This window comes from Arachis ipaensis, chromosome B10, assembly GCF_059453495.1.
Source record: "Arachis ipaensis isolate K30076 ecotype BB chromosome B10, ASM5945349v1, whole genome shotgun sequence".
Taxonomy (NCBI): Eukaryota; Viridiplantae; Streptophyta; class Magnoliopsida; order Fabales; family Fabaceae; genus Arachis; species Arachis ipaensis.
Genome location: NC_142435.1, coordinates 43,535,795 through 43,607,883, shown reverse-complemented (window position 1 = coordinate 43,607,883; position 72,089 = coordinate 43,535,795). Strand labels below are relative to the sequence as shown.

At 38.7% G+C, this 72,089-nt stretch overlaps 3 protein-coding genes and 1 non-coding gene across 4 annotated transcripts; 1 reads left to right on the top strand and 3 right to left on the bottom strand.

Annotated features, from left to right (window-relative positions):
* Positions 1-22,380: 22,380 nt before the first annotated feature.
* LOC148579855 (uncharacterized) lies at positions 22,381-24,174 on the top strand. The gene has a single exon (XM_088491213.1). The coding sequence runs from the start codon at positions 22,381-22,383 to the stop codon at positions 24,172-24,174; it is 1,794 nt and encodes a 597-aa protein (XP_088347339.1).
* A 7,241-nt stretch (positions 24,175-31,415) lies between these two features.
* Positions 31,416-31,523, bottom strand: LOC148579854 (small nucleolar RNA R71). Its single transcript, XR_015895589.1, has one exon. It is a non-coding gene; the product is annotated as a small nucleolar RNA R71 (small nucleolar RNA).
* Positions 31,524-53,198: 21,675 nt separating this feature from the next.
* Positions 53,199-54,454, bottom strand: LOC110268405 (uncharacterized). Its single transcript, XM_088491205.1, has 3 exons — positions 54,233-54,454; positions 53,881-54,130; positions 53,199-53,692 (listed from the first exon to the last, which is right to left on the bottom strand). The coding sequence occupies exons 1-3, from the start codon at positions 54,452-54,454 to the stop codon at positions 53,199-53,201; spliced, it is 966 nt and encodes a 321-aa protein (XP_088347331.1).
* A 9,560-nt stretch (positions 54,455-64,014) lies between these two features.
* On the bottom strand, positions 64,015-64,857 carry LOC107620567 (uncharacterized). Its single transcript, XM_016322704.1, has 2 exons — positions 64,485-64,857; positions 64,015-64,442 (listed from the first exon to the last, which is right to left on the bottom strand). Exons 1-2 carry the CDS (start codon positions 64,855-64,857, stop codon positions 64,015-64,017), a joined length of 801 nt encoding a protein of 266 aa, XP_016178190.1.
* Positions 64,858-72,089: the final 7,232 nt, after the last annotated feature.

Here is a 72,089-nt window from a genome sequence, read left to right as displayed (position 1 = left end):
CTGAGCAAAAATCTTATTCAGGCTGAAAAAGGACTGCAGATGCTATTGGATTCTGACCTCTCTGCACTAGGAATGGATTTTCTGGAGCTACAGAAGTCCAATTGGCGCGCTTCCAATTGCGTTAGAAAGTAGACATCTAGGACTTTCCAGCAATATATAATAGTCCATACTTTGCTCAAGGATAGATGACATAAACTGGCGTTCAATGCCAGTTCCATGTTGCAGTCTGGCGTCCAGCACCAGAAACAAGTTACAAGTTGGAGTTCAACGCCAGAAACAGGTTACAACCTGGCGTTGAACGCCCAAAACAGCCCAGGCACGTGAGAAGCTTAAGTCTCAGCCCCCGCACACACCAAGTGGGCCCCAGAAGTGGATTTCTGCACTATCTATCATAGTTTACTCATTTTCTGTAAACCTAGGTTACTAGTTTAGTATTTAAACAACTTTTAGAGATTTACTTTGGAACTCATGACATTTTTAGATCTGATCTTTGTACTCCTTGACGGAATGAGTCTCTAAACTCCATTGTTGGGGGTGAGAAGCTCTGCTGTGTTTCGATGAATTAATGCAACTATTTCTGTTTTCCATTCAAACATGTGTGTTCCGATCTAAGATATTCATTCGCACTTAATTATAGAGGAGGTGATGATCCGTGACACTCATTACCTTTCTCAATCCATGAACGTGTGTCTGACAACCACCCTCCGTTCTACATCAGATTGAATGAGTATCTCTTAGATTCCCTAATCAGAATCTCTGTGGTATAAGCTAGAATTCATTGGCAGCATCCTTGAGAATCCGGAAAGTCTAAACCTTGTCTGTGGTATTCCAAGTAGGATTCTGGGTTTGGATGACTGTGACGAGCTTCAAACTCGCGAGTGCTGGGCGTAGTGACAGACGCAAAAGGATAGTAAATCCTATTCCGGTATGATTGAGAACCTACAGATGATTAGCCGTGCGGTGACAGCGCACCTGGACCATTTTCACTGAGAGGAAGGATGGTAGTCATTGACAATGGTGATCCACCAACACACAGCTTGCCATAGGAGGGACGTGCGTGCGTGAAGAAAACAGGGAGAAAGCAGAGATTCAAAAGACAAAGCATCTCCAAAACTCCAACATATTCTCCATTACTGCATAACAAGTATTTGTTTCATGCTCTTTTATTCCTCGCAATTCAATTTGATAAGTGAATTGTTTTCCTGACTAAGTGTTACAAGGTAACCATAGATTGCTTCAAGCCAACAATCTCCGTGGGATTCGACCCTTACTCACGTAAGGTATTACTTGGACGACCCAGTGCACTTGCTGGTTAGTGGTACGAGTTGTGAAAAGTGTGATTCACAATTCGTGCACCAAGTTTTTGGCGCCGTTGCTGGGGATTGTTCGAGTTTGGACAACTAACGGTTTATTTTGTTGCCTAGATTAGGAAAAATTTTTCTTTTTGGTTTAGAGTCTTCTATTATTATTTTTTGTTGAAATTTTCTTTTTTTTTAAATCCTTATTTTCTCTTTTTTTTTAAATTTTTCAAAAACTTTATAAACTGATAATTGAGTTCTTCTGTTTGAGTTTAGTTTCATATTTTAAGTTTGGTGTCAATTGCATGTTTTCAATTTCTTTTAAAAAAAAAAGAAATTTTCGAAATTTGTGTTCTTTGTTCTTTCTTCATCTTCAAGTTGTTCTTGTTTATTTTTCTTGTTTGATTTTTAGTTTTTCTTGATCTGCATCTTTTCTTGTTTTTCTTGTGCCTTTTCAAAACATTAGTTTTCAAAAAATTTTTATTCTTAGTTATTAAAAATACTTCTTCAAAACAAGTGTTACATTTACTGCCCAATTGGCTAGAGCATTGGTCTATGTTCTTGGTAATTGGGTATCTTCTTTTTAAAATCTTTCTTTTCAAAAAAATTTTTCTTTGATTGAATCTTGTACCAAGCTTTAAGTTTGGTGTTTTCTTGTTAATCTTTTTATAATTTTCAAAAATTTTAGTTTGGTTTTCTAAAAATTTTAAGTTTGGTGTTCCTCCTTCATGTTCTTGTTGTTCTTGTGATTCCTCAACGTGTTCTTGAGTCTTCCTTGTGTTTTGATCTTAAAAATTTTTTAAGTTTGGTGTTCCTTGGTGTTTTCCCTCCAAAATTTTCGAAAACAAGGAGCTTTAGATTTAAAAAATTTTAAGTTGTGTGTCTTTTGTGTGTTTTTCTCTTTCATCATAAAATTCAAAAATCAAAAAAATATCTTTTCTTCATTCTACTCATAATTTTCGAAAAATTAGCATTAAATTAGTCATCAAATTTAAAAATCATATCTTTTTCAAATCATATCTTTTCCAATCAAATCCTTTCAACCATATCTTTTTCAAAACTTCCTAACCATTTTTTTTCTTTCTCTCTCTCTATTTTTCGAAAATCTTCACCCATTTTTATTTATTTTATTTTAACTTATTTTATTTTCGAAATAAATAAATAAATAAATAAATAAATAAAAATATTTTTTCTCTATTTTACATCTCCCTTTCTCCATCATGGATCTAAGTGAAAATGAACAGTCCAGAAGGACTCTGGGGTCATATGCTAACCCCACCACTGCTTCATATGGGAGTAGTATCAGTATACCCTCCATTGGAGTCAGTAGCTTTGAGTTGAATTCTCAGCTCATTATCATGGTGCAGCAAAGTTGCCAGTATTCTGGTCTTCCACAGGAAGAACCTACAGAGTTTCTGGCACAGTTTTTACAAATTGCTGACACAGTACATGATAAGGAAGTAGATCAGGATGTCTACAGATTATTACTGTTCCCATTTGCTGTAAAAGACCAAGCTAAGAGGTGGTTAAATAACCAACCTAAAGCTAGCATAAAGATATGGAAGCAGCTGTCAGAAAAATTCCTGAATCAATACTTCCCTCCCAAACGGATGACACAGCTAAGGCTGGACATCCAAGGCTTTAAACAAGGAGATAATGAATCTCTTTATGATGCCTGGGAGAGATACAGAGAGATGCTAAGAAAATGCCCCTCTAAAATGTTTTCAGAGTGGGTTCAATTAGACATCTTCTATTATGGGCTTACAGAAAGAGCTCAGATGTCTCTAGACTACTCAGCTGGTGGATCTATCCACATGAGAAAGACAATTGAAGAAGCTCAAGAGCTCATTGATACAGTTGCCAGAAATCAGCATCTGTACCTAAGCAGTGACCCTTCCATGAAAGAAGAGGCTAAAACAGTAACTGCTGAACTCAGTCCTGTAGAACAAGCTGCTGAATTCAATCAGCAATTGGATTTTCTAACAAAACAGTTAGCCGAATTCAAGGAGAGACTACAAGAGACAAGGACGGCTAATATAAATATGGAAGAACAATTAAAGCAAACAAAGCAGCAGCTGTCAAAACAAATAACAGAAGAATGCCAAGCAGTTCAATTAAGAAGTGGAAAAACATTAAATACCCCACCTCAAGGCAGCAGGAAGCTAAGAATTGAGCAAACTACCCAAATTATATCTGAGGACAATAAAAGCCCGGGGAGAAATAATTCTGGCACTGAAACGCCAGAAATTGGGTGGAAGGCTGGCGCTGAACGCCCAAACCATGCTTAGGACTGGCGTTCAACGCCAGAAACAAGCAAGGAACTGGCGTTGAACGCTCAAAGGAAGCACAGTTATGGCATTCAGACGCCAGGAACAGATGAGGAGTTGGCGTCCAATGCCACTCCAGCTTCTAACCCTGGCATTCAAATGCCAGTGAGGGATCAGACATACACAAGTGCTGATAACAACCCCTCTAAAAAGGCTTCTCCAACCACCTCTGTAGAAAATAAACCTGTAGCAACTAAGGTTGAGGAATATAAAGCCAAGATACCTTATCCTCAAAAACTCCGCCAAGAGGAACAGGATAAGCAATTTGCTCGCTTTGCAGATTATCTCAGGACTCTTGAAATAAAGATTCCTTTTGCAGAGGCACTTGAGCAAATACCTTCTTATGCCAAGTTCATGAAAGAGATCTTGAGTTATAAGAAGGATTGGAGAGAAACTGAAAGAGTTCTCCTCACTGAAGAATGCAGTGCAGTCATTCTGAAAAATTTCCCAGAAAAGCTTAAAGATCCCGGAAGCTTTCTGATACCATGCACATTAGAGGGTAATTGCACTAGGACAGCTCTATGCGATCTTGAGGCAAGCATCAACCTAATACCTGCATCCACCATCAGAAAGCTTGGTTTAACAGAAGAAGTTAAACCGACCTGGATATGTCTCCAACTTGCTGATGGCTCCATTAAATACCCATCAGGCGTGATTGAGGACATGATTGTTAGGGTTGGGCCATTCGCCTTTCCCACTGACTTTGTAGTGCTGGAAATGGAGGAGCACAAGAGTGCTACTCTCATTCTAGGAAGACCTTTCCTAGCAACTGGACGAACTCTCATTGACGTCCAATAGGGGGAAATAACCCTGAGAGTCAATGAGGATGAGTTTAAGTTGAATGCTGTCAATACCATGCAGCATCCAGATACACCAAAAGACTGCATGAAAGTTGATCTTATTGACTCTCTGGTGGAGGAGATCAACATGGCTGAGAGTCTTGAATCAGAGCTGGAAAACATTTTTAAAGATGTTCCACCTGATCTAGAGGATTCAGAGGAATTGAAAGAGCCTCTGAAATTTCCTCAGTGAAAGGAAAAACCTCCTAAACCCAAGCTCAAACCATTACCACCATCCCTGAAATATGCATTTCTGGGAGAAGGTGATACTTTTTCAGTGATCATAAGCTCTGCTTTAAATCCACAGGAAGAGGAAGCACTAATTCAAGTGCTAAAGACACACAAGACAGCTCTTGGGTGGTCTATAAGTGACCTTAAGGGCATAAGCCCAGCTAGATGCATACACAAAATCCTATTGGAGGATGATGCTAAGCCAGTGTTCAACCACAGAGGCGGCTAAATCCAGCCATGAAGGAAGTGGTGCAGAAAGAGGTCACTAAATTACTGGAGGCTGGGATTATTTATCCTATTTCTGATAGCCCTTGGGTGAGTCCTGTTCAAGTTGTCCCTAAAAAGGGAGGCATGACAGTGGTTCATAATGAAAAAATGAACTGGTTCCTACAAGAACAGTTACAGGGTGGCGCATGTGTATTGATTACAGAAGGCTCAATACAGCCACCAGAAAGGATCATTTTTCTTTACCATTCATAGAGCAGATGCTAGAAAGACTAGCAGGTCATAATTATTATTGCTTTTTGGATGACTATTCAGGCTACAACCAAATTGCAGTAGATCCCTAGGATCAAGAGAAAATAGCATTCACATGTCCATCTGGAGTGTTTGCTTACAGAAGGATGCCATTTGGGCTGTGTAATGCGCCTGCAACCTTTCAGAGATGCATGCTCTCTATTTTCTCTGATATGGTGGAAAAATTTCTGGAAGTCTTCATGGATGACTTCTCAGTATATGGAGACTCATTCAGCTCCTATCTTGATCACCTGACACTGGTTTTGAAAAGATGCCAAGAGACCAACCTGGTTTTAAACTGGGAAAAATGTCACTTTATGGTGACTGAAGGGATTGTCCTTGGGCATAAAATTTCAAACAAGGGAATAGAGGTGGATCAAGCTAAAATAGAGGTAATTGAAAAATTACCACCACCTGCCAATGTTAAGGCAATCAGAAGCTTTCTGGGGCATGCAGGATTCTATAGGAGGTTTATAGAGGATTTTTCAAAAATTGCAAAACCTCTAAGCAACCTGCTAACTGCTGACATGCCATTTTTTTTTGACACATAGTGCCTGCAGGCGTTTGAAACTCTGAAAGCTAAGCTGGTCACAGCACCAGTTATCTCTGCACCAGACTGGACATTACCATTCGAATTAACGTGTGATGCCAGTGATCACGCCATTGGTGCAGTACTGGGGCAGAGGCATGAGAAGCTTCTGCATGTCATTTATTATGCTAGCCGTGTTTTGAATGATGCCCAGAAAAATTACACAACCACAGAAAAAGAATTTCTTGCAGTGGTTTATGCCATTGACAAGTTTAGATCATACTTAGTAGGATCAAAAGTGATTGTGTATACTGACCATGCTGCTCTTAAATATCTACTCACAAAGCAGGATTCAAAACCCAGGCTTATAAGATGGGTATTGCTTCTGCAAGAGTTTGATATAGAAATAAGAGACAGAAAAGGGACAGAAAACCAAGTGGCTGATCATCTGTCCCGAATAGAGCCAGTAGAAGGGGCGCCCTCTCCCTCTATTGAGATCTCTGAGACCTTTCCGGATGAGCATTTGTTTGCCATTCAGGAAATACCATGGTTTGCAGACATTGCAAACTATAAAGCTGCAAGGTTCATACCCAAGGAGTACAGCAGGCAACAAAAGAAAAAATTAATTATAGATGCAAAGTACTACTTGTGGGATGAACCCTATCTCTTTAAGAGATGTGCAGACGGCATAATCCGTAGGTGTGTGCATAAAGAAGAAGCACAAAGGATCTTATGGCATTGCCATGGGTCACAATATGGAGGTTATTTCGGAGGTGAGCGAACAGCCACCAAGGTCCTCCAATGTGGTTTCTACTGGCCTACACTCTACAGAGATTTCCGAGAGTTTGTACGTAACTGTGACAGTTGCCAGAGAGCTGGTAATTTGCCTCACAATTATGCCATGCCTCAACAAGGAATCTTGGAGATTGAGTTGTTTGATGTATGGGGTATTGATTTCATGGGGCCTTTCCCACCATCATACTCAAACACTTATATTCTGGTGGCAGTTGACTATGTATCAAAATGGGTATAGGCCATTGCCACACCCACCAATGATACTAAAACAGTGCTGAAGTTCCTCTAGAAACATATCTTCAGCAGGTTTGGTGTCCCTAGGGTACTAATCAGTGATGGGGGCACTCACTTCTGCAACAAACAGCTTTACTCTGCCATAGTTCGGTATGGGATTCGCCACAAGGTGGCGACTCCATATCATCCACAGACGAATGGGCAAGCTGAAGTCTCTAACAGAGAACTAAAAAGAATCCTGGAACAGACTGTAAGTTCCCGTAAAAAGGATTGGGCACAAAGCTTGGATGATGCTCTATGGGCTTACAAAACAGCATTCAAGACTCCTATAGGGACCTCCCCATACCAACTTGTGTATGGTAAGGCTTGTCACCTGCCCGTGGAACTGGAACATAAGGCCTACTGGGCAACCAGATTCCTAAACTTTGATGCCAAATTAGCTGGAGAAAAAAGATTGCTCCAGCTGAATGAGCTAGAGGAATTCAGATTCACTGCTTTCGAAAATGCCAAGCTTTATAAAGAGAAATCAAAAAGGTGGCATGACAGAAAGCTGTCATCTAGAACCTTTGAACCAGGACAAAAGGTTCTATTGTTTAACTCTAGGCTCAGGCTATTTCCCGGGAAACTAAAATTCCGGTGGAGGGGACCATATGTGATTACAAGTGTATCACCATATGGTTATGTGGAGCTTCAAGACATTGATTCTAATAAGAAGTTCATTGTTAATGGACAGAGAATCAAACACTATCTTGAAGGCAATGTTGAGCAAGAGTGCTCAAGGCTGAAGCTAGATTAAAAAACTCAGCAAGGTCTAGCTAAAGACAGAAAAGAAGCGCTTGCTGGGAGGCAACCCAGCCATTAGCTAACTTTTTCTTTTATTATTTTATTTTAGTTTAATTACATGAGCTTAATTTTAACAAGGTAAAGAATCATTTGCATAAGTTCACAGGGCTACAGAAGGATCCAGAGCACAAAAACAGCAAAAGAGAGCTCACTGGCAAGAAAACGCCAGTAAAAGTCTGTTTTGGGCGTTCAACGCCCAAAAGAAGCATCCACTGGGCGTTGAACGCCAGTAAGGATAGCCATCTGGGCGTTAAACGCCAGAAAGAAGCATCTTCTGGGCGTTGAACGCCAGAAAGAAGCTCCTTCTGGGCGTTTAACGCCAGATTTACAGCGTCCTGGGTGTTCAGAAAAACGCCCAGTGACAAAAGAGTTCCTGGCGTTCAACGCCAGAAAGAAGCAACAGCTGGGTGTTGAACGCCCAGGAGAAGCAGCAATTGGGTGTTAAACGCCCAAAACATGCAGCATTTGGGCGTTTAACGCCAGGATGGTGGGGAGGAGGTAAATTCGTTTTTACTTCATATTTTTCATTTTAATTTTAATTTTCTTGTTTCAATTCATGATTTCTTGCATAAACATGTTACAAACCCTGATTTCTAAGAACCCTAATTTCTAAAACCCTACTTTAAAAATATCAAATGTATCTTAATCCATAAACACAAATTCTTCTTTTTAATCCAATTCAACTCTTTCAAATTTTCCAAAACAAATCTATCTCTTTTCATTCTAAAATCTTTTCAACTAATCATTATCTTTTTCAAAATCCAAATTTATCTTTTCAAATATCTTTCATATCTTTTCAATTTTAATTCACATCTTTTCATATCATACTTATTTTTTATAAATCATATCTTCTATCTTATCTTTTTAAAATTTTCGAAAACCCACCCCCCCTTTTTAAATCCTCATTCGGCCTCCCTCCTCTCATCCACCATTGGACACTAGCTCTCCTTCTATCCCTCTCCTTTCTTTTCTTTTGCTTGAGGACAAGCAAACCTCTAAGTTTGGTGTGTTTATCCGTGATCACTAAACTATACCCACTAAGATCATGGCTCCTAAAGGAAAACAACCCACTCCAAGAGGCAAGAAAGAGAGTATTCCAAAACCACTTTGGAATCAAGGGAGGTTCTTAACCAAAGAACATTCAGACCATTACTACAAAATAATGGGTCTAAGATCAGTGATCCCGGAAGTCAAGTTCGATCTGAAAGAAGATGAATATCCGGAGATCCAAGAGCAGATTCGAAACAGGAACTGGGAAATCCTAGCTAATCCTGAAACAAAAGTGGGAAGGAATATGGTTCAAGAGTTCTACGCTAATCTGTGGCAAACAGACAGACAGAGAATATCTAGAACTGCCCTCTATGACTATCGGACTATGGTCAGAAGAAAGATTGTTCACATCCACCCTGACAAAATCAGGGAGATCTTTAAGCTACCTCAGCTGAAAGATGACCCAGACTCCTTCAATAGGAGAATGATGAGAACAAACAAGGGCCTGGATAAGATTCTAGAGGATATATGTATCCCTGGAGCCAGGTGGACCACCAGCAGCAAGGGTGTCCCAAATCAACTCAAGAGAGAAGATCTCAAACCAGTCGCCAGAGGATGGCTGGACTTCATTGGGTGTTCTATATTGCCCACTAGCAACCGTTCTGAAGTCACCGTCAAAAGAGTAGTGATGATCCATTGCATTATGTTGGGAAAAGAAGTGGATGTTCATCAACTGATTCCATCTGAATTTTACATACTTGCAAACAAGAACTCCAAAGATGCCAGGTTGGCTTATCCAAGCCTAATCTCTATGCTCTGCAAAGACGCTGGAGTAAGGATGGGAATAACGGAGTACATCTCAGTGGAGCAACCAATCACTAAAACCACAATGGAAAAACAACAAATGCAGGATGACCCCATCAAGAGGAGGGCGCAAGAATTCCTCCCGGAAGTCCCTCAATTTGAATATTGGGAACAGCTTGAAGCATCTGTTACCAAGTTGCAAGAATCTATGGACCAAATAAAGGAAGAACAGCAAAATCAAAACAGTATGCTCTGCAAACTGCTCAGGAAACAAGAAGAGCAAGGGCGTGACTTAAAGGAACTGAAGCGTCAGAAGTTATCTCTTGAAGGACCAAGCACTCCACAGACTAGAGGAACATCCACATCCCAAACTCAAGGTTGTTGAGCTCTAATCTTAGCCTTAACTCTGTGATAATTGTTCTTATTTGAGTTTTACCTTAGAAGTTATAGTAGTAATTAGTAGTTATTTTATCTCCAATTAAGCTATAATTTATTTTTTTCATCATCATTAAACATGAATAAAATAGAAGATTTTCTTTAGAATAAGGAGGCAATATTTTTCGAGTTTTTAATAAAAGAAATTCTAATTAATTACATGTGGTGGCAATGCTTTCTGCCTTCTGAATGAATGCCTGAACAGAGCATATGTCTTTGGAATTTGATGTTCTTGAATGTTAAATATGTTGGCTCTTGAAAGAATGATGAACATGAGACATGTTATTGATAATCTGAAAAATCATAAAAATGATTCTTGAAGCAAGAAAAAGTAGTGAATACAAAAGCTTGCAAAAAAAAAAAAAGCCAATAGCCCTTAAAACCAAAAGGCAAGGGTAATAAAAAAGGATCCAAGGCTTTGAGTATCAGTGGATAGGAGAGCCTAAGGGAATCAAATCCTGGTCTAAGCGGCTAAACCAAGTTGTCCCTAACCATGTGCTTGTGGCGTGAAGGTGTCAAGTGAAAACTTGAGACTGAGCGGTTAAAGTCAAAGTCCAAAGCAAAAAGAAGAGTGTGCTTAAGAATCCTGGACACCTCTAATTGGGGACTTTAGCAAAGCTGAGTCACAATCTGAAAAGGTTCGCCCAATTATGTGTCTGTGGCATTTATGTATCCGGTGGTAATACTGGAAAACAAAGTGCTTAGGGCCACGGCCAAGACTCATAAAGTAGCTATGTTCAAGAATCAACATACTGAACTAGGAGAATCAATAACACCATCAGAATTCTGAGTTCCTATAGATGCCAATCATTCTGAGCTTCAATGGATAAAGTGAGGTGCCAAAACTGTTCAGAAGCAAAAAGCTACTAGTCCCGCTCATCTAATTAGAATTTGAGCTTCACTCAAAAACTCTGAGTTATTATTACTTCGTGACTTATTTGTATTCTATTTTATTTGTCTAGTTTCTTGGGGACAAGCAACAGTTTAAGTTTGGTGTTGTGACGAGCGGATATTTTATACGCTTTTTGGGGTTAATTTCATATAGTTTCTAGTATGTTTTAGTTAATTTTTAGTTTATTTTCATTAGTTTCCAGGCAAAATTCATATTTCTGGACTTTATTATGAGTTTGTGTGTTTTTCTATAATTTCAGGTATTTTCTGACTGAAATTGAAGGAGCTGAGCAAAAATCTGATTCAGGCTGAAAAAGGACTGCAGATGCTGTTGGATTCTGACCTCTCTGCACTCGGAATGGATTTTCTGGAGCTACAGGAGTCCAATTGGCGCGCTTCTAATTGCGTTGGAAAGTAGACATCCAGGGCTTTTCAGCAATATATAATAGTTTATACTTTGCTCAAGGATAAACGACGTAAACTTGCATTCAACGCCAGTTCCATGTTGCAGTCTGGCGTCCAGCGCCAGAAACAAGTTACAAGTTGGAGTTCAACGCCAGAAACAGGTTACAACCTGGCGTTGAACGCCCAAAACAGCCCAGGCACGTGAGAAGCTTAAGTCTCAGCCTCAGCACACACCAAGTGGGCCCCAGAAGTGGATTTCTGCACTATCTATCATAGTTTACTCATTTTCTGTAAACCTAGGTTACTAGTTTAGTATTTAAACAACTTTTAGAGATTTACTTTGGACCTCATGACATTTTTAGATCTGAACTTTGTACTCCTTGACGGCATGAGTCTCTAAACTCCATTGTTGGGGTTGAGGAGCTCTGCTGTGTTTCGATGAATTAATGCAACTATTTATGTTTTCCATTCAAACATGCGTGTTCCGATCTAAGATATTCATTCGCGCTTAATTATAGAGAAGGTGATGATCCGTGACACTCATCACCTTCCTCAATCCATGAACGTGTGTCTGACAACCACCTCCGTTCTACATAAGATTGAATGAGTATCTCTTAGATTCTCTAATCAGAATCTCCGTGGTATAAGCTAGAATCCATTGGCAGCATCCTTGAGAATCCAGAAAGTCTAAACCTTGTCTGTGGTATTCCGAGTAGGATTCTGGGATTGGATGACTGTAACGAGCTTCAAACTCGCGAGTGCTGGGCGTAGTGACAGACGCAAAAGGATAGTAAATCCTATTCCGGTATGATTGAGAACCTACAGATGATTAGCCGTGCGGTGACAGAGCACCTAGACCATTTTCACTGAGAGGAAGGATGGTAGCCATTGACAATGGTGATCCACCAACACACAGCTTGCCATAGGAGGGACGTGCGTGTGTGAAGAAAAAGACAGGGAGAAAGCAGAGATTCAAAAGACAAAGCATCTCCAAAACTCCAACATATTCTCCATTACTAAATAACAAGTATTTGTTTCATGCTCTTTTATTCCTCGCAATTCAATTTGATAAGTGAATTGTTTTCCTGACTAAGAGTTACAAGGTAACCATAGATTGCTTCAAGCCAACAATCTCCGTGGGATTCGACCCTTACTCACGTAAGGTATTACTTGGACGACCCAGTGCACTTGCTGGTTAGTGGTACGAGTTGTGAAAAGTGTGATTCACAATTCGTGCACCAATAACAAACAACCACAAAGTTGGAACTGTTTGGGAAAAACTGGATTCACAGTTGTGTAAAAACCCAACTAAAAGGCGACAACCGAACATTGCAACCTCAAGATAAACTAAATAATAATCACCTGAAGAGAATGAGAGATCACTGTAACGACAAAATACAAGCCGAATTCCAGACGAACCCCGCGTGAACGCCCCCAATCGTGGTGAGACCTTACGACTCATGGATTTAGCGTCGCAGAACACAACCGCGAAGCGGGTAGGAAGAGCGGCATGGAGGATCGAACCTGATCCTTTATTCGACGGTGAGGCAGCGGGCCTCTTGCACGTCATGTAAGGAGACGATGTCATTGCCTTCAACCAGGAGGGGGTTCTCTCAGCGGCCGACAACGTCCTTGCTGGGGGATTCAGGACGCTCGCATGGTCTACCACATGAACAACTTGAGAAATCCACCCTAATCCCTAACAGCCCTAAACAACGCGGACTGGTCAACCCGGCCAAACCGACCCGCTTTCGAAAATTGGGGGACCATAATTTTTTTTATTTTGGTTTGGGCCAATCGCAACACCCAACAGATAACCAGGTTACAATTGGCTCTAAAAGGTTCTTCCTTCGTTGGCAACCACAAATTAATATGCAAACTTTTTATTTCTTTGTTTGGGTCAACGCTGCATTAAAACTATTTTTTTCATTCCCAGATTGGGCCTATGCCGGTTTAGGCCCACTGATAACCCGCATAATCTTAAATTAGGAAAAGCAACCAGAGCCCACCAGAGAGAGAAAAAAATTTAGCAAGGCAAACTCGAAATCCAACAAAAAATCATTAGTTCATCGCGCTGATCACCCTGCCTCCCCTGCAACTATACAACGCGATTTTCTCTTCCGTTTGCTTATAGGACCTAGGATACTGTTAATCAACCTCAACATCGTCATGAAGTGCACGAATTTGCAAACTAAATTCCATGAGGAGTTAATCAAATGCAACCTTTACTCATTGATGCTACACAAGTTTCTAACCCATTAACTCCCTATATCCACGTTGTGACCAGTGAAGTAGGTGACAACGAAACACTGCACTAAGCTCAGCAATCTCACTGGGGTTTCAATATCTACGACATAACGTGCCGATGGGGCTCTGGAAAGACATGACCTATGAAAGAAAAAGTGTAGTAAAAATTGTTCCACTAATCTCATCAATAAACTACTCACATGTTGAAAAAAGGATGCGTGACTCGGGGAGCGAAGCCTTTCATGCACAAGGAGGGGGACGTGTCATGTCTCAGATAGCCTTCACGGGTGTGGGAGACTCCCCACATGGCGCTCGTTGTCTCCTAGCATCAGTAGATTACCGCGTGGAAGTAAACAGTCCTTTCCTTATGGAATGTGACCTTGGGTTTCAGGGATTCGTTGACATTATTGTCTACTGCAAGTGGAGTAGTAACCAAGGAGTTTTGAGGCGTAATGCTAATAATCCCCACGCGTGGCTAACTATGCTTAACACATCTTGTGTGCTTTGACCAATTTACCCACATCTAATAGCTTACATGCATGTGTAGCCACACAGACTAATGGGTGTCCAAAATGGTCTTTTCTTATACCCTTTTCCCGAGAAGCCTTTTTTGCCCGAATCAGGTGTTGTCAATCCGGATGTCGCATCCAACTGCGTTGGGTTGTAGAAGGTGTGGGGTTGGCGCCAAAAAAACGTGACCGTAGGAGCAAAAATCATACGAATAGTTTAGAAAACCGAATCGGCTGGGCTGGTTCGACTGGAAAATCGGTTAACCTATATTTGCTACCAAAATGCCAACAGCGCATAGAATACCCAAGATGGCCAGAACTACAACCCCCTCGCATTGCAAAAACAAGTTCCCCCTCCTATATCTTCCTAACCGAATCCATGCATGGGATTAGGTGAAATTGGGAAAAAAGTCATCAACATCCTTAGACTCTAATTACTAGGATCCTCGTTGCTGTTGCACGCGGCGGCAAATTTCACATTCAGGAAGGTCGTGGCAACTTGCAAGGTTGTCGCTCTACCAATGTGTCTAGTGTCAATCCATGCAAGGCAAGCAAACATGTTTTCCGGTGACTCAAAATTATGTTCCTCTTTTATTTTAAGCTCGAGAATAGTGTTAAGTTTCTTTCCTTAGTGCAAACTGCCGAGTAATTACGTCACAAACTATTAATTAAGCATACAACTTTCGCTTGAAAGATGAGCAATCACCGCATCTTCCAACCTAGCTCTCACTATAATACTAGAATAATTATTTCAATTATTAAATTATAATGATCTCATTATTTAAAATAATTAAATTTATAATCTCCTTAATATTATTTCTTTATTCACTCAATCTGCCAAATTGTTAATTTAGTCATTACTCTCAACTGATATATCCTAGACATTTAGTTAAACGTAATCAAACCTAGTTTTGTATGCTACATTATGCAGTACGTGAGTCCTCGTATGTGTGTATACATGTTATTTACTTCCTCTATTTTACGCCAATAAATGTTAGTCGTAAATAACCCTAAACATTACATTAACTTTTATTCAAAATTTATAAACTCAAGTCGTAATATATAGTCTACGTTCAAAAAAGGTATTTCTGTCTACCTTTGATACCTGGTTAAAATAATGAACATTAATCACAAACATAGTGCAATAAAAAGTAACTTCCCAAGGTATTAAATGGCTTAAAGCTTCACAGGAGTCAATATATATATATATATATATATTGTTTTAGAACTCTTAAAGGTTCACTACAAGAAAAATACCCATTCAGCCACACTTTTTTAAGCTACATTTGAAAAGCGTAGCCTATTCCTCCGTGTTGCCTTTTTATAAGAGAAAAGGATACACAAATGCGGCATCATTTAAAAAGCGTAGCCTTAGGTATTATAGAAATCACTTATAAAGCGTAGCCTTATGTTGATATCTATAAATACAATTTTCATACCAAAGGAAACGCTTTTAAAGAGTAGCATACTTGTTAAGTTTTGGATACGCTTTAAAAGCGCTGCCTAATGTAAAAATGCCAAATACACATGTACAGGACACTTAGTGAATTTTTTTTGTTTCTTTTTATTTCTTCTCATCATCGAAGCCCTGCACTCTATCTTCGTCATTCCTTCCTTCCTACCAGAGCACCAAATAACAAAACCCTAGCCACTTCTTCAATCTCCCCGTCATTGTGCCCTCCTTCATCGTGCGCCACTGTCATCGTCTCACTCGTCTGCTCATCGTTCTTAGTCGTGCTCTGCCGCCGTTCATCCATCTCGCAGCTCTTCCTTGTAAGGTTGTGAAAACCCTAGCCTCCACCGCGCCGCCATAAATCTCACCGTCGCCGCTCGTCGCGCTCAAGATCGCCACTAGGTTCGTCGTTCTCGAGGTCCCTCGATCCCTCATTCGCCAATGTTTGCTTTCCAGTCCCGTTTCGCAGTTCTTCGCCGTCGTCCTTTATAGTGTTTGTCGCCAGCTCGCCGTCTTCGAAGGTCCATGCTCTGTTCGTGGCTCACTGTAATAGTGTAATGACATTGTTCGATTTTTTGCTCTGTTCCTAAGGGTTAATGATCTTTGAATTATTCTTGAATGATTTATGTTTTCAATTTTTCATTCATTGATTAATTGATTGTTGATTAGCTCTTACTGCTGTTTGTGATTATTAATTGTTAATATGCTGCTGTGCTGCTGTTCTTTGTGCTTTTGTGACTTAATTGTGATTATATTGTGCTGTTTGTGATTATTTCATCCTATATTATTGTTAGTTAACTGGTTTTAATTTTGTTCCTGGGGTTTGAGTTTCTTCTCCAAACTCCCCGGCTGCCTTTGCTCCCTCTGTCTTGGTCCAGAGATTCTGTCTCCACAGGTCGTTTTATTACTATTTTATTTTAATTAACGAGATTGAAGTGGATGTACTATAATTGCTTGAGGTGTGTGATATATTTGATTAATGTGAATGAAGAACACTAGGTTGAGTTGAATTGAATTGAATCATGGATAAGAGCATGTTAACTGGTTTGGAATCACTTCCAGAAGCTGATCAGCAAAGAATGGTGTCCCTGATGTAACAGGTTCAAATCTATGATAGGTACTTCCTCTTCACTCTATCTGTTAACTAATTCCATGTGTTTTAATTTGATTTGTGTGTAAATTAATTTAATTTGTTTTGGATTATGATTGGATGAGAAGCTAAAGGATGGTGCATGGTCTTATGTAGAGCTTGCTAGAGAGTGAGTGATATGAGGACATATGTTTTAATAGTTTCAATTATTCAATGGTCTTATATCTATACATATATTTTCTTGCCTTTTAATAGTAATACATAAAAAAATTAAACTAAAAAGTAATAAAAAGTAATAAGTGTATGCTTTTTTAATAGTTTGGCATACAAATGCACTTAATTTTCTTCTGTTTTATAACTAGTAATTAAATATGTCATATAAGAAACTGAGTTAAGTGTATTTAGAATATTATTTGTGCACTTCTTTAGCTGTACATCCGTTCCAAATATGGATGCCAGTAGTTCTATCATTCTCAATTCTTCTTGGAAAATTTTGTGCACATAGATATCCAAATCAGTTAGATATATCTATGTTAATGAGTTACAAAATATAAATCTGATTAACTTGTTTCTAAATTATTGTTAACAAGTATAGACTTTTCTGACCTGTCCTTCTCTTGTGGTTTTTCTGCTGATATATAATTCAGATTCAGATTTTATCTCAGTTGAAGTAAGTAACCAAACAAGAAATTAGTCTTATTAGCCTTATTCTATTTAGTTGCAGGTAGTTCCTTCATTCTTGTTAATGCTTTGTTTTCCCCTTTCTGCAATCAAGAAGTGCTCTCATTAAGCGATTCCTGTGTAGGTTCGGATATATATCAGGAGACTCTTGCCAAGGCACTTACAAAGCATTTTGGTGCAAGGCTACTAATTGTGGATTCCCTTTCACTACCTGGTGTACGTTTTCTCAGATATTCTTTTGCTACTTCTTATTATCTGTTTGTATTGTTGAGATGATTTCTTCCTAAATCACTGTTAATATAAACAGAATAATAATAATTTTTGTTATGTGATTGATATTTCAGGGAACTCCATCAAAGGAAGTTGATTCTGCTAAAGAAAGTTCAAAGCCTGAACGACCATCTGTGTTGGCCAAGAGAAGTACACATGCTGCTTCTTTAAAACATAGTAAACTAGCTTCTAGTGTTGATACTAAAATTGTGGGTGGATCCACAATAAGTTCTCAGGCTATGCTGAAGTAGGAGGTTTCTACTGCTTCATCAAAAGGCACTACTATTAAAACAGGTGTGCTATTTTGTTGTTAAAAATTGAGCAACTATCTCCAAATTTACTTCCTATTGTACATATTGCATAGCACCTAAAGGTTAACATGAGGCTTAAATAATTTGCAGGTGATCGAGTAAAATTTGTTGGTAACTTCCCTTCTGCTGTCTCATCAATACAAAATCATCCTTCAAGGTACTTTGTCTGATGGAAGAATTATTCTGAATACAATTCAGTCAATCTGCATTTGATCTGAACTTGTGGAGAAGAGAGATCTTTTTTATCCTTTTTGTTGAGGAGGCTATAACCATTGAAAATCATTCAAAAGAAGATTAAAGGAAGAATATTGAATTTCTGATTGACAGCAATTTGTTTTGAGTGGCATGAGTGTACTTTTCTCTTTTGTGAATATTATTGCTTCTGAATTTGAAATCACTTTGAAGTGGTATCTCTCAGTTCAGTTGCAGCTTTGATATATATGCAGACTTTTATTGTGATCTTTGTGAATATTCCTACCTGCTGATATATATGCAGACTTTTATTCTGTTTCTTCTGAACTTCTAGCTTTGGTTAATAAGGCTAATTTCTTGTTATTAACTTATATTTTTCTGGGCTTGATCAGAACTATACCTTTAGTTTATGGCTTGTTCATTATTTCAGATACGGCACTTATTTAATTAATCTGCATTGATTTATTTAATTGCTTTATAGAGATAACCAATGTGCATGGACACTTTTGCTTTAGTTTTTCTACCTTATTCCTAATTTTTCTATATGCATATCTTCCCACCAGACTTCAATTGATGCTGCAAACTATGACAGGGTGATGTTACTGGGTGGAAGAGCGCCAGAGTATCTTGCTCATGATCCTCTTGTGGCACTGGTGATCAAGCTTTTCAGTTCTGGAAAAGCACTTGCTTCCATTTGCCTCGGATAGTTGATTCTGGCGGCTACAGGTGTAGCTAAAGATCACAAGTTTATCGCCTTTCCTCCTGTTAAACCAGCACCGGTTGCCTCTGGTGCTCATTGGGTTGAACCAGACACTAGCAACAGTGGTGGATGGTAATCTCATTACTACCGCCACTTATGAAGGGCACTTTGAATTTATTCAGCACTTTGTAAAGGCACTAGCAGGCAACATAAGTGGCTCCAACAAAAAAATCCTCTTTCTTTGTGGGGTATGTTCAAATGATTTTCAGGCACACACAACTGATAGGAACTTAGTACTCAGGGCACTAAAGTCTTTGTTTATTCTCTTTTCTTTTATTTATTTTAATTTTAGACTTAATTTGTAATCCTCTTTATATTCATTGATACATGGAAATTAGTAGTTTAGACTTTAGACATGTTTCATTTTTTTTCTCTATTGTTGAATGATTGTTCAATTGGATAGTTGGATCTATTGTTTTATGTACTAATATACTATATCATTATAATGCTTGTGAATCTTTAGAATGTATTTACTATGCTTTGCTAGAATATTTTTTAATTTAGTATAATTGTGTATTTATTTTTATTTTTATTTTATAAGATTTAACTCATTTAATTAAAAATACAGAATTATATATGTAATCATATTATTAAATATTATATTGTACAAAATTATTAGAATATTATATATATATATATATATATATATATATATATATATATATAGAAAATAAAAAAAACAATGAGGGATCTAAGGCTACACTTATAAAAAGTAGCCATGGTATACAATGTGGCTACGCTTTATAGGTGATGCAGTAGTGTTGAAAAGCGTAGCCTATTCTGGCAAAAATGAAAGCTGAAAAGCGTAGCCTTTGGTCTTGGACAGCATCACTTAAAAAGCGTACCCTATTCCCAAACGCCAAAAGCGTAGCCCTTGGTGCAGAAAAGCGTAGCCTTTGAGAATAAGCAACGGCCGAATAGGAATCACCATAAAAAGCGTAGCCGTAGCCCAGAAAGCGTAGCCGTAGCCTAAGGCATCATTTTTTTTTTACTTTTGGCTACACTTTTTAAGTGTACCTGAATGGGTGTTTTTCTTGTAGTGGTTAAATTTTTTAATTTCTAACATAATTAGATAATCTTATTTTTAAAAATTTAATTTTAATATTTGTAACATTAATCTTAAAATATTATTTCAATTCTTTTAGAAGTAAAAAAAGTTTACTTCAGTATTCTAATATTAAATTTGACTTCATAATTGCTAATACAATCAATCAACCTCGATAATAATTTAGTATTTTTAAAAGGAAAAGTATGATGAGGCAATGAAATATTTATACAATGTGTACAATGGAGGTTTAGGGAGTATTAGAGATATAATCATTAGTGTTACATTTTCCCATCAACTGAAATTTTTGGGATGAGTGGTATCATGACATGATATTAGAACGCTAGATCCGAAAGGTCAAGAGTTAGATTTTTGGTGAACCCCAAAATCAGTTTAACCTTTTAGGAAGATGTTTATTATCGCTAGTACTCATGGTTATTCTAGATAGTATGAGAGATGTTCATTTTGTAACTCAATAGCCCATTGTACACATTGTATAAATAGTCCATTGTCTCCCTAGCGGGATCCTTTTTAAAATTAATGCTTAAAAGGCTACCTCATTCCTTTAAGAATAAACTAAAATGTATTTTAATTTTTTTTAAACTCAATCTTCAAAAATTGTTTTGTTCGTTTAGAAATTAATTATAAAGGTGTTTTAATCTTTTTAAAAATTAAAATTTTAAGTTTTTATAGGTATATTTTTTAAATGCATTTGATGTGGCATTTTCATATTTCCTGTTTCTTATATTAATTTTTAAACTAATCTTTTTCTATTTTCATTTAACTGTTATACAAGAGAAAAAAAAGTTTTCACAATTTCAACTTGTATTTGCAATTAAATATATTCTAAACAATAAAGAAAATATTTTTTTTTCCATAGTTCAGTAGACTTGATTTACATCATTATTGCGGCAGGCTCATCTTTCCCTGAAACAGATTTTTTTTTCAAGTTCTAACAATCCTACAACTCTTATTCCCTAATCCTAATAATATCCTATAGCCCATACACGTTTGCTCTACGCTCTTTGCTCCAATCCATCTAGAATAGCGGTTACGGAGCCCACCTCCGAAGCCCATTACGGCCTTCCCTCACTCTCACTACTTGGCACGGCTCCAACAACATGTAGCCTCGACAAGAACTCTAACACCACTGCCGAACTGCTCCCCTTCGTAGATCACGATGCCACTTGTTGCCACAATCTTTAATAAAAGGGAATCTCTTCAACTCTGTATACATTAACATCTGTACGTTATAATTCCCCTTATTATTATTATTATTGTTGTTGTTGTTATTGTTAGGATAATATTTAGATTTTTTTTGTTTTATTATTGGTGCAACCCCACTGTTGTTGCTGACAGTGAATACATGGTCAGAATGGAGTTTAACTCTAGAGACTGTATAGTTATCAAAATCGAACCGATAATCGATCCAATTAGACTACTGGATCACCGGGTCACTGGTTCAACCGATAGATTACAGGTTGAACCAAGTGATCTAGTCATATTAAATAATTATATAAATTTTATTTTTTTATAATACAAATTTTTATATTAATTAACTTATTTTAAAATTTTAATAATTTATTAATTAATTACATTAATCAAATATATGTTAAAAAAGTTAATATTAATAAATATATATAAGTATCAATAAAAAATATGGTATGATTAATAAAAATATTTTTTCTTATCTTTTTAATTTAGAGATATTGAACAACATTTAATGTTTATTTTAATAATTATGTAAAATTAAAAATAATTAATTTAAGTGAGTAAATATAAAATAAAAAATTAAATTAAATTAAATATAAAAATTACTCATTAGAATAAAAAGACAAAAGGATAAGGAGATTTTAAATATTGCATTACTAAAATAATTAATACATGAAGCTATTAATTAAGATATGTCTAATAAATTATAATACATTTATAAAAAGGCATCTATAGTATAAAAGAACATCTTAGTCTGGTGGTTGTAGGGTCTTTCATGTTCTGGTAGTCCCAGGTTTGAACCTCATGATACAAATGCAAGAAGGGAGGCCAATAAAAGAACAAGCTACATGGAAAAAGGTATGAATAGCAAGACCATAACAAACCATTCACACAGAAAGCAAAAGGATGACAAAAGTGAAAGGTAGTTAAGGAGAAGAAATGATCAGAAAAAAGTGTGTATGAATTGTGAGCTCATTCTCTCTCTGCTAATTCTCCTCTTTCTGAATTCTTCAATTTTCTTTTCTCCTCCTCATTGGAACTTTGCTTTGGTCAGGTGAGCTGGGAGTCTAATACTGCTTGTGGCCTCTCCTTTGGTTATTCTTTCCTTTTCTTTCTTGTAATTACTCTTGACCTCATACACTAGATACCATTCCTTGTGTTAGTTCTATTATTTTTATATACTATACATACATTAACATTGGGCATCCGTATCATTGGTGCTTTCGTTGAGCTGCCATGGGAGACAACACTCGGATGCAAACAATGCAAGCTGCAATTCTCCAGTTGACAGAGCAATTTTATAGCCAACAGGAACAGCTCGCGGCTATAACCTAGTCGTTAGCTTCACTCTAGCATCAACGGGAGGGACATCATGAACCGCCATCGCGACAATTTTTTGCGCCCCAACGTCAATTGAAGTTAGATTTTCCTAAGTTTTCAGGGTCTGAGGATGTCACACAATGGATTTACCGTATGGACCGATTCTTCCGCATATACGAGACCCCAGAGGATCAGATGATGGATCTTGTTGCAGTCAATTTGGAGGCGCGAGCCCTTGCCTGGTTCCAAATTTGGAAAAAACTCAACCCAGTAACATCCTGGCTTGAATTATCCACTGCTATGCAAATGCATTTTGGCCCTTCTTTATTTGAGACTCCACGTGAGGAATTGTTGAAGCTCAAACAAATTGCTTCGGTGAAACTTTATTTTGATGCGTTTAATGAGTTAGCTGCAAGGGTTTATGGGATGGATGATGCTTTAATGCTTGATTGTTTTGTTGGTGGGTTACATCCGGACCTGAAGCGAGAGGTTAAATCTCGATCTCCGGCCTCTTTGATGCAAGCCGTTTCATTAGCAAAGTTGTTCGAGGATAAATTCTTCCCACCAACCCAAAATGGGCGTTCGTCTCTTCGACCGCAGTTATCGTCCCACCCACGTACTCCTAATCATACACAACAAAGGACTGTACCCGCTTTACCTTCACCTCCTAACATTTCCCATACACTACCGTTACTGTCCACACCACCAATTTCAAACACATTGCGCAAACTCTCACCTACTGAGATCCAATTCCGGAGGGATAGAGGCCTCTGTTTCACTTGTGATGAGCGATACACCCCAGCCCATAAGTGCAGTTCAAAACACTATTTTCTAATCCAGACCTTGGAGGAAGTCCCAGAGGAGTCGCAAGCTGCGACACATGCGTCAGAACCCGTGCAGGCCAAAATTAGCGTGGAGCCAACCGTGGAGGAATCATTGCATTTATCTTATAATGCTTTGACTGGTGTACCGAATCGACGCTCCATTCGCTTTACCAGGGTAGTCAATGGTCGCCAGATACGTATTTTAATGGATGGGAGTAGCTCGGACAATTTCCTCCACCCAGCCTTGGCGAAGCAGTTATCGTTGCCTGTGTATGTCGCGCCCCCGTTCAAGGTAGAAGTCGGCAATGGTGAATTATTACAGTGTGAAGGTGAAGTGCGTGCGGTGCCAGTTATGGTGCATGATCATACACTGTTTATCACAGCCTTTTTACTCCCAATAGCCAGTGAAGAATTGGTACTAGGTGATATATGGTTGGAGACGCTTGACACACACTTGGTCAATTATCAAAAGAAATTCATTACCTTCTTGGACAATAACCGACTCATTACCTTACAAGGGGAATTGAATAACCAGCCAACCCAAGCTCAATTCAATCACTTGAAACGGTTGTGTGCCACTAAAGAAATTGCAAAACTATATACTATTCAATTACAAATGCCAGAAGCTACATCTCCTCAATCTCTCGACATACCAAGCAATACTCCTCTTGAGTTGGCAATGTTGTTGCGCCAATACAGTTCAGTTTTTCAGGTGCCTCAAGGCTTACCCCCGACACGAATGCAGGATCATGCTATTCATTTATGTCCAGGCACATCCCCGGTGAAAGTGAAGCCTTATCGTTATGCTCATAGCCAAAAGACTGAGATTGAGCGCATTGTGGCTGACATGTTAACTGCAGGCATCATTTGGCCTAGCTTGAGCCTGTTTTCATCCCCTGTGCTTTTGGTGAAAAAGAAATATGGCTCATGGAGATTCTGCACGGATTATAGGGCTCTTAATGCAGTCACAATCAAAGATTCCTTCACAATGCCGACAGTTGATGAACTCTTAGATGAACTCTTTGATGCACAATATTTTTCCAAGTTGGACCTCAGGTCGGGGTATCACCAAATCCGTGTGAGGCCTGAAGACTGTTTCAAGACAGCGTTTCGAACACACTAAGGCTTGTACGAATGGCTCGTAATGCCCTTCGGCCTTACAAATGTACCGGCAACTTTCCAAAGCCTCATGAATTTAGTTTTTGCACCTGTATTAAGAAAGTTTGTCCTTGTCTTCTTTGACGACATATTGGTATATAGTCCTGATTGGAATTCACATATTGAACATTTAGTGTAGGTTTTAACTATCCTCAAAGAGAATGCTTTATTTGCTAAATTCTCTAAGTGTTCTTTTGGTAGGACAGAGGTTGATTATTTGGGCCATGTAGTTTCCAAAGAAGGGGTGAGGGTGGATGCCTCAAAAGTATAAGCGATCAAACAATGGTTACCTCCTACTTCGGTGAAGTAGTTACGAGCCTTCTTAGGCTTGGCTAGTTATTATCGCAAATTTATCTATAACTTTGCTTTAATTGCTGCGCCTCTTACCGACTTATTGCGCAAAGATAACTTTGCGTGGTCTGCTGCAGCTAATGCCGCGTTTGTGAACTTGAAGCGGGCTCTATCGTCGGCGCCAGTTTTAGCCTTGCCAAATTTCTCCAAGCCTTTTGTTCTTGAGACCGATGCTTTTGGATCGGGGATCGGTGCCATTTTGAGTCAAGATGGAGACCCTATAGCGTACTTTTCCAAGAAATTATCCATGACAGCCCAGAAACAATCGGTGTATGCTAGAGAAATGTTGGCCATTATTTCAGCAGTCGCGAAGTTTCGACACTATCTCTTGGGGCATAGATTTGTTATCAGAACTGATCACAAGAGTTTAAAAGAGCTACAGAATCAGACTATACAAACTCCTGAGCAACAATTTTGGTTGGCAAAATTATTTGGCTACGATTTCACAATCGAGTATAAGAAAGGTTCCGAAAATCAAGGAGCGGATAGTCTATCTAGATCATTCATGGGTCTCTCAGTGCTGCATTGTTCTTTGGTGCCTCAGCTGCAAGCTGAATCGAAGGATTATGACCCCAGATCTGAGTTTTCAGAGTTGGAATTAACTTCGGGAAGGTGGCAGCAACGTCAGGGTTTGTGGTATCGCGGGGACAGAATCGTGGTTCCCCACACCTCTTCTTTAGTGAAGACCTTACTCTATGAATTTCACGACTCAATGGTGGGAGGTCACGGCAGCTACCAGAAGACTTTGACCCGCATCTCAGCACAGTTTTTTTGGAAGGATATGGCCAAAACTGTGAAGGAGTATGTCCGAGCTTGTCCTACATGTCAGCAGGCTAAGTACTCCACTTTACCACCTGCAGGCCTCTTACAACCTTTACCCATGCCCTCACACTTATGGCAGGATATATCTATGGAATTTATCACTGGCTTACCGGTGGTACAAAGACTATCGGTGATTCTTGTTGTGGTTGATCGACTCTCCAAGTTTGCGCACTTTATTCCTTTGCCTGCGAACTATACAGCACTTAAAGTTGCCGAGGCATTTTTGAAACATGTGGTGAGCGTTCATAGGGTTCCCCAGTCAATCGTTTCAGATCGTGATCGAATTTTTTACTAGCAGATTTTGGGAGCAATGCTGTCAAGGCCACGGCATCACCCTCGCTCGAAGCTCGGCGTATCACCCTGAATCGGATGGGCAGACCGAGGTGCTCAATCAGGGCCTTGAAATGTATTTACGTTGTTATACACAAGAGAAACCTCGCGACTGGCCAAAGTTGCTTCCTTGGGTTGCCTTCAATTATAATACATCATACCATTCAGCTATTGGTATGTCACCCTACAAAGCTGTCTTTAGAAAAGATCTAGCCCCAATTATACGCTACAACCCACAAGCTTCAGACACACCTGTAGTTCAAGAACAATTACAACAGCGTGATACTATGTTGGAAGCTTTGAAGCATAATTTACAGCGAGCACAAGCTAGGGTGAAGGCTACAGCCAATACCAGGCGACGTGATATTGAGTTCAACATTGGTGACTTTGTTTATGTCAAATTGCAACCTTATAGACAACACTCTTTGGCTGTGCACAAACATTACAAGTTAGCCATGAAGTATTTTGGCCCTTTTCCCATATTGCAGCGAATTGGTAAAGTTGCCTATAAACTAGAACTGCCACTCGGGGCTCGCATCCACCCTGTGTTTCATGTGTCTTTGCTAAAGAGGTGCGTGGGTAACCCTACTCCAGCCAATATACCAGTCCCATTACTCATTGATGCCCAACATTGCAAACTGTACCCACACCTAGTATTGGGTCACTGAATGGTTAAAAAGGATGGCCGTTGGCATGAAGAAGTATTGGTCAAATGGCTTCAACTTACTGATGAAGAAGCCACTTGGGAGTCCTATGAAGATATGAAGATTTAATACCCTCAGTTCAACCTTGAGGACAAGGTTGTTTTTTAGGACAGGGGTAATGATACAAATGTAAGAAGGGAGGCCAATAAAAGAACAAGCCACGTGGAAGAAGGTATAAATAGCAAGACCATAACAAACCATTCACGCAGAAAGCAAAAGGATGACAAAAGTGTGAAAGGTAGTTAAGGAGAAGAAATGATCAGAAAAAAGTGTGTATGAATTGTGATCTCATTCTCTCTCTGCTAATTCTCCTCTTTCTGAATTCTTCAATTTTCTTTTCTCCTCCTCATTGGAACTTTGCTTTGGTCAGGTGAGCTAGGAGTCTAATACTGCTTGTGGGCCTCTCCTTTGGTTATTCTTTCCTTTTCTTTCTTGTAATTACTCTTGACCTCATACACTAGATACCATTCCTTGTGTTAGTTCTATTATTTTTATATACTATACATACATTAACATTGGGCATCCGTATCACCTCAGCAGTAATGCCAATTTTTTGAAATTGGTACGTGCTGATGTTATCTTGACATCATCTTGCAAGCTGACCGGTTCGATTCGTTCTGTAGCTCAGGCCGGTTTGATCGGGTCGAGGGTGAGACTACCAATATCTTGCACTTTTTTTTAGCCATTTGCAAATACATGTGGTTAATTGATATGGTGTTATCCTTATCTCTGATTGACACGAGTCAATTATTTCAGCTGTAGGTCGTAGTAATGAAGTATGATAATATGCGAGAGCTATTCACATGTTTTGTGTCAAACACATAGCATCCAACTTTTTTAGGAGGTTCAAGGTGCCGCATATGCAGAAGATGATTATCAATATAGGCTATTCTAGAACTATGCATAAATTCAATATGTTTCACCAGAGATTATGTGAGCCGGGGAGGGCTTACAAGTAGTGGCTGGACAATATCTCTTGATCGCAGTATGCCTTGGCATCTGATGGCGGACATTGCTGAGGCCATATAATCACCAACCTAGTGGAGTGCATTAATGGAGTATTGAAAGAGACACGTAATCTTTCCATCACAGCCCTTGTTAAGTACAGGTCAACTATTCTCTGAATATGCAACTGATGAGCGGATAATTTATACGCTTTTTGGCATTGTTTTTAGTATGATTTAATTAGTTTTCATTATATTTTTATTAGTTTTTAATTAAAAATTATATTTCTGGACTTTACTATGAGTTTGTATATTTTTCTATGATTTCAGGTATTTTCTGGCTGAAATTGAGGGATCTGAGCAAAAATCAGATTCAGAGGTTGAAGAAGGACTACAGATGCTGTTGGATTCTGACCTCCCTACACTCAAAGTGAATTTTCTGGAGTTACAAAACTTCAAATGGTGCGCTTCCAATTGCGTTGGAAAGTAGACATCTAGGGCTTTCCAGAAATATATAATAGTTTATACTTTGCCCGAGTTTAGATGACGCAAACTGGCGTTGAACGCCAGTTCCATGTTGTAGTCTGGCGTTCAGCGCCAGAAACAAGTTGCAAAGTGGAGTTCAACGCCAGAAACACGTTACAAACTAGCGTTCAACTCCAAGAATGACCTCTCCATGTGAAAGCTTCATGCTCAGCCCAAGCACACACCAAGTGGGCCCCAGAAATGGATTTCTACATCAATTACTTACTTCTGTAAACCCTAGTAACTAGTTTAGTATAAATAGGACTTTTTACTATTGTATTTACATCATCTTTGGATATCTTTGGATTATCTTTTGGTCCTTTGATCATGTTTTGGGGGCTGGTCATTCGGCCATGCCTGGACCTTATCACTTATGTATTTTCAACGGTAGAGTTTCTACACACCATAGATTAAGGTGTGGAGCTCTGCTGTTCCTCAAGGATTAATGCAAAGTACTACTGTTTTTCTATTCAATTCAACTTATTCCGCTTCTAAGATATTCATTCGCACTTCAATATGATGGATGTGATGATCGTGACAGTCATCATCATTCTCAACTTATGAACGCATTCCTGACAACCACTTTCGTTCTACCTTAGATTGAATGGATATCTCTTGGATATCTAATACAGGGGACCGAGTCCGAGTTATTAGTGTCTTCGTGGTATAAGTTAGAACCCATGGATGACCATTCCTGAGATCTGGAAAGTCTAAACCTTGTCTGTGGTATTCCAAGTAGGGTCTGGGAAGGGATGGCTGTGACGAGCTTCAAACTCGCGAGTGCTGGGCGTAGTGACAGACGCAAAAGGATAGTAAATCCTATTCCAGTATGATCGAGAACCGACAGATGATTAACCATGCAGTGACAGCGCATTGGACCATTTTCACATGAGGATGGGATGTAGCCATTGACAACGGTGATGCCCTACATAAAGCTTGCCATGGAAAGGAGTAAGATTGATTGGATGAAGACAGCAGGAAAGCAGAGATCAGAGGAACGAAAGCATCTCTACACGCTTATCTGAAATTCTCACCAATGAATTAAATAAGTACCACTATCCTATTTTATATTTTATTTATTTTCATCCACTATAATTTCTTAATACAATTTAATTTGCCTGACTGAGATTTACAAGGTGACCATAGCTTGCTTTAAGCCGACAATCTCCGTGGGATCGACCCTTACTCACGTAAGGTTTATCACTTGGATGACCCAGTGCACTTGCTGGTTAGTTTTACGAAGTTGTGAAACAGATATAAGATCATGAACATGCATATTGAGTTTTTAGCGCCGTTACCAAGGAATGGAATGATCACGATTTCGCACACCAAGTTTTTGGCGCCGTTGCCGGGGATTGTTCGAGTTTGGACAACTGACGGTTCATCTTGTTGCTCAGATTAGGTAATTTTATTTTAATTTTAAGCTTTTTATTTCTTATTTTCAAAAAATACAAAAAAATTTTTCTTCTTTTTCGTTTTTCCTAATTAAATTTCAAAAATCCAAAAAAAATTATAAAATCACAAAACCAAAAATAATTTTTGTGTTTCTTGTTTGAGTCTAGAGTCAAGATTTAAGTTTGGTGTCAATTGCATCTTTTTAATTTTCTAAAAATTATTTTTGAAAATTTCATGCATTGCATTCTTTCATGATCTTCAAGTTGTTCCTGGCTAGTCTTCTTGTTTGATCTTCATATTTTCTTGTTTTGTGTCTTTCCTTGTTTTTCATATGCATTCTTGAATTATTAATGTCTAAAGAATAAAAATTTTTAAGTTTGGTGTCTTGCATGTTTTTCTTTTCTTAAAAATTTTCAAAAATAAGTCTTGATGTTCATCTTGATCTTCAAAGTGTTCTTGGTGTTCATCTTGACATTCATAATGTTCTTGCATGCATTGTGTGTTTTGATTCATAATTTTTATGTTATGAATCTTTTTCATGTTTTTCTTTTTCTTCATTAAAAATTCAAAAAATCAAAAAAATATCTTTCCCTTTTTCTCTCTTAAAATTTCGAAAATTTGGATTGACTTTTTCAAATTTTTTAAAAAAAATCTAGTTGTTTCTTATGAGTCAAATCAAATTTTCAATTTAAAAATCCTATCTTTTTCAAAACTTTTTCAAAAAATCAAATTTTTTCAAATTTTCCTTAATAATTTCGAAATTTTTTAAAATTAATTTTCAAAAATCTTTTTCTTATCTTTATTCCATGATTTTCGAAATTAATACTAACATTTAATATGATTGATTGAAAAATTTCAAGTTGTTACTTGCCTTTTAAGAAAAGATTAATCTTTAATTTTTAAAATCATATCTTTTTGTTTCTTGTTAGTCAAGTAATCAACTTTAATTTTAAAAAAAAAATCAAATCTTTTTAAATTTCTTTTTCAAATCTTTTTCAAAATAAGTTTCAATCAATCATATCTTTTTGTTTCAATCATATCTTTTTTTTAATTTCAATCATATCTTTTTCAAATTTAATTTCAAAATCTTTTCTAACTTCTTTCCTAACCTCTTATCTTTTTTTAAAATTGATTTTCAAATCTTCTTCAATCAATCTTATCTTTTTGTTTCAATCATATCTTTTTCAAAATCACCTAACTAATTCAATCCACTCTTAAAATTTTCGAAAATACCTCCCTCTTTTTCAAAATTTCATTTTGATTAACTAATTATTTTAAATTTAATTTAATTTCAATTTTTAATTTTCGAATTCTAAGTTTAATTTTAAAAAATTTTTTATTTCTATTTTCGAAATTTAACTTTAAATTTTAATTTTTATTTTTCGAATTCTCTCACCTCTCATCTCCTTCTATTTATTTTTTCATCTACTAACACTTCTCTTTCACCCAAAAATTCGAACACCACCTCCCTCTCTGTGTTCGAGTTTTTTCCTCTTCTCTTCTTTACATTACATTCTTTTCTTCTTCTACTCACACAAAGGAATCTTTATACTGTGACATAGAGGATTCCATATTTTCTTTGTTATTCCCTTCTTTGTCATATGAGTAGGAGCAAGGACAAGAACATTCTTGTTGAAGCAGATCCTGAACCTGAAAGGACTCTAAAAAGGAAACTAAGAGAAGCTAAAATACAACAATCCAGAGACAACCTTACAGGAATTTTCGAACAGAAAGAGGAGATGGCAGCCGAAAATAATAATAATGCAAGGAGGATGCTTGGTGACTTTACTGCACCTAATTCCAATTTACATGGAAGAAGCATCTCCATCCCTGCCATTGGAGCAAACAATTTTGAGCTGAAACCTCAATTAGTTTCTCTGATGCAACAGAACTGCAAGTTTCATGGACTTCCATCTGAAGATCCTTTTCAGTTCTTAACTGAATTCTTGCAGATCTGTGACACTGTTAAGACCAATGGGGTTGATCCCGAGGTCTACAGGCTTATGCTTTTCCCGTTTGCTGTAAGAGACAGAGCTAGAGTGTGGTTGGACTCTCAACCCGAAGATAGCCTGAACTCTTGGGATAAGCTGGTCACGGCTTTCTTAGCCAAGTTCTTTCCTCCTCAAAAGCTGAGTAAGCTTAGAGTGGATGTTCAAACTTTCAGACAGAAAGAAGGTGAATCCCTCTATGAAGCTTGGGAGAGATATAAGCAACTGACCAAAAAGTGTCCTTCTGACATGCTTTCAGAATGGACCATCCTGGATATATTCTATGATGGTCTCTCTGAATTAGCTAAGATGTCATTGGATACTTCTGCAGGTGGATCCATTCACCTAAAGAAAATGCCTGCAGAAGCTCAAGAACTCATTGACATGGTTGCTAATAACCAGTTCATGTACACTTCTGAGAGGAATCCTGTGAGTAATGGAACGCCTCAGAAGAAGGGAGTTCTTGAAATTGATACTCTGAATGCCATATTGGCTCAGAATAAAATATTGACTCAGTAAGTCAATATGATTTCTCAGAGTCTGAATGGAATGCAAGCTGCATCCAACAGTACTCAAGAGGCATCTTCTGAGGAAGAAGCTTATGATCCTGAGAACCCTGCAATAGCAGAGGTGAATTACATGGGTGAACCCTATGGAAACACCTATAATCCCTCACGGAGAAATCACCCAAATCTCTCATGGAAGGATCAACAAAAGCCTCAACAAGGCTTTAATAATGGTGGAAGAAACAGGTTTAGCAATGGCAAGCCTTTCCCATCATCCACTCAGCAAAAGACAGAGAGTCCTGAGCAGGATCCATCTAGCTTAGCAAATATAGTCTTTGATCTATCTAAGGCCACTCTAAGTTTCATGAATGAAACAAGGTCCTCCATTAGAAATTTGGAAGCACAAGTGGGCCAGCTAAGTAAAAGGATCATTGAAACCCCTCCTAATACTCTCCCAAGTAATACAGAAGAAAATCCAAAAGGAGAGTGCAAGGCCATTGAATTGATCATCATGGCCGAACCTACAAGGGAGGGAGAGGACGTGAACCTCAGTGAGGAAGACCTCCTGGGATGTCCAGAGATCAATAAGGAGTTTCCCTCTGAGGAACCAAAGGACTATGAGGCTCATCTGGAGACAATAGAGATTCCATAAACCTCCTTATGCCATTCATGAGCCCTGATGAGTATTCTTCTTCTGAAGAGAATGAAGATGTTACTGAAGAGCAAGTTGTCAAGTACCTTGGTGCTATCATGAAGCTGAATGCCAAATTATTTGGTAATGAGACTTGGGAAGATGAACCTCCGTTGCTCACCAATGAACTGAGTGATCTGGATCAATTGAGATTGCCTCAAAAGAAACAAGATCCTGGAAAGTCCTTAATACCTTGTACCATAGGCACCATGACCTTTGAGAAGGCTCTATGTGACCTTGGGTCAGGGATAAACCTCATGCCCCTCTCTGTAATGGAGAAATTGGGAATCTTTGAGGTGCAAGCTGCCAGAATCTTACTAGAGATGGCAAACAACTCAAGAAAATAGGCTTATGGACTAGTAGAGGACATGTTAGTAAAGGTTGAAGACCTTTACATCCCTGCTGATTTCATAATCCTAGACACTGGGAAGGAAGAGGATGAATCCATCATCCTTGGAAGACCCTTCCTAGCCACAGCAAGAGCTGTGATTGATGTGGACAGAGGAGAGTTGGTCCTTCAACTGAATAAGGACTACCTTGTGTTTAAAACTCAAGGTTCTCCTTCTGTAACCATAGAGAGGAAGCATGAAAAGCTTCTCTCAGTACAGAGTCAAACAAAGCCCCCACAATCAAACTCTAAGTTTGATGTTGGGAGGCCTCAGCCAAACTCTAAGTTTGGTGTTGAATCCCCACATCCAAACTCTAAGTTTGGTGTTGGGAATCTATAAAATTGACCTGATCACCTGTGTAGCTCAGTAAGAGCCCACTGTCAAGCTATTGACATTAAAGAAGCGCTTGTTGGGAGGCACCTAATGTTATTTAATATATTTTATTTTATTTTCTCTTTGTTATTTCATGATTTACTAGGTTGATGATCATGTGGAGTCACAAAAACTACAAAAAAATTCAAAAACAGAATGAAAAACAACATGAGTGAGAACCAACAGATGATTAGCCAGGCAGTGACAGCGCACCTGGACCATTTTCACTAAGAGGATGGGAAGTAGCCATTGACAACGGTAACACCCTACATACAGCTTGCCATGGAAGGAGCCTTGCATGTGTGAAGAGGAGTACAAGAGAAAAGCTGAAATTCAGATGACAAAGCATCTCCAAAACACCAACATATTCTCCATTATTGCACAATAAGTATTTAATCCATGCTCTTTTATTCTTCGCAATTCATATTGATAATTATAATTGATTTCCTGACTAAGATTTACAAGATAACCATAGATTGCTTCAAACCAACAATCTCCGTGGGATCGACCCTTACTCACGTAAGGTATTACTTGGACGACCCAGTGTACTTGCTGGTTAGTGGTACGAGTTGTGAAAAGTGTGATTCACAATTCGTGCACACCCTGGAGGAAGGGCTTACTGGCGTTTAAACGCCAGTAAGGAGCATCTGGCTGGCATTTAATGCCAGAACAGAGCATGAAACTGGCGTTAAACGCCAGAAACAAGCAGCATTCTAACGTTTAAACGCCAGGAATGCACCCCAAAGGAAAACTGGCATTCAACGCCAGAAACATTCTACAGACTGGCGTTGAACGCCCAAAACAAAAATGGAAGTGGCGTTTAACGCCAGAAACATGCTGCAATCTGGCGTTAAACGCCAGGATTGCCTACAGAGGGCGTTTACACGCCTAATTGGAGCGGGGATGATTAAAGTCCTTGACCCCACAGGATCCCCACCTACTTCTTCTCTCCTCTTCACACCTTTTCATAACTCTCTTCCCCAAATACCCCTCACCAATCAACTCAATCACTCTTTCCCATCACCTCTTCACCACTCACATCCATCCTCTCTTCCCTAAAAACTCTACCTACCTTTAAATTCAAAATAATTTCCCTCCCAAACCCAACCCTAAATGGCCGAACCCTAACCCCTCCCCACTCTTATATAAACCCCTTATTCCTTCTTCATTTTCACACAACACAACCCTCTCTTCTCCCCCTTGGCCGAATCCACCTTCTCCCTCCATCTCCTCCATTTTTCTTCTTCTTCTACTTCTTTCTCTTTTCTTTTGCTCGAGGACGAGCAACCATTTTAAGTTTGCTGTGGTAAAAGCATTGCCTTTTGTTTTTTCATAACCATTTATGGCACCTAAGGCCAGAGAAACCTCTAGAAAGAGGAAAGGGAAGGCAATTGCTTCCACCTCTGAGTCATAGGAGATGAAGAGATTCATCTCTAAGGTTCATCAAGACCACTTCTATGAAGTTGTGGCCAAGAAGAAAGTGATCCCTGAGGTTCCTTTCAAACTAAAAAAGAATGAGTATCCGGAGATCCGACTTGAAATCCAAAGAAGAGGTTGGGAAGCTCTAACCAACCCCATTCAACAAGTCGGGATCTTAATGGTTCAAGAGTTCTATGCAAACGCATGGGTTACCAGGAACCATGATCAAAGTGTGAACCCGAACCCAAAGAATTGGCTCACCATGGTTCGGGAGAAATACTTAGATTTCAGCCCGGAGAATGTAAGGTTGGCGTTCAACCTACCAATGATGGAAGAGAACGCACACCCCTACACTAGAAGAGTCAACTTTGATCAAAGGTTGGACCAAGTCCTCATGGACATATGTGTGGAAGGAGCTCAATGGAAAATTGACTCAAGGGGCTAGCCGGTTCAACTAAGAAGGCTTGACCTCAAACCAGTGGCTAGAGGATGGTTGGAGTTCATTCAACGCTCAATCATTCCTACTAGCAACCGGTCTGAAGTTACTATAGACCGGGCCATCATGATCCATAGTATCATGATTAGGGAGGAAGTGGAAGTTCATGAGATTATACCTCAAGAACTCTACAAGGTGGCTGACAAGACCTCCACTTTGGCAAGGTTAGCCCTTCCTCACCTCATTTGCCACCTCTGTAATTCGGCTGGAATTGACATAGAGGGAGACATCCTCATTGAAGAGGATAAGCCCATCACTAAGAAAAAGATGGAGCAAACAAGAGAGCATGGACCTCAACATGAGCATAAGGAAATTCCTCACCATGAAATCCCTGAGATGCCTCAAGGGATGCACTTTCCTCCACAAAACTATTGGGAACAAATCAACACTTCCCTAGGTAAATTAAGTTCCAACATGGGACAATTAAGGGTGGAATATCAAGAGCACTCCATCATCCTCCATGAAATTAGAGAAGATCAAAGAGCTATGAGGGAGGAGCAAGAAAGACAAGAAAAAGACATAGAGGAGCTCAAAAGCACCATTGGTTCTTCAAGAAGAGGAAGACGCCACCCTCACTAAGGTGGACTCATTCCTTAATCTCCTTGTTTATTTATTTTCCTGTTTTTCGATTTTTATGCTTTATGTTTGTTTATGTTTTTGTCTTCATGATCACAAGTATTTAAGTGTCAATGCCTTAAAGTTATGAATGTCCTATGAATCCATCACCTCTCTTGAATGAAACATGTTTTAATTACAAAAGAACAAGAAGTACATGGTTTCGAATTCATCCTTGAAACTAGTTTAATTATTTTGATGTGGTGACAATACTTTTTATTTTCTGAATGAATGCTTGAACAGTGCATATGTCTTTTGAAGTTGTTGTTTAAGAATGTTAAATATGTTGGCTCTTGAAAGAATGATGAACAGGAGAAATGTTATTTGATAATCTGAAAAATCATAAAAATGATTCTTGAAGCAAGAAAAAATAGTGAATACAAAAGCTTGCAGAAAAAAAAAAAAGAAAAAAATAGCAAAAAAAAAGAGAGAAAGAAAAAGAAAAAGCAAGCAGAAAAAGCCAAAAGCTCTTTAAACCAAAAGGCAAGAGCAAAAAGCCAATAACCCTTAAAACCAAAAGGCAAGGGTAATAAAAAGGATCCAAGGCTTTGAGCATCAGTGGATAGGAGGGTCTAAAGGAATAAAATCCTGGCCTAAGCGGCTAAACCAAGCTGTCCCTAACCATGTGCTTGTGGCGTGAAGGTGTCAAGTGAAAACTTGAGACTGAGCGGTTAAAGTCAAGGTCCAAAGCAAAAGAAGAGTGTGCTTAAGAACCCTAGACACCTCTAATTGGGGACTTTAGCAAAGCTGAGTCACAATCTGAAAAGGTTCACCCAGTTATGTGTCTGTTGCATTTATGTATCCGGTGGTAATACTGGAAAACAAAGTGCTTAGGGCCACGGCCAAGACTCATAAAGTAGCTGTGTTCAAGAATCAACATACTGAACTAAGAGAATCAATAACACTATCTGAATTCTAAGTTCCTATAGATGCCAATCATTCTGAACTTCAATGGATAAAGTGAGATGCCAAAACTATTCAAGAGGCAAAAAGCTATAAGTCCCGCTCATCTGATTGGAGCTAAGTTTCATTGATATTTTGGAATTTATAGTATATTCTCTTCTTTTTATCCTATTTGATTTTCAATTGTTTGGGGACAAGCAACAATTTAAGTTTGGTGTTATGATGAGCGGATAATTTATACGCTTTTTGGCATTGTTTTTAGTATATTTTTAGTATGATTTAATTAGTTTTCATTATATTTTTATTAGTTTTTAATTAAAAATCACATTTCTGGATTTTACTATGAGTTGGTGTGTTTTTCTGTGATTTCAGGTATTTTCTGACTGAAATTGAGGGACCTGAGCAAAAATCAAATTCAGAGGTTGAAGAAGGACTGCAGATGCTTTGGATTCTGACCTCCCTGCACTCAAAATGGATTTTCTGGAGCTACAGAACTCCAAATGGAGCGCTTCAAATTGCGTTGGAAATTAGACATCCAGGGCTTTCCAGCAATATATAATAGTCCATACTTTGCCCGAGTTTAGATGACACAAACTGGCGTTGAACGCCAGTTCCATGTTGCAGTCTGGCGTTCAGCGCCAGAAACAAGTTGCAAAGTGGAGTTCAATGCCAGAAACACGTTACAAACTGGCGTTCAACTCCAAGAATGACCTCTCCATGTGAAAGCTTCATGCTCAGCCCAAGAACACACCAAATGGGCCCCGGAAATGGATTTCTACATCAATTACTTACTTCTGTTAACCCTAGTAACTAGTTTAGTATAAATAGGACTTTTTACTATTGTATTTACATCATCTTTGGATATCTTTGGATTATCTTTTGGTCCTTTGATCATGTTTTGGGGGCTGGTCATTCGGCCATGCCTGGATCTTATCACTTATGTATTTTCAACAGTAGAGTTTCTACACACCATAGATTAAGGTGTGGAGCTCTGCTGTTTCTCAAGGATTAATGCAAAGTACTACTGTTTTTCTATTCAATTCAAATTATTCTGCTTCTAAGATATTCATTCGTACTTCAATATGATGGATGTGATGATCGTGACAGTCATCATCATTCTCAACTTATGAACGCGTGCCTGACAACCACCTTCGTTCTACCTTAGATTGAATGGATATCTCTTGGATATCTAATACAGGGGACCGAGTCCGAGTTATTAGTGTCTTCGTGGTATAAGTTAGAACCCATGGATGGCCATTCCTGAGATCCGGAAAGTCTAAACCTTGTCTGTGGTATTCCGAGTAGGATATGGGAAGGGATGGCTGTGACGAGCTTCAAACTCGCGAGTGTTGGGCGTAGTGATAGACGCAAAAGGATAGTAAATCCTATTCCAGTATGATCGAGAACCGACAGATGATTAGCCATGCAGTGACAGCGCATTGGACCATTTTCACAGGAGGATAGGATGTAGCCATTGACAACGGTGATGCCCTACATAAAGCTTGCCATGGAAAGGAGTAGGATTGATTGGATGAAGACAGCAGGAAAGCAGAGATCAGAGGAACGAAAGCATCTCTACACGCTTATCTGAAATTCTCACCAATGAATTACATAAGTACCACTATCCTATTTTATATTTTATTTATTTTCATCCACTATAATTTCTTAATACAATTTAATCCGCCTGACTGAGATTTACAAGGTGACCATAGCTTGCTTCAAGCCGACAATCTCTGTGGGATTGACCCTTACTCACGTAAGGTTTATTACTTGGACGACCCAGTGCACTTGCTGGTTAGTTGTACGAAGTTGTGAAATAGATATAAGATCATGAACGTGCGTATTGAGTTTTTAGCGCCGTTACCAAGGAATATAATGATCACGATTTCGCACACCAGCAACCGAGAAAATTATGTCAAATTAGCACGCAGTGAAAAACATCCAAGTTAACTTATTTGATAGGCATAACGAGATCTTTAAAGTGCACGAAATGCCTAGTGGTTTGGAGTTTGCAGTTGATGAGCGGATATTTTATACGCTTTTTGGGGTTAATTTCATATAGTTTTGAGTATGTTCTAGTTAGTTTTTAGTCTATTTTCATTAGTTTTTAGGAAAAATATATATTTCTGGACTTTACTATGAGTTGTGTGTTTTTCTGTAATTTCAGGTATTTTTCTGGCTGAAATTGAAGGAGCTGAGCAAAAATCTGATTCAGGCTGAAAAAGGACTGCTGATGCTGTTGGATTCTGACCTCCCTGCACTCAAAGTAAATTTTCTGGAGCTACAGAACTCGAAATGGCATGCTTCCAATTGCGTTGGAAAGTAGACATCCAGGGCTTTCCAGCAATATATAATAGTCCATACTTTGCACAAGGATAGACGACGTAAACTGGCATTCAACGCCAGTTCTCTGCCCAATTCTGGCGTCCAGCGCCAGAAAAGGATCAAAAGCTGGAGTTGAACGCCCAAACTGGCACAAAAACTGGCGTTCAACTCCACAAATGGCCTCTGCACGTGAATTGCTTAAATCTCAGCCCCAGCACATACCAAGTGGGCCCTAGAAGTGGATCTCTGCATCATCCATCATAGTTTACTCATTTTTTGTAAACCTAGGCTACTAGTTTAGTATTTAAACAACTTTTAGAGACTTATTTTGCATCTCATGACATTTTAGATCTGAACTTTGTACTCTTTGACGGCATGAGTCTCTAAACTCCATTGTTGGGGGTGAGGAGCTCTGCTGTGTCTCGATGAATTAATGCAAGTATTTCTGTTTTCTATTCAAACACGCTTGTTTCTATCTAAGATGTTCATTCGCGCTTAACTGTGATGAAGGTGATGATCCGTGACACTCATCACCATTCTCAACCAATGAATGTGTGCATGACAACCACCTCCGTTCTATATCAGATTGAATGAGTATCTCTTAGATCTCTTAATCAGAATCTTCGTGGTATAAGCTAGAATTGATGGCGGCATTCATGAGAATCCGGAAAGTCTAAACCTTATCTGTGGTATTCCGAGTAGGATTCAAGGATTGAATGACTGTGACGAGCTTCAAACTCCTGAAGGCTGGGCGTTAGTGACAAACGCAAAGGAATCAAGGGATTCTATTCCAACCGGATCGAGAACCAACCGGTGATTAGCCGTGCTGTGACAGAGCGCGTGAGCGTAGTTTTCACTGGAAGGATGGAAGGTAGCCATTGACAACGGTGATCCACCAACACACAGCTTGCCATAGGAGGACGTGCGTGCGTGAACAAGAAGACAGAGGAAAGCAGAAATTCAGAAGACAAAGCATCTCCAAAACTCCAACATATTCTCCATTACTGCATAACAAGTAACCTTTAATCCATGCTCTCTTGTTTATTTGCAATTCAACTGATAAACATAATTGACTTCCTGACTAAAATTTACAAGATAACCATAGATTGCTTCAAACCAACAATCTCCGTGGGATTCGACCCTTACTCACGTGAGGTATTACTTGGACGACCCAGTGCACTTGCTGGTCAGTGGTACGAGTTGTGAAAAGTGTGATTCACAATTTGTGCACCAAGTTTTTGGCGCCGTTGCCGGGGATTGTTCGTGTTTGGACAACTAACGGTTTATTTTGTTGCTTAGATTAGGAAAAATTTTTCTTTTTTGGTTTAGAGTCTTTTATTATTTATCCCTTGTTAAAACACTTTAAATTTATAGCTCAATTAGTTAGAACGTGGTGTTTATGTTCATGGTAATTGGCTATCATATTTTTAAAATCTTTTTCAAAAATATTTTTTTCTATTAAATCCTGTGCCAAACTTTAAGTTTGGTGTTTTCTTGTTGATTTTTCAAAAAACAAAAATTTCAAAAATTTATTTTGGTTTTCTAAAAAAATTTTAAGTTTGGTGTTCTTCCTTTGTGTTCTTGTGTTCTTGTGAGTTTTCAAAGTGTTCTTGAGTTTTCCTTGTGTCTTGATCTTAAAATTTTTAAGTTTGGTGTTCCTTGGTGTTTTTCCCCCAAAAATTTTCGAAAACAAGGAGCATTAGATCTAAAAATTTTAAATCTTGTGCTATCTTATTGTTTTTCTCTCTCTTCTTAAAATTTAAAAATATCTTTTCTCTCTATTTTAAAGCATCTTTTTCGAAAATCAATTTTTAAAATTCAGATTTTTTTTAAACTTCCTAACCACTTTCTCTCTCCTCAATTTTTCGAAAATCTTCACCCACTTTTATTTATTTTTATTTTATTTTCGAAATAAATAAATAAATAAATAAATAAAAATATTTTCTCTATTTTACATCATCTCCCTTTCTCCATCATGGACCTAAGCGGAAATGAACAGTCTAGGAGGACTCTGGGGTCATATTCTAACCCCTCTACTGCTTCATATGGGAGTAGTATCTGCATACCCTCCATTGGAGTTAGTAGCTTTGAGTTGAATCCTCAGCTCATTATCATGGTGCAGCAAAGTTGCCAGTATTCCGGTCTTCCACAGGAAGAACCTACAGAGTTTCTGGCACAATTTTTACAAATTGCTGACACAGTACATGATAAAGAAATAGATCAGGATGTCTACAGACTATTACTGTTTCCATTTGCTGTAAAAGATCAAGCTAAGAGGTGGTTAAATAACCAACCTAAGGCCAGCATAAGGACATGGAAACAGCTGACAGAAAAATTCCTGAATCAATACTTTCCCCCAAAACGGATGACACAGCTAAGGCTGGACATCCAAGGCTTTAAACAAGGAGATAATGAATCTCTTTATGATGCCTGGGAGAGATACAGAGAGATGCTAAGAAAATGCCCCTCTGAAATGTTTTCAGAGTGGGTTCAGTTAGACATCTTCTACTATGGGCTTGCAGAAGGAGCTCAGATGTCTCTAGATTACTCAGCTGGTGGATCTATCCACGTGAGAAAGACAATTGAAGAGGCTCAAGAGCTCATTGATACAGTTGCCAGGAATCAGCATCTGTACCTAAGCAGTGACCCTTCCATGAAAGAAGAGGTTAAAACAGCAACTGCTGAACTTAGTCCTGTGAAACAAGCTGCTGAATTCAATCAGCAATTGGACTTCCTAACAAAGCAATTAGCCGAATTCAAAGATAGACTACAAGAGACAAGGATGGCTAATATACATATGGAAGAACAGTTTAAGCAAACAAAGCAGCAGCTGTCAAGACAAATAACAGAAGAATGCCAAGCAGTTCAATTAAGAAGTGGGAAAATATTAAATACCCCACCTCAAGGCAGCAAAAAGCTAAGGAATGAGCAAACCACCCAAAATTCACCTGAGGACAGTAAGAGCCCAGGAAAAAATAATTCTGGCACTAAAATGCCAGAAAATTGGTGGAAGGCTGGCGCTGAACGCCCAGACCATGCCCAAAACTGGCGTTCAACGCCAGAAACAAGGCAAAACTGGCGTTCAATGCCAGAAATGGGCAAGGATCTGGCGTTGAACACCCAAACTGGGCAAGATCTGGCGCTGAACGCCCAAAATGGGCACAATTCTGGCGTTCAGACGCCAGGAACAGACAAGGAGTTGGCGTCTAACGTCACTCCAGTTTCTAACTCTGGCACTCAATTGCCAGTGAGGGATCAGACACACACAAATGCTGATAACAACCCCTCTAAAAAGGCTTCTTCAACCATTTCTGTAGACAATAAACCTACAGCAACTACGGTTGAGGAATATAAAGCCAAGATACCTTATCCTCAAAAACTCCGGAAAGAGGAACAGGATAAGCAATTTGCTCGCTTTGCAGATTATCTCAAGACTCTTGAAATAAAGATTCCATTTGCAGAAGCACTCGAGCAAATACCTTCTTATGCCAAGTTCATGAAAGAGATCTTGAGTCATAAAAAGGATTGGAGAGAAACAGAAAGAGTTCTTCTCACTGAAGAATGCAGTGCAGTCATTCTGAAGAGCTTTCCTGAAAAGCTTAAAGACCCTGGGAGTTTTCTGATACCATGCATATTAGAAGGTAATTGCACCAAGACAGCCTTATGCGATCTTGGGGCAAGCATCAACTTAATACCTGCATCCACTATCAGAAAGCTTGGCTTAACTGACGAAGTTAAACCGACCCGGATATGTCTCCAACTTGCTGATGGCTCCACTAAATACCCATCAGGCGTGATTGAAGACATGATTGTCAGGGTTGGGCCATTCGCCTTTCCCACTGACTTTGTTGTGCTGGAAATGGAGGAGCACAAGAGTGCTACTCTCATTCTATGAAGACCCTTCCTAGCAACTGGACGATCCCTCATTGACGTCCAACAGGGGAAAATAACCCTGAGAGTCAATGATGATGAGTTCAAGTTGAACGCTGTCAAAGCCATGCAGCATCCAGACACATCAACAGACTGCATGAAAGTTGATCTTATTGACTCTTTGGTAGAAGAGATCAACATGGCTGAGAGTCTCGAATCAGAGTTGGAACATATCTTTAAAGATGTTCAGCCTGATTTGGAGGACTTAGAGGACATGAAAGAGCCTCTGAAATTTCTTCTGGAAGAGGAAAAACCTCCTAAACCCGAGCTCAAGCCATTACCACCATCCTTGAAATATGCATTTCTGGGAGAAGGTGATACTTTTCCAGTGATCATAAGCTCTGCTTTAAATTCACAGGAAGAGGAAGCACTTATTCAAGTGCTAAGGACACACAAGACAGCTCTTGGGTGGTCCATAGGTGACCTTAAGGGCATAAGCCCAACTAGATGCATACACAAAATCCTATTGGAGGATAATGCCAAACCAGTGGTTCAACCACAGAGGCGGCTAAATCCAGCCATGAAGGAAGTGGTGCAGAAAGAGGTCACCAAATTACTAGAGGCTGGAATTATTTATCCTATTTCTGATAGTCCCTGGGTGAGCCCTGTCCAAGTCGTCCCAAAAAAGGGAGGCATGACAGTGATTCATAATGAAAAGAATGAACTGGTTCCTACGAGAACAGTTACAGGGTGGCGCATGTGTATTGACTACAGAAGGCTCAATACAACCACCAGAAAAAATCATTTTCCTTTACCATTCATAGACCAGATGCTAGAAAGACTGGCAAGTCATGATTATTACTGTTTTTTGGATGGCTACTCAGGCTATAACCAGAATGCAGTAGATCCCCAGGATCAAGAGAAAACAGCATTCACATGTCCATCTGGAGTGTTTGCTTATAGAAGGATGCCATTTGGGTTGTGTAATGCACCTGCAACCTTCCAGAGATGCATGCTCTCGATTTTCTCTGATATGGTGGAAAAATTTCTGGAAGTCTTCATGGATGACTTCTCAGTATATGGAGACTCATTTAGCTCCTGTCTGGATCACCTGAAACTTGTTCTGAAAAGATGCCAAGAGACCAACCTAGTTTTAAACTGGGAAAAATATCACTTCATGGTGACTGAGGGGATTGTCCTTGGGCATAAAATCTCAAACAAGAGAATAGAGGTGGATCAAGCAAAAATAGAGGTAATTGAAAAATTACCACCACCTGCCAATGTTAAGGCGATCAGAAGCTTTCTGGGGCATGCAGGATTCTATAGGAGGTTTATAAAGGATTTTTCAAAAATCGCAAAACCTCTAAGCAATCTGCTAGCTGCTGACACGCCATTTGTGTTTGACACAGGGTGTCTGTAGGCGTTTGAAACGCTGAAAGCTAAGCTGGTCACAGCACCAGTAATTTCTGCACCAGACTGGACATTACCATTTGAGCTAATGTGTGATGCCAGTGATCACGCCATTGGTGCAGTACTGGGACAGAGGCATGACAAGCTTATGCACGTCATTTATTATGCTAGTCGCATTTTAAATGATGCTCAGAAAAATTACACAACCACAGAAAAGGAAATACTTGCAGTGGTTTATGCCATTGACAAGTTCAGATTATACCTAGTAGGATCAAAAGTGATTGTGTATACTGACCATGCTGCTCTTAAATATCTACTCACAAAGCAGGATTCAAAACCCAGGCTTATCAGATGGGTGTTGCTTCTGCAAGAGTTTGATATAGAAATAAGAGACAGAAAAGGGACAGAAAACCAAGTGGCTGATCATCTGTCCCGGATAGAGCCAGTAGAAGGGACGCCCCTCCCCTCTCTTGAGATCTTTGAAACTTTTTCGGATGAGCATTTATTCGCCATTCAGGAAACCCCATGGTTTGCCGATATTGCAAACTATAAAGCTGCAAGGTTCATACCCAAGGAGTACAACAGTATACAAAAGAAGAAATTAATCACTGATGCAAAGTACTACTTGTGGGATGAACCTTATCTCTTTAAGAGATGTGCAGACGGAATAATCCGTAGGTGTGTGCCTAAAGAAGAAGCACAGAGGATCCTATGGCACTGCCATGGATCTCAATATGGAGGCCATTTCGGAGGTGAGCGAACAGCCACCAAGGTCCTCCAATGTGGCTTCTATTGGCCCACACTCTATAGAGACTCCCGAGAGTTCGTACGTAACTGTGACAGTTGCCAAAGAGCTGGTAATCTGCCTCATGGTTACGCCATGCCTCAACAAGGAATCTTGGAGATTGAGTTGTTTGACGTATGGGGAATTGACTTCATGGGACCTTTCCCACCATCATACTCAAACACTTATATTCTGGTGGTAGTTGACTATGTATCAAAATGGGTTGAGGCCATTGCCACACCCAACAATGATACTAAAACAGTGCTGAAGTTCCTCTAGAAACATATCTTTAGCAGGTTTGGCGTCCCTAGAGTACTAATTAGTGATGGGGGCACTCACTTCTGCAATAAACAGCTTTACTCTGCCATGGTTCAGTATGGAATTCGCCATAAAGTGGCCACTCCATATCATCCACAAACTAATGGGCAAGCTGAAGTCTCTAACAGAGAATTAAAGAGAATCCTAGAACGGACAGTAAGTACCCGTAGAAAGGATTGGGCACGGAGCTTGGATGATGCTCTGTGGGCTTACAGAACAGCATTCAAGACCCCTATAGGGACCTCTCCATACCAACTTGTATATGGTAAGGCATGTCACCTGTCCGTAGAACTGGAACATAAAGCCTACTGGGCAACCAGATTCCTAAACTTTGATGTCAAATTAGTAGGAGAAAAAAGATTGCTCCAGCTAAATGAGCTAGAGGAATTCAGATTCACAGCTTTCGAAAATGCCAAGCTTTATAAAGAGAAATAAAAAAAGTGGCATGACAGAAAGTTGTCATCTAGAATCTTTGAACCAGGACAGAAGGTTCTGCTGTTCAACTCTAGACTCAGGCTATTCCCCAGGAAATTAAAATCCCGGTGGAGGGGACCATACGTGATTACAAGCGTATCACCATATGGTTATGTAGAGCTTCAAGATATTGACTCTGACAAGAAGTTCATTGTTAATGGACAGAGAATCAAGCACTATCTTGAAGGCAATGTCGAGCAAGAGTGCTCAAGGTTGAAGCTAGATTAAAAGCTCAACAAAGTCCAGCTAAGGACATTAAAGAAGCGCTTGTTGGGAGGCAACCCAATTTTTATTTATTTTCATGGTTTTTCATGTTTTATTAGGTTCATGATCATGTGGAGTCACAAAATAAATATTAAAAATTGAAAACGGAATCAAAAACAACAGAAGAAAAATCACACCCTGGAGGAAGCACCTATCTGGCGTTCAACGCCAGAACAGAGCATGGTTCTGGCGCTGAACGCCCAAAATGGGCAACATCCTGGTGCTGAACGCCCAAAACAAGCATGGTTCTGGCGTTCAACGCCAGAAATGGCTAGTAAATGGGCGTTGAACGCCCAAAATGGGCACCAACCTGGCGCTGAACGCCCAGAGTTGTGTGCAAGGGCATTTTGCATGCCTAAATTGGTGCAGGGATGTAAATGCCTTGACACATCAAGATCTGTGGATCTCACAGGATCATTTCAAGATCTGTGGACCCCACAGGATCCCCACCTTCCCTCCTCATAATCCTAGTTTTTTTTTCCACATCTTCTTCTTCATCTATTCCTTTTGCTCGAGGGCGAGCAACATTCTAAGTTTGGTGTGGTAAAACAATTATGTGAAGGATCTATAGCTCAGTGGTAGAACATGTGGCTGCAAATCAAGAGATCCCTGAGATACCTCAGGGGATGCACTTCCCTCCACATAATTATTAGAAGCAACTGAGGATAGAAATACCAAAAATCACTAGGAATCAAGCCACAAAGGCAAGGAAGAGACATAAAAGAGCTCAAGAACATCATTGGTTCCTCAAGAAGGAAAGGCCATCATCACTAAGGTGGACTCATTCCTTGTTCTTACTTGCTCTATTTTTCGTTTTCTCTATGTTAAGTACTTATCTATGTTTGTGTCTTCATTACATGATCATTAGTAGTAATTAGTGTCTATTTTGATTTTATCCCCAATTAAGTTATAGTCTATTTTTCTCATCATCAGCAAACATGAATAAAATAGTAGATCTTTTGAATAAGAGGCAATAAAATTTCGAGTTTTTAATAAGAAAAATTCTAATTAGTAACATGTGGTGGCAATGCTTTCTGTCTTCTGAATGAATGCTTGAACAGTGCATATGTCTTTTGAATTTGTTGTTTAAGACTGTTAAATATGTTGGCTCTTGAAAGAATGATGAACATGAGACCTGTTATTGACAATCTGAAAAATAAAAAAAATGACTCTTGAAGCAAGAAAAAGCAGCAAAGAACAAGGCTTGCAGAAAAAAAGAAAAAAAAAAGCAAGCAGAAAAAGCCAATAACCCTTAAAACCAAAAGGCAAGGGTAATAAAAAGGATCCCAAGGCTTTGAGCATCAGTGGATAGGAGGGCCTAAGGGAATAAAATCCTGGCCTAAGCGGCTAAACCAAGCTGTCCCTAACCATGTGCTTGTGGCGTGAAGGTGTCAAGTGAAAACTTGAGACTGAGCGGTTAAAGTCAAGGTCCAAAGCAAAAAGAAGAGTGTGCTTAACAACTCTGGACACCTCTAATTGGGGACTTTAGCAAAGCTGAGTCACAATCTAAAAGGTTCACCCAATTATGTGTCTGTGGCATTTATGTATCCGGTGGTAATACTGGAAAACAAAGTGCTTAGGGCCACGGCCAAGACTCATGAAATAGCTGTGTTCAAGAATCATCATACTGAAATAGAAGAATCAATAACACTATCTGAATTCTAAGTTCCCATAGATGCCAATCACTCTGAGCTTCAATGGATAAAGTGAGATGCCAAAATTGTTCGGAAGCAAAAAGCTACTAGTCCCGCTCATCTAATTAGAATCTGAGCTTCACTCAAAAACTCTGAGATATTATTGCTTCTCAACCTATTAGTCTTCTATTTTATTCGTCTAGTTGCTTGAGGACAAGCAACAGTTTAAGTTTGGTGTTGTGATGAGCGGATATTTTATACGCTTTTTGGGGTTAATTTCATATAGTTTTGAGTATGTTCTAGTTAGTTTTTAGTCTATTTTCATTAGTTTTTAGGAAAAATTCATATTTCTGGACTTTACTATGAGTTGTGTGTTTTTCTGTAATTTCAGGTATTTTTCTGGCTGAAATTGAAGGAGCTGAGCAAAAATCTGATTAAGGCTGAAAAAGGACTGCTGATGCTGTTGGATTCTGACCTCCCTTCACTCAAAGTGGATTTTCTGGACCTACAGAACTAGAAATCGCATGCTTTCAATTGCGTTGGAAAGTAGACATCCAGGGCTTTCCAGCAATATGTAATAGTCCATACTTTGCACAAGGATAGATGACATAAACTGGCGTTCAACGCCAGTTCTCTGCCCAATTCTGGCGTCCAGCGCCAGAAAAGGATCAAAAGCTGGAGTTGAACGCCCAAACTGGCACAAAATCTGGCGTTCAACTCCACAAATGGCCTCTGCAAGTGAATTGCTTAAATCTCAGCCCCAGCACACACCAAGTGGGCCCCATAAGTGGATCTCTGCATCATCCATCATAGTTTACTCATTTTTTGTAAACCTAGGCTACTAGTTTAGTATTTAAACAACTTTTAGAGACTTATTTTGCATCTCATGACATTTTAGATCTGAACTTTGTACTCTTTGACGGCATGAGTCTCTAAACTCCATTGTTGGGGGTGAGGAGCTCTGCTGTGTCTCGATGAATTAATGCAAGTATTTCTGTTTTCTATTCAAACACGCTTGTTTCTATCTAAGATGTTCATTCGCGCTTAACTGTGATGAAGGTGATGATCCGTGACACTCATCACCATTCTCAACCAATGAACGTGTGCCTGACAACCACCTCCGTTCTATATCAGATTGAATGAGTATCTCTTAGATCTCTTAATCAGAATCTTTGTGGTATAAGCTAGAATTGATGGCGGCATTCATGAGAATCCGGAAAGTCTAAACCTTGTCTGTGGTATTCCGAGTAGGATTCAAGGATTGAATGACTGTGACGAGCTTCAAACTCCTGAAGGCTGGGCGTTAGTGACAAACGCAAAGGAATCAAGGGATTCTATTCCAACCGGATCGAGAACCAACCGGTGATTAGCCGTGCTGTGACAGAGCGCGTGAGCGTAGTTTTCACTGGAAGGATGGAAGGTAGCCATTAACAACGGTGATCCCCCAACACACAGCTTACCATAGGAGGACGTGCGTGCGTGAACAATAAGACAGAGGAAAGCAGAAATTCAGAAGACAAAGCATCTCCAAAACTCCAACATATTCTCCATTACTGCATAACAAGTAACCTTTAATCCATGCTCTCTTGTTTATTTGCAATTCAACTGATAAACATAATTGACTTCCTGACTAAGATTTACAAGATAATCATAGATTGCTTCAAACCAACAATCTCCGTGGGATTCGACCCTTACTCACGTGAGGTATTACTTGGACGACCCAGTGCACTTGCTGGTCAGTGGTACGAGTTGTGAAAAGTGTGATTCACAATTTGTGCACCAGCAGTAAACTTGCATCTTCGGCATTGTGATTGTGGTGAGTTTCAGGTGAATCAAATTTCTTGTCCCCATGTCTTTGCCTATTGTCAAATTGGCGCCTGGATTGAAAACAATATGTGCATGAGGTGCACACGATGGGAGAGATCTGAAAGGTGTATATAACCCAATTCAGGCCACTTGAAAACCTAACAACATGGCATGTGCATCAAGAACCAAGATTGGTACCCAATCCCCACCTCAAGCAAGTGGCCAAAGGTCATCCTAAGAAAATTCGCTTCTTAATGAGATGGATATTCGTGATCTACATGGTTGTAGGCATTTTAGGATTTTTGTAGGGGAGGGTCATAGTTGAAGTAGATGTTCGCACCGTGGTGATGCTAGTGCCAGTGACTCGGCTCCAAATTCGTAGTTCTCATATTAGGAGAGTTTGTGAATTTAGTTATTTCTTGCATTTTGTTTAGTATTATATTCAATTATAGTTTTTCTCTTTTGGATATATTGAATCATGTTGTGGTTACTTTGCTAAAATTAATTGCGTTGTTCACATTGCACATGGAGTTCAAACTAGTACATCGTCATCTATAAAACAAAACAATGTATAGAAAGTTACATCGCACATGTCCACTAACTCAACTTTTTAATAATTCACTTAAAGATACATTTCTTCACGGTTTGCCCTACTTGAGAACACCCTTTTTAACCCTCTTTTTGATCAGTGATGGACTCTACCTAGATCGATTCTTACGGGTCGGGTCAACCTTAAGATCATAACCCTTATCATGAGCATCTACGCAATAACAAAAAATAACAAATATAGTAACGATCAATTCATATCAATATATTACCAATCCTAATCAATCATAAATACAATCCTAGTCAACATACAACAATAAAAATCAAATTACCTGAACCATCTTCATCAACCATATCATTACCTGGACTAGACTCATCAGCCACATTATCATCTGTACCAAACTCATCAACTATATCCTTACCTAAATTAGGCTGATCAACCTCATCCTCACCTGCACGAGTCTCATAAACCGCATCGTCGTTCTCCTCTTCGTCACCCTCAGGTATATGAATACGAGTTGGGGTTTGGCGACATCCAATCCCCCTATGGACACTCCTAACTAAAAGAACAGAAGTTCTCGACCTAGAGTGTTCAGAATAGGACCGCAATAGATGCCTCGCATCTAAAGATATTCGTCCAAGAACAACTTGAGGCAACGACACATGTAGATGGTCTTGGGTAGAGAATAAATTATTCGCCCACTGAGTCAACTCAAGACCCTGTACCTAACCAATAATGTGTCTATATTGTTCCTCATCGTGTGCCACTGTGCCTAGTAATTGTGACAATGAATATTGTAGCGTCTGTATCGATATGTATTCTTTGCACATAATAAAAGGCTGACCATATGGCTATATGAAAGGTAGGTGGAAGGATGTGCATATTCCTGTGTGTATGGTGGGTCTGGTTGTGAGTATAATGGTATGTATGGTTGAGTGAAAAGTTGTGCATAATCTTCTGAGTATGGTGGGTATGGATATTGTGATGGGTATGAATATAGCGATGGGTATGGTTGTTGTTGCGATGATGGGTATGTGTATGGTGGGTATGCATATGGTTGTGGATATGGTTGATAGTTGTCGATATGTTGACTTGTCAAGATGCACACAGAATTGTTATTCCATTGTGAGATCCATTTGCCATGTTTTACTCCCTAATTCTTATTTTTTAGATGCGTCAGTACTATGTTATGCAACGCTCCAAGTTTCATAGTTTTTACTGGGGGTCTTGATAAAAGTCAAATTGTTTTCTAACCCTATAAGTCAGATATTGTCCCACAACTTCAAAGCATATTAGAGGTACAGTTGTATTTTATAGATCTGCATGTCATTAATCTCAAATAGAATAAGATGAAGGCAATCCAATTGTGACTGTAATAAAAATTACAAACAAACCTAAAATTAGTAAATATATGCTAAAAATTAATAATATTAATTTTAGTTTTTTAAAAATAATTAAAATACAAGAAAAAACCCTAAAAGTATGTACTAACCGTTAATAATAATTCAATTTTATTATTAATTATTTTAAACAAAACTAAAATAAATAAATATATAAATTAAACCTAATTTTTAAAAGATTTGAGTAAAAATATGTAAACATAAAATAAACTCCAAAAATAAACCCTAATCATTAATAATAATCAAGGTTAATATATTTTAATAAATTTTTAACACTAAACCTAATTTAATAAAAACAATATATACTAACCATTAATGATAATACTATTTTTTTAATGGTAACAATAAACTAAATTTAGTTAACAACATATGCTAATAATTACTAATACTGTTACTCTTTTAATTAAATATTTAAACTAAAAGATAATTTACTAAAAATATATTCTAAGTATTAATAATAATATTTCTAATATGTTTTTCTTTCTTCCAATAAATTTTGTAAAAACCTAAAAATCAATAAACATATGCTAAAAATTAATAATATTAATTCTGTTTTTTCAATAAATAATTAAAATACAATAATAAATCCTAAAAATATGTACTAATAATTAAAATAATTCAGTTTTATTATTAAATATTTTAAATAAAACTAAAATAAATAAGAATATAAATTAAACCTAAGTTTTAAAAAATTTGAATAAAAATATGTAAAAATAAAAAAATGTCTAAAAATAAACCCTAATCAATAATTATTAATAATAATCAAGATTAATATATTTTAATAAATTTTTAACACAAAACCTAATTCACTAAAAAATATAAACTAACAACTATTAAATAAATCTGTTTTTAAAAATTATTTAAAATAAAACTAAAACAACTAATCAATAATGCAAACTAACAATAATTTACTAACATTAATACAACTATTACAACTACAACAAAATCATGTTTTTTTTTAATTAGTCTTTTTCAACTTACAACTAATTTAATTAGCACTGATAAGCAACTATAATATTAAAAAATTATAAACTATCTTTTATACTACTTTTAGCTTAAAAAAATTAAATAATAACAATAAACTACAACTAAAATACTCACCTGTGTATTTAGTAGAGGGATTGAGTGTAGTTCACAAGTCTCTCTCCCTAGTAGAGTATCGCCGTTTTGTTTGTAATAGTGAGGTTGAGAAATTAGACTTGAGAGTGATTTGAAGAGAATATGGGAGAATGGATTGGAAGAAGAAGAAATGAGAAAGATGGGTTCGGTGGGTTCACTTAGACTATCTTTAGTAGAAAATTCATCCTAATTTTTATTTATGATTTATCTGTCATAAAAAATAACTCCACATCAGTTTTTGGCATCATAAACAATAAATAGGAACTCAAAGCATCTCTCTTTTTTTCATTACGAGAAACTAACTTTAGTCTCTGTTGTAGTCCCACTTAATTAATTAATTAAAATAATTAAAATTAATGTAGGTACTATTTTTTAATAATATTATTTAAATTTATAAATTAAAAATAATTCACTATTAAAATATATTAATATTAAAAAAATTCATATATAACAATAATACACAATATATAATTTGGGATTACACTAATTTGTAAAATTACTTAATATAAAGAAAAACATAGTTAAGCTCTATAGTTGACGACAAGCATTGTGAAATTGTCATATGTGTTCAATCAAGTCCTCTTTCAATTATCTATGTTGCTGCCTATTTCGAAGTTGGGCATTTCTTTGGAGAAATTGATGGTATGGTGCAAAATCTTCCTCCCCTAGCTGAGGTTGTGATAAGCCGTTTTCGACATCGTCATACTCTAAGCCTTGAGCAAAATTTCTTGCATAAGTGTCTCTTTCATCCTCAACAATCATATTATGCAATATAATACAAGCTCTCATTATGTTTGCAAACTTCTTCTTTTCCCAAAAGCGAGCTGGACCACGTATAATTGTAAAGCGTGCTTGCAACACTCTGAATGCTCGCTCCACATCTTTTCTTTGCCCTTCTTGGTGTTGTGCAAATAACTTGTGTTTCTCTCCTTGTGGCTTTGAGATTGATTTGACAAATGTGACCCATTCAGGATAAATACTATCTGCTAAATAGTATCCCATAGTATAATTATTACCATTAATCATATAATTTACCTTCGGAGCACGGTCATTTAGAATATCATCAAACACTAGAGAATGATCTAACACGTTGATATTGTTATTTGAACCAAAAACTCCAAAGAACGCATGTCATATCCAAAGGTTTGAAGATGCTACAACCTCAAGTACTATGGTTGCAACCCACGATAACCACTCATGTACATATCTTTCCATGCCTTTGGACAATTTTTTCATTGTCAATGCATGCAGTCAATGCTATCCAACATGCCAGGAAAGCCACAACCCTCCGCCATTTTTAGCAGGCACCGTATATCATTTGGATTTGGTTTTTGTAAGTATTCATCCTCGAACACCAAAATGACACCAACAAATTTTTCTAAGCATTCAATTATAGTGCTCTCGCCTATGCGCACATAATCATCAACAGCATCAGCTACTACGCCATATGCTAACATCCGTATTGCAACAGTGCATTTTTGGAGTGGTGACAAGCCTCTTTTTCCAGTTGCATCGACCCTCTATTGGAAATTCGGATAGACATTTGAGAGAGCGTCTACTATTCGAAGGAACACATGTCTTCTCATTCGAAATCTCTGTCGAAAAATGTTAGCATTATACACCGGCTCATCTGCAAAGTAATCTTGGAAAAGGCGATCATGTCCTACTTCTCGATCTCTGTTGATCCATCTACGAGGAGTTGGGATAGAGCTTCTATCGGTATCTTCTTCTTCTGAATTATTGAATAAACACTCATCGATCCAATTTTCCATGAGTGTGTTATCTTGCCGTCTTCTTTTAACATACAAAGCCCCATTAAACATATCATCAACATTTCTAGCCATATCTTGAGATGTATTTTTTTAGTATTCTTTTGAGGTGAGAAACAAGAGTTGAAATAGAGTTGCTGAATCATTGATAGTTGATATTTATAAGTGTGTCCGCAATAAGTAGCTACTTCTCAACGGCTAGTTTTTTCTTGTATAAGTTTAAAACGGCTAGTTTTGCAATGGCTACTTAACGGCTAGTTTTTTCTTGTCTTAGTTTAAAATAGCTAGTTTTGCAACGGTCACTTTCATAAACAATAACGGCACAATAATATTGACTAATTTAAAAAGTTACATCAGAAATGAATAACACTGACTACATCATATACCAGTAATATGCAATAAAAATAAAAACATAATAATTAACTCTACGAATACAAGGAACCATTAAGTAAACCATTCATTGATTATTTTCTCACGTGTAATCTCATGAAGAGCTCATTGTTTTTCACTCATTGTAGACGTGTCAGCATTAAGTATTTGCATATCCATTTCTCTTTCCCTTTCCTTAGCCATCCTTTCCATTTCCTTTTCTTTTGCATTTATCTCCATTTCTTTAATATACCTCTGAGTTTGTAATTCTTGTTCTTTCATTGCTGCTTGCATTTGTAACTCCTTCTCTTTGATTGCCATGATTGTTGCTCTATGTTTCCTCTCCTCTTCTCTTTTTTTCCTATCCATTAGTTCCTTTTCTCTAACATTCTTAATATCTTTCATGAGAGATAGTTTTTTAACAACCGATGATTTTTTTTCACTAAGATTTTTAGACATTTGTGCTATTTTCTTACCTTTTCTCTTGCTCTTCTTTGATCCTTGTGGGCAAACGGGAGAGTTCACACCGGTTTCGTCAGTCAATGGTATTTCTAAATTTGATGAGGATGAGTATGCTCCAGTTTCATTAATCTTAGTTCTCTTTAAGCCTCCACTCTGTGTAGGTAGTGGCTTCTCCATTTTTGCTCGCAACGAAGCATGTTCCAATGCCTTTCAAAAGTGAATTTTTTACCATAATTTGTGGAATAATGTTTATAGGCTAACTCCTTTATATCATTAGCGTTCAAACCACTCCTTATGTTTCGACTAGCTTGATCGTAGCAACTAGAAAATTGTACAACAGCCTTGTTGATCTTGTACCATCGTTTCTTACATACAACTACCACCCTTGTCACGTCGGCGCAAAATTCTACACAGTAGCAGTGAATTTGACTCCAAAATATTTTGCCCTTTTGATCGGTACCAATTATAGAGTCAGTTGAAACATTTAACCATGTAGTGATCAACATCTTATCTTCTTTTCAATGCCAATATTGAATACTATCTTGCCTCCGATTTTCAATATCATTGTAAAATCCGGTCTAACCGTAGTTAATTAAATAATAAATTAGATATGAGCGGATACAGTTAGAAAAGTTAGCAATCGGAATTTGATAATTTAAATATGATATTTGGATTCAGTAAATTTTTCTGAGTCGAAAAACATAGTTTTCTGCGTAAAAACGTGTACTGGAATTTTGACCGGAAATACCAGCTGAGATTTGTCTAGTACTGCAGTTGAGAAAATTGATTATAAGTAAATAAGGTTAAGAAATTAGGATTTATAATTAGGGGAGGTAGAAATATTTAAAGTGCGATTTAGAGCGCTAATCTTAAAGGTTTTAGCTCAAAATTGGGCCAACGGACAAAAATAAGTGAACCGGGCCTAATGGGCCCAAAACCCAACATATATAAACATTAGTTATGAGCATTTCAGCTCATTTATCCTAAAGAAAAGGGTTTTGGGTGCAGCTATTGAGAAGAGAGAAGAGAGGAGAAACTTAATCCTAGTTCCAACTTCAAATCACCATAACTTTTGATCCGGAACTCCGATTGACGAGCCATTTGCAGCCACGCGTCGCTCTTTTCATCCTCTACAATTCTATTAAGTTTTGTGGTGAGTATCCCACTGTCCTCTGCCCAGTTTTTTTTTTCCTCTTTAAATTCAAAATTGGTTTGGGTTTTGAGAAAACCTCGTGATTTTGGTTGTTTAGGAGTGCTCTAGTATGAGCCATGGATGATATTCATCACAAACTTCAGTAGGTTAAGGTAAGAAACCCTCCAACCCTTGTGATTTATCAATTTCATGAACCCTAGGTTAATGTATATATGTGAAATTGGTTATGTTAGTGTATTTGGTGATTTTAGTGCACAATTGGGAGGTTGGTGTTGCTTGAGGAGCTTTGGTGAGGCTTGGAGCTAAGGTTGGTGGAGACTTCCAAAGAAGAGGATCAATTATTTTGGCTACAAGAGGTACGGTTTAAGTTTCATTTAAGTACCGTGTGGTGTGATGAGAATTCCTAGGCTAGATGCCCCTAGGATTAAGTTTGGATTGTGTAAATGGTTGGTGCTAATATGCATAGTTAATATGTAATGTGAAATGATGATTGAGTTGAGAATTGTGTGGCTTTGTATGTTTGGTGTGTTGAGAATTCAATGAATTGGATAATGAATATTGATTTGTGGAATATGTATTTAAATTGTGAATTTAGGCCGGAGGCTGTGAATTTTGGGCCGGAGGCCGGAAAGAGGTAACGAAGGTAAGTTGATGTGTATTGTGTGATGATATAAGTGATTAGATGGATTTTAGATGTTGAATGTGTGAATAATTGGTTTTGTTATTGAATAATAAGGCTTGAGGAATTGAAGTGTGAAATTTGATGGTTTTGGGTGAAATTGTGTAGATGAGGTAGGTTTGGTTTTAGTTGAGTGTAATTAAGTGAATGTGATTGGGTTATGGTCATTTGGATGAGTGAAAATGAATTTGGCTTGTGGACATTGAAAAAATGGGTGATTTTTATGTTTGGGTAAAAACTGATTTTTGACCAACTTTGGCGGTCCGTAACTCGGTCCATGGAGTTTGGGATTCTTCAAAATTGGACTTTTATGAAAGTTTATTCAACAATCTTTCCAACAGTTCAGAAGTGGTTGAAAAAAGAATTTTGTAGAAGAAGTTATGTGTGTTGGAAGTTTGGGGTTTGAAACTGTGAATTCTACAGCTTTTTAACTTAGTAAAACTTTTGGTAGAACGCACTCCCACGCGTAAGCATGGCCGACGCGCACGCGTCGTTTTCAAAATTTCACTCCCCACGCGTGCGTCTGGCCCACGCGTACGCGTCAATGTGCTGCACCAATTGCCCAGCCGAATTCCCGAGAGTTGTGCGAGCGTCGAGCTGGTTTTGTGCGTAGGGCACAAAACGTGTAATACCCTAATTAGCCTAAGCCTTACCTCGCATCGTAAAGCAAAGGTTAATCAAAGGTTACGACAGTTTTAAGCTTATACATATATTATATATAGAAGGAATTGATAATATCTAGAAGCCCGATGAAGAATATAGCTCACAAACAAGCTTTGGAAAGCACAAAACGTACTAGCGAAGATTCTAACTTAAAGCACAAGAAACATGTATCGAGTAATAAAACATCATAGTGCAATAGTATATTATCATAAGACACTAGCCATGACTCGTGGAGTTTAAGCCGGCTAGCCATATACAGACCATGTATGAAACCAGACAGTAAAAACAGCTTATACAAGTTTTGTTCTCTCAATACAAGCCTCTAGGCCAAAGTAAAATACAAAAGTGAGTATATATATATATATATATATGTGTGTGTGTGTGTGTGTGTGTGTGTGTGTGTGTGTGTGTGTGTGTGTGTGTGTGTATATATAATAAATCAAAAGACTCCAAAAGATAATCCAGATCCTCTTCTCCTGTCACCAATCAGACAACTCATCGAGGTGGGTTGCGACCTGCATCTGAAAAATACAACAGAATATGGTATGAGAACTGGAGGTTCTCAGTATGGTAACATTTCCCAGTGATGTAGGATATAAGACCCCGAGACGCCAAAGGCCTAGACTCCATATCCATCACAAGATTCAAGCTTAAAGCATTCTAAAACAAAACAGCATAATATGTAATACCTTAATATAACTTAAGTCGTAGTACCATAAAAGGCTAATCTATCTTAGGGAATTTCTACTCTAATCAAACACCACTGTCCTACAGCCTTCACCAACCGATCTGCCATGCGATCCCATCGCCATCACCTTCCGAACCTCCTCAACTCCACTAAAGCACAAGTATATACAATACAAGTAAAACACAAGTAGAGGCATATATCGCAATTAATACAACTAGCAATTAGACATGGTTAACAGATAGGGAAAACAATATCAAGTCAGCAAAGCATACAAGCAGGTAGAAAATGCATATGATGAATACCTGCCCTACTGGCTGTGATATCACATTGTCGGTTCAACTGCCAACCCGACACATCTCGAGGAGATGTTGCCCTTCGGATTCATGGTGTGGGAACCCCCGAGATATAGTGCTTGGATCACTATCCAGGGTTTTTCGCATGTACGCTCTGATGATCCGAAGGGATGCGAGTGGGATCTATTGCCACCGACCTCACATCTAAGCGCAAGCGGGACGAACCACCGCCCTTACGCCGCCGCCGCTACCTCGACAGGCGGGATCCAACCTCGGCCCCTACCGGGCGCATAGCGTCTCATAATCTCAATGAATAGTGATACAATAGTTTTTCAAAAACATTTTTAGTACAAGATGGATCCATCACTTCATTCAGAGTCCTTGACTCCTTTCAACCACTATTCATACACATTTCAATTCCTTAATTTCACATCCCATCCATCAACCGTTCTTCACACATCATCAAACCTTCCCCAGTACAACAGAAACTTAGTACTCCCTTTGCTAAATTTTTCCAAAGAATAGTGTTTAAAACCCTTAAGCCATTTCCCATGTTTGAACACCCAAAATATGCCCAAAAGTCTTAAAAAGGTGTTATAGAAGCTTACAACCTCGTCGGGAAGGTGAATTAGTTGAAAACAAAGCAAAATTTGAGAAACAGGGCGTGTGCGTCCGCACAGGGGTGTGCGTGCGTACAAGTGTCAAAAATAAAAGGGTCTGTCCACTCGCACAACCTGTGCGAGCGCCCCCAACAGACTGGCCTCCCCCAACGTGTGCGTGCGCACAGGTTGCAATTTTTCCTTTGGTGTGAGCGCGCACAGACTGTGTCAGCGCTGCAAGCAGACTGCCTGCCTCTGCGTGTGCGGACGCAAAGGTCTGTGCATGCGCACATGTCACCATTTACGCAGAGTGTGCGTGCGCACAAGGCTGTGCGTGCGCACAAGGCTGTGCGTGTGCACATACCAGAAAACTCATAATTCTGCAACTTTGCAAAATTTCCAATTTTTAACACGAATTTTTGAATGATCATAACTTCCTCTACGAAATTCCAAATTTCACAATCTTTATACCGATTTAAAGGGTTTTCAAAAATCTTTAATTCTAAACAAAATTCCAACCAATTTTGAAACCGAGGCAAAAGTTATGATTAAACAAAGTTTCCCAAAATTCTACTTTTACCCAAAAATCACAACTTTCACAATTGCTTTGCAAAACATAACCAAAACCAAACCAAACCATTCCCAAACTCCACCTTTCATCAAAATCAACCCTCTATGTCATACCACACTAAAATTACCACATTTTTCTTCACTTTTCCTCATCCACAACATCCATATCAATATATCTCATATATCAAACTTTATTAATAATTTCCAACTACATTACCAATCACTCAACACCAATTTCACATTTATCAACAAAATTCGCTCCTCATCTTCACAATTCATTTATTCTCATCGTATCACTATTAATCATTATTTCATCAAACATCATCATACAATCACATCCAACAATTCAACAACCATTCAAATCCAATCCTATCCTATGGGTCACTAGCCTATGTGCCCATGAATATTATATACTACATAGAGGAAACTGAAACCATACCTTAGCCGATTCTCAATATGAATCAAATGAGCTTTCAACCAAAATCCAACCACCAATGTATCTCCAACAAGCACCAACAAGCTCCAAACTCACAATAACCAAGCTATATACATATAAATCACCACAAAATCAACCTAGGGCTCAACATAAATCAAAATTTCATATGAGATCAAAGGCTCTTACCTTTTCCAACAGATTTGAACGGCAAAACCCAAAGCTAAGTAAGGATTAGAGTGAACCTAAACATCAAGAATCACAAAAACTCACTTACTCAAAAACCCTAGGTATCCAAAATTTTGGAGAGAAGAACTGGGGAGATTTCGAGCTTACCTCTAGAGTTTCTTAGATGGATTTTGTAGAGCTTTTCACAAGGAACGCGTAGCCGTTAACGGCACGCAAATCGGAGCTCTATAGCTTAAGATATGAGCTTGGGAAGATTGAGGTGATTAGGGTTTTCTTCTTCCTCTCTCCCCTTCCTCAATTTCTGAAGTGTGTGTGTGTGACTGTGTGTTTATGAGGTTAGGGTTCATTAAATGAACCTTTATATATGTTGGACTTAGGCCCAACTTGGGTCCGGTTCAATTCGTTAGCATTTTTTAGCCAATTTGGCTCAACTTCGGGCCAAACCTTTAAAATTAACGTCCAGTTTTCCATTTCTACGGTTTTTCTAAGGTTTTTGACTGTTTCCACTTTTTTTCGCACAGCACCGAGCAGACTTGAACCGGTTCAACTTTTGGTTCGCGGTCTTTTTACGGTTTTTCACAGAAAACACATTTTCTGACTCGGAAAGACCTACTGAATCCAAAAATGATGCTTAAAACCTCAAATTCTCATTCTAGCTTTTCGGAATCAAATTTGGGCAACATAATCACTTAATTAACCGGTTCGATTAATTGCGGTTCTTACATTCTCCCCACCAAATATAAAATTTTGCCCTCAAAATTTGAATTACCTGAGAATAGCTCGGGATAATCCTTTCGCATCTCGGATTTCAATTCCCAAGTATGCTCCTCAACTCCTGCTTGCTTCCAAGCAATTTTAACTAACTGAACTTCTTTCCCTCGCAGCTTCTTTACACTAGTGTCGTCAATTCTAACCGGTGTCACTTGGAAAGTCAAGTTTTCCCTCAACTTGACCGTCTCAGGCTCCAACACATGAGCCGCGTCCGACGTGTACTTACGGAGTTGTGACACGTGGAACACGTTATGTAGGTTAGATAGGTGAGGTGGCAAAGCAACTTGATATGCCACCGGCCCGAATCGCCTTAGGATCTCAAATGGTCCTATATACCGTGGATTTAACTTCTTGGTTTTGATGGCTCTTCCAATCCCATTTGTTGGTGTAACTTGTAGAAACACATGCTCTCCCACTTCAAACTCCAACAGTTTTCTTCTCTGGTCCGCATAATTCTTCTGTCGACTCTGAGCAGTCAAAATCCTTTCTCGTATCTTCTTAATCTTCTTCGTAGTCTCTGCTACCACCTCTGGACCCAATATACTTGCTTCGCCCGATTCATACCAACAAAGTGGAGACTGGCACTTCCGTCCATATAAAGCCTCATACAGAACCATCCCAATGCTCGCATGAAAGCTATTGTTGTACGCAAACTCCACCAATAGTATGTAGCGGTCCCAACTTCCAGGTTGATCCAAAACAAATGCTCTTAGCATATCTTCCAACGTCTGAATAGTCTTTTCCGACTGTTCATCTGTTTGTGGATGATACGCCGTACTAAGACATAGCTTCGTACCGAAAGCTCTTTGGAAAGCTCCCCAAAATCTTGAAGTGAATCGGGGTTCACGGTCCGATACTATGCTCGACGGCACACTATGCAACCTTACTACCTCCTTTATATACAGCCTCGTTATCCCTTTGATAGAGCAGTTTACTCAAATAGGTAGAAAATGAGCAGATTTAGTTAAGCGATCCACGATCACCCAAATCGCATCAAATCCCGACCTAGTCTTCGGTAAACCGGTCACAAAATCCATTGCAATTCCTTCCCACTTCCACTGAGGAATTTCAAGTGGCTGTAGCATTCCTGACGGTTTCTGATGTACGATCTTCACTTTTTGGCAAGTCAAACACTTGGATACCACTGTAGCTACATCACCCTTTATCCCTGGCCACCAGAACATCTTTAAGTCATAATACATCTTCGTGCTTCCGGGATGAATAGAAAACCTATTGTTTTGAGCTTCTGACAACAAGTTCTGTCTTAAACTCCTGACATCTGATATACAAATCCTCCCTTTATAATTCCACAACCCCTCATCATCTTTGGTGAATTCTCCAAGTCTCTTCTCACCAACTGGTTGAAACAGTTGCTGAAGCTTTTGCTCATCTTGCTGAGCCCTTTGAATTTCCGTCTTAAACGTACTTGAAATTTGTAACTAGTTCAAACAAGCTCTTCCGGCAACCTCACCAATATCCAGCTTAAGATCTGCAAATTTATCTACTAACTCCTCTTCCTTTGAATTGTCAAGGACTTCCGACTCAAAGCATCTGCTACCACATTCGCCTTTCCAGGATGGTAACTCAGATCAAAATCATAATCCTTTAACAACTCCATCCACCTCCTCTGACGCATATTTAGCTCCTTCTGATCAAAGATGTACTTGAGACTCTTATGATCAGAAAAGGCGCTAAATCTCACTTCGTACACGTGGTGCCTCCAGATCTTCAATACAAACACAATCGTGGCTAATTCCAAATCATGAGTTGGATAATTCACCTCATGCGGTCTCAGCTGACGCGATGCGTAAGCCACCACGTTCTGGTGTTGCATCAACACACAACCCAAATCCTTCAACGAAGCGTCACAGTATACTTCAAACAGTTCATGCGGTTTCAGCAAGATCAAAACAGGTGCTGAAGTTAACTTTTGCTTCAAAGTTTGAAAACTCTCTTCACACTCCGACGTCCAAACAAAAGGCGCTTCTTTTCTTGTCAACTTGGTCATTGGTAGTGCAATCCGGGAAAAGCCTTCGATAAATCTCCGATAATATCCGGCTAACCCCAAGAAGCTCCTAACTTCCGTCACAGTCGTCGGTCTTTCCCAATCCATCATCGCTTCTACCTTAGAAAGATCCACTGCTATTCCTCCTTTGCTCACCACATGACCTAGGAACTTTACTTCCTCCTTCCAAAATTCGCACTTCGACAACTTAGCATACAACTTTCGCTCCTTTAGGATTTGCAACACAATCCTCAAATGCTCCTCATATTCCTTTGCCGTCTTGGAGTAAACGAAGATGTCGTCTATGAAAACCACCACGAACTTGTCCAAAAAGGGATGAAAGAGATATAATCTATGAAGACAGCAGGTGCATTTGTTAACCCAAAGGACATCATCGTAAACTCGTAGTGTCCATAACGTGTCCTATACGGTGAAATCGACACTGGTCCGGCTCCCGACACCGGTCCGGCTCCCGATACCAATTCAATTGCAAACTCAATCTATCTTTGAGGAGGAAACTCAAGAATATCCTCCGAAAATACCTCCAAAAAATCCCTAACTACCGGGATCTGATCTAAGCCTTGGGTATCACCCGAAGCATTAGCAGTTAACAAGATGTAACCCTGACACTCTTCCCCACTACAGTGCACCATAACAGAGTTCAGGTAATATCCTGCGGTTATCACTGCTCCACTCTCTCCCTCCGGCATAAATCGAATGGTCCGTTTAAAGCAATCCAACGAAACTCGATTCTTTGACAACTAATCAAACCCTAAAATCATCTCCAACCCAACTATAGGTAAACAGATCAAATCATGCCCAAAATCTCTACCCTCAAGCTTGAAACCTACTTGTCTACAACCTGATCTAGTCATAACTGTCTGATGTGGAGTATGTACATGCAGATCAAAAGGTAACTCTGACACTTTCAAGCCTAACTCTTCAACTTTAGCAAACGAGATAAACGAATACGATGCTCCAGTATCATATAATACAATTAAAGACTTATCACCAAATAAATAAATACCTCTCATTAACGGATCCGCCTTGGAAGTATCCTTGGCATTCACAGCAAAGACTCGCCCCTGGTGCTGACTATGACCCGCATTCGGGTTCTTTCCCTGAGTGCAATCCCTCGCGATATGGCCAGGAAATCCATAATTGAAGCAACCACTCTGACTTCCTCTCCCTTTGCCACGCTAAAACTGATCGTGAGTATTCTTCCTGAAACCTCTTTGACCTTTATGCGCATATCCTCCTCTCTTGAAGCTTTGACCTCTCGGATGGTGATACTTGCCACGCCCTTTACTACTACCTCCTCCATGAGTGTCCCTGGACACAGCCACTGTCTTAGCATATTCCTCCACCACCCTTGCTTTGTTTACCAAGTCGGAGAAGACACGGATCTCTATAGGAGCCACAGCAGTCATAATGCTATCCTTCAAACCCCTCTGGTACTTAATACACCTCCAGCACTCGTAAGTCTCTGGGTCACCCTGACATACCCAAGAAAACTTACAAAGCTCTTCGAACTTGTTGGTGTACTCAGCCACAGACATGGAACCTTGCTTCAGTTGCATTAGCTCCATCTCCTTCGCTTCCATTGCAGACTCAGAGAAGTACTTCTTGTAAAAGGCCGTTCAGAACACATCCCACGGTACCTCAGCATTCTGTAGCTGTAGCAAGCGACACTCTGCTTGCCACCAGGGCTGGGCCTCTCCTGCAAGCTGATAAGCGGCAAACTCCACATACTGATTGTATGGTACATGCTGCGCCTGTAAGGCACGCTCCATGGCCTGGAACCAGTGGTCCACTTCAGAAGGATTAGTTGATCCTCGGAATGTTGGCGGATGAACCTTGAGGAAAGTTGCCAAAGTCATCAGAATGCCTCCCGTGTTATCTCTGTTTCCTTCAGCGTTAGCACGAGCATTCCCTTCGCCATTCACATTTCTGTTGCCGTTCCCATTTCCGTTGCCGTTTCCGGCCGGTTGACCTAGCCTCTGCACAGCCTGCAGAGTCGCAGCAGCATTCGCCTCCATAGCGTTGGCTAGATTCGCCATCCCCGCCATGAATTCGGCATGGTTGTTCGCCGGTTGCTCGTTCCTACTCTCACGTGAACGTGCTCGACCTCGTCCGTGAGTAGCCATGTAGGATTTCGGTCTACACCAAACAATCGATATCAAGGTGATCAGTCTCAATATCAAAAGTCTAGTACTTCAATTTATCCCAAACAGGCACTCACAAACAAGCATGCTATGCATATATCAAACAGATAACCTAATAGCATTAAAGAAAAGACACACAGAGTATGCAATGAAGCACAATCGGTCCATCCTTCAGGCTCACGAGGACGAACCGTTCTGATACCACTAAATGTAACACCCTAATTAGCCTAAGCCTTACCTCGCGTCGTAAAGCAAAGGTTAATCAAAGGTTACGACAGTTTTAAGTTTATACATATATTATATATAGAAGAAATTGATAATATCTAGAAGCCCGATGAAGAATATAGCTCACAAACAAGCTTTGGAAAGTGCAAAACGTACTAGCGAAGATTCTAACTTAAAGCACAAGAAACAGGTATCGAGTAATAAAACATCATAGTGCAATAGTATAGTATCATAAGACACTAGCCATGACTCGCGGAGTTTAAGCCGGCTAGCCATATACAGACCATGTATGAAACCAGACAGTAAAAACAGCTTATACAAGTTTTGTTCTCTCAATACAAGCCTCTAGGCCAAAGTAAAATACAAAAGTGAGAGACATATATATATATAATAAATCAAAAGACTCCAAAAGATAATCCAGATCCTCCGCTCCTGTCACCAATCAGACAACTCACCGAGGTGGGTTGCGATCTGCATCTGAAAAACACAACAGAATATGGTATGAGAACCGGAAGTTCTCAGTATGGTAACAGTTCCCAGTGATGTAGGATATAAAACCTCGGGACGCCAAAGGCAATCCTAGACTCCATATCCATCACAAGATTCAAGCTTAAAGCATTCTAAAACAATACCACATAATATGTAATACCTTATAAAAACTTAAGCCGTAGTACCATAAAAGGGTAATCTATCTTAGGGAATTTCTACTCTAATCAAATACTGCTGTCCCACAGCCTTCACCAACCGATCCGCCATGCGATCCCATCGCCACCGCCTTCCGAACCTCCTCAACTCCAGTAAAACACAACTATATACAATACAAGTAAAACACAAGTAGAGGCATATACAACAATTAATACAAGTAGCAATTAGACATGGTTAACAGATAGGGAAAACAATATCAAGTCGGCAAAGCATACAAGCAGGTAGAAAATGTATATGATGAATACCTGCCCTACTGTCTGTGATATCACATTGTCGGTTCAACTACCAACCCGACACATCTCCATGGAGATGTTGCCCTTCGGATTCATGGTGTGGGAACCCCCGAGATATAGTGCTCGGATCACTATCTAGGGTTTTGCGCCTGTACGCTCTGATGATCCGAAGGGATGCAAGCGGGATCTATTGCCATCGACCTCACATCTAAGTGCAAGCAGGACGAACCACCGCCCTTACACCGCTGCCGCTACCTCGACAGGCGGGATCCAACCTCGGCCCTTGCCGAGCGCATAGCGTCTCATAATCTCAATGAATAGTGATACAGTGGTTTTTCAAAAACATTTTTAGTACAAGATGGATCCATCACTTCATTCAGAGTCCTCGACTCCTTTCAACCACTGTTCATACACATTTCAGTTCCTTAATTTTGCATCTCATCCATCAACCATTCTTCACACATCATCAAACCTTCCTTAGTACAACAAAAACCTAGTACTCCGTTTGCTAACTTTTTCCAAAGAATAGTGTCTAAAACCCTTAAGCCATTTCCCATGTTTGAACAACTAAAATATGCCCAAAAGTCTTAAAAAGGTGTTATAGAAGCTTACAACCTCGTCAGGAAGGTGAAATAGTTGAAAACAAAGCAAAATTTGAGAAACAGGGCGTGTGCGTCCGCACAGGGGTGTGCGTGCGAATGCCCAGGAAATTTTTAAAAATGTGCGTGCGTACGCACAGGGGTGTACGTACGCACAAGTGTCAAAACATAAAAGGGTCTGTCCACTCGCACAACCTGTGCGAGCGCTCCCAACAGACTGGCCTCCCCAACATGTGCGTGCGCACAGGTCTGTGCGTACGCACAGGTTGCAATTTTTCCTTTGGTGTGCGCGCGCACATACTGTGCCAGCGCTGGAAGCAGACTGCCTGCCTCTGCGTGTGCGGACACACAGGTCTTTGCGTGCGCACATACCAAAAAACTCAGAATTCTGTAACTTAGCAAAATTTCCAGTTTTTAACACCAATTTTTGAATGATCATAACTTTCTCTACAAAATTCCAAATTTCACGATCTTTATACCGATTTAAAGGGTTTTCAAAGATCTTTAATTCTAAAAAAAATTCCAACCAATTTTGAAACCAAGGCAAAAGTTATGATCAAACAAAGTTTCCCAAAATTCCAGTTTTACCCAAAAATCACAACTTTCACAATTGCTTTGCAAAACATAACCAAAACCAAACCAAACCATTCCCAAACTCCACCTTTCATCAAAATCAACCCTTTATGTCATGCCACACCAAAATTACCACATTTTTCTTCACTTTTCCTCATCCACAACATCCATATCAATATATCTCATATATCAAACTTCATTAATAATTTCTAACTACATTACCAATCACTCAACACCAATTTCACATTTATCAAGATAATTCCCTCCTCATCTTCACAATTCATTTATTCTCATTGTATCACTATTAATCATCATTTCATCAAACCTCATCATACAATCACATCCAACAATTCAACAACCATTCAAATCCAATCCTATCTTATGGGTCACTAGTCTAAGTGTCCATGAATATTATATACTACATAGAGAAAACCGAAACCATACCTTAGCTGATTCCCAATATGAACCAAATGAGCTTTCAACCAAAATCCAACCACCAGTGCATCTCCAACAAGCACCAACAAGTTCCAAACTCACAATAACCAAGCTATATACATATAAATCACCGCAAAATCAACCTAGGGCTCAACATAAATAAAAAATTCACAAGAGATCAAAGACTCTTACCTTTCCCAATAGGTTTGGATGGCAAAACCCAAAGCTAAGCAGGATTAGAGTGAACCTAAATATCAAGAATCATAAAAACTCACTTACTCAAAAATCCTAGGTACCCGAAATTTCGGTGAGAAGAACTGGGGAGATTTCGAGATTACCTCTAGAGTTTCTTAGATGGGTTTTATAAATCTCTTCATAAGGAATGCGTAGCCGCTGACAGCACGCAAATCGGAGCTCTATAGCTTAAGATATGAGCTTGGGAAGATTGAGGTGATTAGGGTTTTCTTCTTCCTCTCTCCCCTTCCTCAATTTCTAAAGTGTGTGTGTGTTTATGAGATTAGGGTTCATTAAATGAACCTTTATATATATGTTGGACTTGGGCCCAGTTTAATCCGTTAGCATTTTTTAGCCCGTTTGGCCCAACTTTGGGCCAAACCTTTAAAATTAACGCCCGATTTTCCATTTCTACTGTTTTTCTAAGGTTTTTGACTGTTTCCACTTTTTCTCGCACAGCACCGGGCAGACTTGAACTGGTTCAACCGGTTCAACTGTCGGTTCGCGATCTTTTCACGGTTTTTTGCAGAAAATACATTTTCTGACCTGGAAAAACCCACTAAATCCAAAAATGATGCTTAAAACCTCAAAATCTCATTCTAGCTTTTCGGAATCAAATTTGGGCAACATAACCACTTTATTAACCGGTTCGATTAATTGCGGTTCTTACAAAACGCACCCACGTGTACGCGTAGCTGACGCGTAGGCGTCCCTTGGCTTTTCTCCCATCCACGCTTGCGCGTGGGTGACGCATACGCGTCATTGTGACTTGTGGCTTTCCACGCATGTGCCTGGGTGACGCACACACGTGACCCTGTTTTCACACCAAGGTTGAATTTTGAGTTTCTAAAGCCGAATTTCAGACTTCTAAGCCTCCATTTTCATCCTCTAGGTCCTAAATCTTTATAGCATGCCTAGTAATGAAAAGAAGTTAGGATATGTGGTAAATTGTGGATGAAGTAAAGTAAGGATCAACGATGAATGATGAGTAATGATGATTGTATGAGTTGCTGAGGTTGATGGTGAGAGTGTTGTATATGTTATGAGCCGGATGGTTGTGACAAGCATTGAAATATGGCTGAGTATATGCATGTATATGATTAATAATTAAACAATTATGATTGATTGAGGGAGCTTGAACATGTAGCGAGTATGCCGGAGATGCATATATGATTAATGAATGTGGTAAATGAATAATGATGGAAAGTGTTGAATGTGATGTGTGACCCCGGGTAGCAGACAGTGGCGTTGTCCACTTGCTCCGGGTATAAGATGGGGAAGGAGGATTATGATAAATGAGTTTAATTATGGAGTTTTGAATAAATGTGTATCTGTGATACCTGGGTAGTAGCAAGGGTCGTGGTTCGTCCCGCTTGCTCTAGGTTATTCTCTGAGAATTGATAATAATGAAGGGTGATTATGAATAGATGTGTATTTGTGATACTTGGGTAGTAGTAAGGGTGGTGGTTCGTTCCGCTTGCTCCAGGTACTTTAATTGTGTATTACTTATCTGTATTGCTTGTGTTGGTACAACTGAGAGGTCCCTCATGCTGGTGTCGGTGGACACTGGGGGCTACTCTTGATGAGATGAATTGATGATGGGATTGAATAATGATGATGATTATTGAATGAGATAATTTGAGCTCCCTGGGTAGACGTAGTGAAGTGAATTCACTTGCTCCAGGTGAGGATATAATGTATTGATATAGAATTACAGAGGCAGAATAACTGGTAGTGGTTTTGTTTATGATTCTGATTCTGATTTGTTGGAGAGTTAAAAAGTTGGGAAGCATGAAAGATATCAATTAGATTTAGCATTCCCTTATGACAGTTGTCTATTCATGGATTAGCGATAACCTAGGATGGATATTTGGTGAAAAGAAGTTTAGGATGCTTAGTGAGTTTTAATTGCAGTGCATTGTATTTATTTGGCACTTTTACCATACTGGGAACCTATGGGTCGGGGGTTCTCATTCCGTACATATCTCTTGTTTTTCAGATACAGGTCCAGGTGCTCAGAAGTGAGCTGTGGTTCATCTGAGAGATAGCGAATATCCTTATATTCTCTACTTTATATTTTGCTTAGAATATCTCCACCTTTATTTTGAAAAGCTTATATTATGTATTAAACTCTTTTGAACTTGCCTATAGATGCTCTTATGTTTCTTTTGGGAGAGATCAGGAGATACTGTTGTCATCTACTTTCATACTGTACCCTAGCCGGCCTAAACTTCGCGGGTCACAACTAGTGGCTATTTACTTATGTTATATTTATCTATATGTTGTCTATCTCTTAATCTCCTTTATGCCTTTATCTGTATATCGCTTTTGACTCCACAGTTTATCTTTTTGTTGTCGGAACGTGAGTGATACGACTTTGCGATTTTATTTTTACTCTTTTCAGGCTTCTCGTTTAATACTCCTTTCAATTATACTTATATTTATGTATTAAAAATCCACCTTGAGAGTCGTACCATCGTAATATCATTGACTTATGACTCGAGCATAAGGATTTGATTATTAGGGTGTTACAATCATCATCATTGAGGTCGATAGCATCTAATCCACGAGGGTTGGTAAAATTTGAATATTGTGAATTTGGATTAGATTGTATCAGAGTCTGAGAGGATGGGTTAGAAGAGCCACCAACACCAGATGAGTTATGTCTTGATGCACTGACTTGAGTTGGAAACGACAAGGATGTTGGAGTAACATTTTCAATAGAGGGGTTAAATATGGATAAAAATGGAAAATGTAGTGTTTGTGAATTTTGATTTTGTGGTTGGAATATAGGAAATTGATTATTATAAAGAGTTTGAAAATGAAATTAGGAAGATTTTGTGGATTTGGATTTTGAAATGTATTTGGTAGTATGAAGTTTTGATTTGGAACTTGAGAGTTTGATGTTTGAGATTGTTGGGTATTTGGAGTTTGAAAAAAGTTTTGTAAATAATTGAAAAAAGAGTTGAGTTGGTTTGGATCCATTTTTTCGAACAAAAAATAATATCAACAGAATTTTAATTTTGTAAACTTAGAAGAAGATGAAGAAGAGTAGAAGAAAGTGTGAGAATAGAAGTGTATGTAAGTAATATATATAGAGTAATAAAATATTAATTTATTAATAATAACGGTAGCATAGTAATGGTTAGTTTTCAACGGCTAATTTTGCAACGGCTAGTTTTGCAATAGCTAATTTTAATAATGTGGTTAGTATTTTAAATTTTATAAATAAAAATAACCAACCCAACCAAAAATTATTTTGTAAGGTGTAAAAATTAAATTTATTTTTTTATATAAATAAATTTAATTAATTATAATTTAATATAATAATATAAATAATATTCAATATTAATTATGATATAAATTATTAATTAAATAAAGTTTAATTATTTAAATAATTAATATAAATTATTAATTCAATAGAGATATAATTATTTAATATAATTATTTAATTAATTAAGATTTTATATTTTTATAATAACTTATCAAGTGGCAAGTTATTATTGGCTAATACAAGTCCCCATTCAGAGAGACTCTCTCTTCTCAAAACCCGTGCAGGAACTCCTTTTCTCATCTCTCCAACGGTTGGTTCCTTTACATGTTAGAAAAAGTTTAATGGGAACTGGACCGTTGGAGGTGCTCTTAGGCCATCTCCAGTAGAAAACTC

What these genes read in the sequence shown, in the direction of transcription:
- LOC148579855 (XM_088491213.1), top strand. Translation starts at nt 22,381, where the DNA reads ATGGACCGATTCTTCCGCATATACGAGACCCCAGAGGATCAGATGATG.
- LOC110268405 (XM_088491205.1), bottom strand. Translation starts at nt 54,454, where the DNA reads ATGGCTAGAAATGTTGATGATATGTTTAATGGGGCTTTGTATGTTAAA. An exon ending in ATTACTTTGCAGATGAGCCG is followed by an intron (nt 54,131 to 54,232) that starts GTGTATAATGCT and finishes AATTTCCAATAG; the next exon opens with AGGGTCGATGCAACTGGAAA. An exon ending in GGAGGGTTGTGGCTTTCCTG is followed by an intron (nt 53,693 to 53,880) that starts GCATGTTGGATA and finishes TCAACGTGTTAG; the next exon opens with ATCATTCTCTAGTGTTTGAT.
- LOC107620567 (XM_016322704.1), bottom strand. Translation starts at nt 64,857, where the DNA reads ATGGAAGCGAAGGAGATGGAGCTAATGCAACTGAAGCAAGGTTCCATG. An exon ending in TGCGCATAAAGGTCAAAGAG is followed by an intron (nt 64,443 to 64,484) that starts GTTTCAGGAAGA and finishes AGCGTGGCAAAG; the next exon opens with GGAGAGGAAGTCAGAGTGGT.